At 44.3% G+C, this 72,089-nt stretch overlaps 1 protein-coding gene across 1 annotated transcript; it reads right to left on the bottom strand.

Annotated features, from left to right (window-relative positions):
• Positions 1-58,064: 58,064 nt before the first annotated feature.
• Positions 58,065-61,030, bottom strand: LOC135545885 (uncharacterized). The gene is made up of 3 exons (XM_064973883.1): positions 60,805-61,030; positions 59,090-59,453; positions 58,065-58,983 (listed from the first exon to the last, which is right to left on the bottom strand). Exons 2-3 carry the CDS (start codon positions 59,237-59,239, stop codon positions 58,216-58,218), a joined length of 918 nt encoding a protein of 305 aa, XP_064829955.1. The 5' UTR covers positions 59,240-59,453; positions 60,805-61,030; the 3' UTR covers positions 58,065-58,215.
• Positions 61,031-72,089: the final 11,059 nt, after the last annotated feature.

Genomic DNA, 72,089 nt, shown 5'->3' with positions numbered 1-72,089 from the left:
TGATGATCCTCATCAGATGACACTCATAGGACATCATGTTACTCAATACATGTATGTTTTGTTCGATAATGTGCATATTTATATCCAAAAATCTCAGTTTACATTGGCGCCTTCGTGCAATAATGTTTTGATTCCAAAACATCCGGTGATTTTGCAGATATACTCATAATAAACATTGATAAAAGATGCAACTGTTATTCACAGAATTAAAGATAGACTTCTCCTTAATGCAACCGCTGTGTAAGATTTAAAAAAAACGTTACAAAAAACGCATAATCTGAGAACGGCGCTCAGAACCCAAAACAGCCAGTGGAATATCCGCCATTTTGGAGTCAACAGAAGTTAGAAATAACATCATAAATATTCATTTACCTTTGATGATCTTCATCAGAAGGCACTCCCAGGAATCCCAGTTCGACAATAAATTACTGATTTGTTCCATAAAGTTCCATAAAATCCATCATTTTTGTCCAAATAGCCACTTGTTGTTAGTGTGTTCAGCCCACTAATTCATCTTCATGAGGCGCGAGCACTTCGTCCAGACAAAAACTCTGTCGGGAGCCCGCGTCACGAGCCTGAGACACTCTGCCAGACCACTGACTCAAACAGGTCTCATGAGCCCCTCCTTTATAGTAGAATCCTCATTCAAGTTTCTAAAGACGGTTGACATCTAGTGGAAGCCGTAGGAAGTGCAACTTTATCCATATCCCACTGTGTATTCGGTAGGCCAAGCTTTGAAAAACTACAAACCTCACATGTCCCACTTTCTGGTTGGATTTTTCTCAGGTTTTCGCCTGCCATATGAGTTCTGTTATACACAGACATCAATCAAACACTTTTAGAAACGTCAGAGTGTTTTCTATCCAATACTACTAATAATATGCATATATTAGCATCTGGGACAGAATAGGAGGCAGTTCACTCTGGGCACACTATTCATCCAAAAGTGAAAATGCTGCCCCCTATCCCAAAAAGGCTAAGCTTTATTTTGATGTATTACACTTGTGATTTTATGAAAGTTAAATAATTATAATTCTGTAGTCTGAATTTCGCGCTCTGCAATTTCACCGGGTGTTGGCCAGGTGGAACGCTACCATCCCACCTGCCCAACTGTATGGCACAGTTGTCAACATCCTGGTCCTCAAATGACACTGGTATACTTTCCTATTTATGGTATTTTTATTCCTCCTCCAGTTTTGATCTTTTATATTGGGCAGACGGACCAGTTCCCTTCCTCCTCCCGCTGCCACCTGCCTCCTCCATTTTGGGGTGTTGCTGTAATCAATTGGTTGTACTCTTGGATTGAGCAGACCTTCCCGTACAATTCTGATAACTCCATGAAGGACATAACTCTACCATTACAATTTAGAATATAATTTAAGAACAAAATACCCTTTTCAATCATATTTTCCATAAATACTGGTACTTTATCAACCAGCACATTTGAGTTCAGTCATAATATTTGTTCTATCTTTTCAGGGGGATGAAATTGAAATTGTAGCCAGCTCTGAAAGCGAATCTTTGAAAATAGTATCATTTTCAAATAATTGAAAATGAGACATGGCAATCTGCACAAAAGCAAATAGGCAATTTTTAAACAATGGATGAGCTTTTCTTAGTAATCTACTTGAGAACCATTTAGGGTTCAAATAAAACTTTTGAATAAGTGAAGCTTTTAGAGAGAGGTTTAGGGGGCCCAATAGGTCAGCCGGTCACGGACAGCAGACGGAACGTACAGACGCCCAGCGGGACACTGGAGAGGAGTTGGCTCTGCACGATGCACCCGCTCAATGTCCACGTCCAGCTCCCACACTACCGGCGCCACCAGGCAGGAAGCTGGGAGTATGGGGGTGGGATCCATGGGCCGCTCCTCTGTGTCATACAGTCGGGACAGTGCTTCTGCCTTCACGTTCTGGGAACCTGGTCAATAAGAAAGGGTGAAAACAAAACGTCCGAAAATCTTGGCCCACCTTGTCTGGCGAGGGTTCAGTCTCCTCGCTGCCCGGATGTACTCCAGATTGCGGTGGTCAGTCCAGATGAGAAAAGGGTGTTTAGCCCCCTCAAGCCAATGTCTCCACAAGGTAAACAGAGCCCTCAGGGGACCAAAAGCCCTGTCCGCCACTGCAAACGTACCGGTCCCCCCTTCAGCAGTGAGGTAATGGGAGCCGCTACCTCCGGTAGTAATGGGCAAACCCTAGAAACCACTGCACCTCCTTACGTGACAATTATGTACTGCTGAAATGCGGTCACTCTCCATCTCCACCCCTGAGGTGGAAATGCGGTACTCTAGGAAGGAGACGGACTGTTGGAAGAACAGGCATTTCTCAGCCTTGACGTACAGTTCATGCTCCAACAGTCCACCAAGCACCCTGCACACCAGGGACACATGCTCTGCGTGTGTAGCGGAGCATATCAGAATGTCATCAATATACACCACTACACCCTGCCCATGCAGGTCCCTGAAAATCTCGTCTACAAAGGCTTTGAAGACTGAAAGAGTATTAATCTACCCGTACGGCATGACGAGGTACTCATAATTCCCGGAGGTTGTACTGAACGCCGTCTTCCACTCGTCTCTCTCCCAGATACGAATCAGGTTGTAAGCACTCCTGAGATCTAGTTTGGTAAAGAAGCGCGTCCTGTGCATTGACTCAATCGCTGTGGCTATGACAAGTAGCGGGTAACTGTACCACACAGTGATCTGGTTTAGGCCTCTATAGTCAATACACGGGCGCAGACCTCCCTCCATCTTCATAAAAAGAAGGGATTCGGGATTCGGAGACATATGTTTCCATAGCCGCCGTCTCTGCCTGTGACAGAGGATACACGTGACTCCTGGGAAGTGCGGCGTCTACCAAGAGATTTATCGCACAATACCCCTGTCGATGGGGTGGTAATTGTGTCGGCTTCTTTTTTGGAAAAGGCGATAGCCAAATCGGTATAGTCGGTGGTAATGCGCACGGTGGAGACCTGGGTGAGAAGCAGGCACCATTCTGGGTGAGAGTGCCCTGCTTGCTACCTCGACCCCCAGAGGAACCAACCCGGCACCGACCGGCAGGGTGACCTCTGCGGCCACAGATGGTGCACGAGACGGAACCTCCTTCGGTCTCCCTGAGCGCAGCACCTCCCAGCTTCATGGGCATCGGAGCGATGGTGCTGGGGGATGGAACCGACAGATCCAGCTCTGGATGTCCGCAGGTAACCAGCTGGTCGAAGGTGAGGGTGGTGTCCCTGCAGGCCATTTCCTGACGGACGTCCTCGCGCAAACTACAGAGATAGTGGTCAATCAGGGCCCTGTTGTTCCATCCCGCGCTGGCGGCCAGGGTCCGAAAACCCATCGCGAACTTCTGGGCGCTCCTCGTCTCCTGCCTCAGATGGAAGAGACGTTCACCCGCCGCGCTACCCTCGTGCGGGAAGTCAAAGACTGCCCGGAAGTGGCGGGTGAAATCCTCGAAATGGTCCCGCGCCACATCTCCTTCTCCCCACACGGCGTTGGCCCACTCCAGGTCTTTCCCCGAGAGGCACGAGACTAGGGAGGACACCTTCTCCCGGCCCGAAGGAGCCGGGTGGACGGTTGCCAGGTAGAGGTCCTGCTGTAACAGGGATCCCTGGCAGCATGCAGCTGTCCCATCAAACTCCCGTGGAATGGTGAGACGAATCCCACTGGGACCAGGTGCAAGGGGAGCCAGTAGTAAAGATCCTGGTTGTGCTGGTGGAGGCGCTGGAGGAACTCCCTGTCTCTCCCAGCAGTCCATGGTTTGGCCGACGCTGTCCATGGCGGCGCAGAGATGGTGGAGCATCGCTGCATGATCCCGGACGTGCTCCTCGACCCCCACCTGCTCCTGCTGACACCATATTGTGGGTGTGAAATTCTGTCAAGGGGTGGGTGTAGCTGCTGCATGGAAGTCAGGCGCAGGAGAGCAGAGATGAGTGGACAAAGCACTTTACTCAGGCAATATTTAAAACAGGATGCAACCGTGTCACAAAACAAGTGCCCAAAAAACAAGTGAGGCAGTGAACAAGTGAGTACTGGATGCCACAAAGCATGGGTACGAAAACAAAACCCGGCGTGCACCAGCCGGAAGCGTACCAATCTGAAAAAAAAACTATTCTGGAGCCAAGCTTCCTGCAATCCAGGACCTATATAATAGGCTGTGTCAGAGGTAAGCCCATAAAATTGTCAGAGACTCCAGTCACCCAAGTCATAGACTGTGTCCTCTGCTACCGCATGGCAAGTGGTAACGGAGCTCCAAGTCTAGGACCAGAAGGCTCCTTAAAACAGCTTCTACTTCCAAGCCATAAGCTACTGAATAGTTCATCATTAATGGTCACCAGGTTACATTGACACCCCCGATCCGCCTCCATTTGTTTTGTACACTGCTGCTACTCGCTGTTTACTAACTATGCTTAGCCACTTCACCCCTACCTACATGTACAAATTACCTCTAATCTGTACCCCCGCACACTGACTCGGAACCGGTACCCCTTGTATATAGCCTCGTTATTGTTGTGTTATTGTGTTACTTTTTATATATTTTTTAACTTCAGTTTATTTGGTAAATATTTTCTTAACTCTTCTTGAACTGCACTGTTGGTTAAGGGCTTGTAAGTAAGCATTTCACGGTAAGCTCTAGACTTGTTGTATTCGGCGCATGTGACAAATACAGTTTGATTTGATTTGATCACACGTACAGCACACGGTTGACTCCGGCACACTGCTACTTCAGCTCACTCGTTCCTTGCTCTGTCCTATCCATAGAAACCAAAAAGCATGAGGACTGGTACTGTTCAACTCCTTAACACTATTAAATTAGTCAACTGCTTCACTGAACGCATGTCATAAACGAAAAACAATTAGAGATTAGAGTAACAGCGTTTTGCTGGTAGTTAGCTGTAGTTACTGTACATAACTGCTAATGGATATTCAAATGTATAGTTCCTGGCTGTTCCCCAGCTATCTGCACACCATAGGTGGGGAACAGCAGTCAGCTGCAGTGCAGCAGTTGTATAATGTTTGTAAAATGAATTTGCCCAGAGGTATAGGTTGATGTAGGCCATGCAATAGACCAGTGCCCTGTCCCAGTTTGTAGTTGTAAATCAAGCTCACACTACAGAAACCGGAGATGGGCCGTTCTGGCTCGGATACTTGCAGATTGATATTAAGTCAAATGATGTGGGTTGAATCACTTTCCAGGATAAATTGCATAGAGTCACAGACTGCCTCATTTTGTTGGACCAGTTAAATATTTGGGATTTCCTCTCCTGGTCTTCCCTTTCAGACTGGATTCAAATGAAAACAAAGGCACTGCAAAATTTTACCAGAGGGTCTTCATACTCTCTCTCTCTTTTCCATCTCTCTCTGTCTCCCTCGCTCTCTTCATGTCTGTCTGTCTGTCTGTCTGTCTGTCTGTCTGTCTGTCTGTCTGTCTGTCTGTCTGTCTGTCTGTCTCTCTCCACCATTTTCTACATACACATCTGGTTGTCAAAAGCTTTCAGACTTCCTGAACTACAAGTGCTCTTGGTACTCTATCTGTTTCTATTTGAATGCTCACTACATCTCAGCTTAAACACTACTTTATGGACATACAACCACAAGACAGCTCTGCTAAGCCCAACCAACCAGCTTGTCAAAAAACATTGACTAATATTAATACCATGCTGGTATGGTTAACAGCTAATTAGCTAAAACAAAAGTGAATCTAAAAATGTCAGGATACAATGTCTGGCGTGTTTTACCTGATGGAGTTTCAATTTTAACTCTCCAACGGTCTCTCTTGCATACAATAAATATTAATTTCAACATGAAAAAACTGTTTAATTACGTTAAGGTTCAATTAAATAATACTGTAACAGCTCATGTTCTCATTTCGAGTGACAAACAACGTGCTGCTCTTTTGGAGAGAGCTCGATCTGCTTTTAGCACGCCCTTGAGAATCACACGAAGCACTCCTCAATATGCATTTCATGTTATTATGGCAGGTTTACACGCTGACATTATTTTAAATGCTGTTTACTTACCAAGCAGCCTCCTGGGGGAGCCTCAGAGATAGCTAACATATCAACCACCTGGGGGAAACTCAGAGATAGCTAACATATCAACCCCCTGGGGGAGCCTCAGAGATAGCTAACATATCAACCCCCTGGGGGAGCCTCAGAGATAGCTAACATATCAACCCCCTGGGGGAGCCTCAGAGATAGCTAACATATCAACCCCCTGGGGGAGCCTCAGAGATAGCTAACATTTCAACTCCCTGGGGGAGCCTCAGAGATAGCTAACATATCAACTCCCTGGGGGAGCCTCAGAGATAGCTAACATATCAACCACCTGGGGGAGCCTCAGAGATAGCAAACATATCGACCACCTTGGCAAAACTCAAGGATAGCTGACATATCAACCCCCTGGGGGAGCCTCAGAGATAGCTAACATATCAAACCCCTGGAGGAAACTCAGAGATAGCTAACATATCAACCTCCTGGGGTAAGTCAGAGATAGCTAACATATCAACCCCCTGGGGGAGCCTCAGAGATAGCAAACATATCAACCCCCTGGGGGAGCCTCAGAGATAGCTAACATATCAACCCCCTGGGGGAGCCTCAGAGATAGCTAACATATCAACCCCCTGGGGGAGCCTCAGAGATAGCTAACATATCAACCCCCTGGGGGAGCCTCAGAGATAGCTAACATATCAACTCCCTGGGGGAGCCTCAGAGATAGCTAACATATCAAACCCCTGGAGGAAACTCAGAGATAGCTAACATATCAACCTCCTGGGGTAAGTCAGAGATAGCTAACATATCAACTCCCTGGGGGAAACTCAGAGATAGCTAACATATCAACTCCCTGGGGGAAACTCAGAGATAGCTGACATATCAACTCCCTGGGGGAAACTCAGAGATAGCTGACATATCAACTCCCTGGGGGAAACTCAGAGATAGCTGACATATCAACTCCCTGGGGAAACTCAGAGATAGCTGGCATATCAACCCCCTGGGCAAAACTCAGAGATAGCTAACATATCAACCTCCTGGGGTAAGTCAGAGATAGCTAACATATCAACCTCCTGGGGTAAGTCAGAGATAGCTAACATATCAACCACCTGGGCAAAACTCAAGGATAGCTAACATATCAACTCCCTGGTAGAAACTCAGATATAGCTAAAATATATCAACTCCCTGGGGGAAACTCAGAGATAGCTAACATATCAACTCCCTGGGGGAAACTCAGAGATAGCTAACATATCAACTCCCTGGTAAAAACTCAGAGATAGCTGACATATCAACTCCCTGGGGGAAACTCAGAGATAGCCGGGGCGGCAGTGGCCTAGTGGTTAGAGCGTTGGACTAGTAACCTAGTGGTTAGCCTAGTGGTTAGAGCGTTGGACTAGTAACCGGAAGGTTGCGAGTTCAAACCCCCGAGCTGACAAGGTACAAATCTGTCGTTCTGCCCCTGAACAGGCAGTTAAACCACTGTTCCCAGGCCGTCATTGAAAATAAGAATTTGTTCTTAACTGACTTGCCTGGTTAAATAAAGTGTCTTCCCAAAACAATGAGCCAGGGGTGATATATGCCAAAGTTGACATTTATTTCAGCAATGTTGCAGACTCATAGGTTTGCATTTATGACATGTAAAGAGCAATGCGCGCTACTGTGTAGATACATGGCCTCCAATCTAAAAATATAATTATTCCTTTTTTTGAAGAGCCTCTAATACATTACAACCCCTTAGCCTCTTTCCAATTCCAATTCATGCCTACAAGGACTTCAATGTGTTTGGACAGTGGCGGCACCCTACATCAATCCAGGTGCCATTGAACCAGTTCCAAGTTCCACAGCTGAGCGAGAGGGAGAAATCGACTCTGACCTCTTTTAACACTGAAGTCCAGAAAGCCTAGCTGCCAGTCAAACGATTTCAAGGTAAGAACATAACTCAGGTACTCAGGTCCTAGGGAAAGTAGAAATCCAATTTTTCCTCCGCCTCCTTCTCAGATCTTCCGTCAAGTCCTCCGAGATGAGTTATACGAGCTCGGCAAATCTGAACAGAACATTTTCATTTAGATTTTCTTACCTCCAGTCAGAAGAGGTAGCTCTGAGCTTTTAGTAATCTATGCAGAGCTATAACATGAATATTGATGGGGCATTTTTCAAACTGCTGTCAACTCTGGTGAACAAGGTTGATTCACGCCTAATAGAAATCAATGCATCCCCCGCTGCCTTTGAAAGTTTTAAACAGAAACAAAACACTTATTAATTAATCAGATATTTTCTTTGTGTTGGACCGCTGTTCATTTGAGTTTGTTAGTAAGGCTATCATCTTTATTCTACATGGTCTCTCGTTTCCCTCCTTTTATGCAAATTCTGAAAATGGTTAGTGGATTGATCAAAACATTGTTTTTACTCATTTGAAGTCGACTGACTGATTCCCCACAAGTTTACTAACAATATTAATTTACCTCATCTATTCTTGAGGGAGCCATTTTGTTGTTCTCCTAGTTTGCTGCTCTCTATCAAACCCGTTCCTAGACACAGACGACTGGGAAAATACAAATGTACCAAATACAAATATGCCCCTATAACCATTTGCTGTGATTGTTTTGCATAACTCTGCTTGGGAATGCTAATCAGAGGGAATGATTGTAGGGTTGAGGAAATTGTTGATTGAAGTGGTGACAAACTTGACCTAACCAAACATACACTTATAAGGCAATGACAATTTCACAGCATTAGACCACCTGAAGCTTTGATCTTACACGGATGTTGACTAGACTGGTGATTGGTGACCTTACAGTAAACTATAAGTGGGGTGTGTGGGACATCATTAAATATGACATGCAATGTCCCATGTATGCTATGCTAATGGCTAAGTAAACAGACAATGGTACAGCAGCACTAAGTTGACAGACTCCCTTATTCACCTCACTTTACAGCTACCTAGCTAGATAATATTCACCAGATATTCATTCCAGGTCTAAACATATGATCCGTGTTTGGTGGTGTTACCTGAAATATATTACAATTACTAATTGTATCTATTAAAGGCAAAGTGTTACATTACAGCAATGTAAAGTAACGCGTTAAATGACTCGTGAATTCTCCAAAACTCACTGTTTGACTGTTGGAGGGAGAGAGCTGCCACACACTACTGTCCTTCGCTAGCCTTTGACTGTTGGAGGGAGAGAGCTGCCACACACTACTGTCCTTCGCTAGCCTTTGACTGTTGGAGGGAGAGAGCTGCACACACTACTGTCCTTCGCTAGCATTTGACTGTTGGAGGGAGAGAGCTGCACACACTACTGTCCTTCGCTAGCCTTTGTCTGTTGGAGGGAGAGAGCTGCCACACACTACTGTCCTTCGCTAGCCTTTGACTGTTGGAGGGAGAGAGCTGCACACACTACTGTCCTTCGCTAGCCTTTGACTGTTGGAGGGAGAGAGCTGCCACACACTACTGTCCTTCGCTAGCCTTTGACTGTTGGAGGGAGAGAGCTGCTACACACTACTGTCCTTCGCTAGCCTTTGACTGTTGGAGGGAGAGAGCTGCCACACACTACTGTCCTTCGCTAGCCTTTGACTGTTGGAGGGAGAGAGCTGCCACACACTACTGTCCTTCGCTAGCCTTTGACTGTTGGAGGGAGAGAGCTGCCACACACTACTGTCCTTCGCTAGCCTTTGACTGTTGGAGGGAGAGCTGCTGCCACACACTACTGTCCTTCGCTAGCCTTTGACTGTTGGAGGGAGGGAGCTGCACACACTACTGTCCTTCGCTAGCCTTTGACTGTTGGAGGGAGAGAGCTGCACACACTACTGTCCTTCGCTAGCCTTTGACTGTTGGAGGGAGGGAGCTGCACACACTACTGTCCTTCGCTAGCCTTTGACTGTTGGAGGGAGAGAGCTGCACACACTACTGTCCTTCGCTAGCCTTTGACTGTTGGAGGGAGAGAGCTGCACACACTACTGTCATTCGCTAGCCTTTGACTGTTGGAGGGAGAGAGCTGCACACACTACTGTCCTTCGCTAGCCTTTGACTGTTGGAGGGAGAGAGCTGCAACACACTACTGTCCTTCGCTAGCCTTTGACTGTTGGAGGGAGAGAGCTGCACACACTACTGTCCTTCGCTAGCCTTTGACTGTTGGAGGGAGAGAGCTGCCACACACTACTGTCCTTCGCTAGCCTTTGACTGTTGGAGGGAGAGAGCTGCCACACACTACTGTCCTTCGCTAGCCTTTGACTGTTGGAGGGAGGGAGCTGCACACACTACTGTCCTTCGCTAGCCTTTGACTGTTGGAACGAGAGAGCTGCACACACTACTGTCCTTCGCTAGCCTTTGACTGTTGGAGGGAGGGAGCTGCACACACTACTGTCCTTCGCTAGCCTTTGACTGTTGGAGGGAGAGAGCTGCACACACTACTGTCCTTCCCTAGCCTTTGACTGTTGGAGGGAGAGAGCTGCCACACACTACTGTCCTTCGCTAGCCTTTGACTGTTGGAGGGAGAGAGCTGCACACACTACTGTCCTTCGCTAGCCTTTGACTGTTGGAGGGAGAGAGCTGCCACACACTACTGTCCTTCTCTAGCCTTTGACTGTTGGAGGGAGAGAGCTGCACACACTACTGTCCTTCGCTAGCCTTTGACTGTTGGAGGGAGAGAGCTGCCACACACTACTGTCCTTCGCTAGCCTTTGACTGTTGGAGGGAGAGAGCTGCACACACTACTGCCCTTTGCTAGCCTTTGACTGTTGGAGGGAGAGAGCTGCACACACTACTGTCCTTCGCTAGCCTTTGACTGTTGGAGGGAGAGAGCTGCCACACACTACTGTCCTTCGCTAGCCTTTGACTGTTGGAGGGAGAGAGCTGCCACACACTACTGTCCTTCGCTAGCCTTTGACTGTTGGAGGGAGAGAGCTGCCACACACTACTGTCCTTCGCTAGCCTTTGACTGTTGGAGGGAGAGAGCTGCACACACTACTGTCCTTCGCTAGCCTTTGACTGTTGGAGGGAGAGAGCTGCACACACTACTGTCCTTCGCTAGCCTTTGACTGTTGGAGGGAGAGAGCTGCCACACACTACTGTCCTTCGCTAGCCTTTGACTGTTGGAGGGAGAGAGCTGCCACACACTACTGTCCTTCGCTAGCCTTTGACTGTTGGAGGGAGAGAGCTGCCACACACTACTGTCCTTTGCTAGCCTTTGACTGTTGGAGGGAGAGAGCTGCACACACTACTGTCCTTCGCTAGCCTTTGACTGTTGGAGGGAGAGAGCTGCCACACACTACTGTCCTTCACTAGCCTTTGACTGTTGGAGGGAGAGAGCTGCACACACTACTGTCCTTCGCTAGCCTTTGACTGTTGGAGGGAGAGAGCTGCACACACTACTGTCCTTCGCTAGCCTTTGACTGTTGGAGGGAGAGAGCTGCCACACACTACTGTCCTTCGCTAGCCTTTGACTGTTGGAGGGAGAGAGCTGCCACACACTACTGTCCTTCGCTAGCCTTTGACTGTTGGAGGGAGAGAGCTGCCACACACTACTGTCCTTCGCTAGCCTTTGACTGTTGGAGGGAGAGAGCTGCACACACTACTGTCCTTCACTAGCCTTTGACTGTTGGAGGGAGAGAGCTGCACACACTACTGTCCTTCGCTAGCCTTTGACTGTTGGAGGGAGAGAGCTGCACACACTACTGTCCCTCGCTAGCCTACAAGTGCTCCGCCATCATATGGGCTGAAAATTAAGTTGGTTTTGAGCCGTCTTGTCTGAAAATGATTGGGGTCCGATTCGGATTAAGGATAAACATGCCTTTCCTACACAGTTGGTATTCAGACTTACCTTATCCAGACATGTAACGTGTTCTACAGGTATGGCTACCTTGCGGACACTGAATAGATTTAATCCAACAAATGAAAACTCTCCCACATGTTGGCCAACGGATTGTTTTTTGTGTAGTTTTCCTTCAATAAGGTTTTCAGTGTATTTATCCTAAGCCATCCCTTTAAATATTGTACACCCATTAGTTAGAACTTTCAAATGAAATCTAATTTTAATGGTCACATACACGCGTTTAACAGATGTTATTGGTCACATACACGTGTTTAACAGATGTTATTGGTCACATACACGTGTTTAACAGATGTTATTGGTCACATACACGTGTTTAACAGATGTTATTGGTCACATACATGTGTTTAACAGATGTTATTGGTCACATACACGTGTTTAATAGATGTTATTGGTCACATACACGCGTTTAACAGATGTTATTGGTCACATACACGTGTTTAACAGATGTTATTGCTCACATACACGTGTTTAACAGATGTTATTGGTCACATACACATATTTAACAGATGTTATTGGTCACATACACGTGTTTAACAGATGCTATTGGTCACATACACGTGTTTAACAGATGTTATTGGTCACATACACGTGTTTAACAGATGTTTTTGGTCACATACATGTGTTTAGTAGATGTTATTTGCCACATACAAGTGTTTAACAGATGTTATTGGTCACATACACATGTTTAGTAGATGTTATTGGTCACATACACGTGTTTAACAGATGTTATTGGTCACATACACGTGTTTAACAGATGTTATTGCTCACATACATGTGTTTAACAGATGTTATTGGTCACATACACGTGTTTAACAGATGTTATTGGTCACATACACGTGTTTAACAGATGTTATTGGTCACATACATGTGTTTAACAGATGTTATTGCTCACATACACGTGTTTAACAGAGGTTATTGGTCACATACACGTGTTTAACAGATGTTATTGGTCACATACACGTGTTTAACAGATGTTATTGGTCACATACACGTGTTTAACAGATGTTATTGGTCACATACACGTGTTTAACAGATGTTATTGGTCACATACACGTGTTTAACAGATGTTATTGGTCACATACACGTGTTTAACAGATGTTATTGGTCACATACACGTGTTTAACAGATGTTATTGGTCACATACACGTGTTTAACAGATGTTATTGGTCACATACACGTGTTTAACAGATGTTATTGGTCACATACACGTGTTTAACAGATGTTATTGGTCACATACACGTGTTTAACAGATGTTATTGGTCACATACACGTGTTTAACAGATGCTATTGGTCACATACACGTGTTTAACAGATGTTATTGGTCACATACACGTGTTTAACAGATGTTTTTGGTCACATACATGTGTTTAGTAGATGTTATTGGCCACATACACGTGTTTAACAGATGTTATTGGTCACATACACATGTTTAGTAGATGCTATTGGTCACATACACGTGTTTAACAGATGTTATTGGTCACATACACGTGTTTAACAGATGTTATTGCTCACATACATGTGTTTAACAGATGTTATTGGTCACATACACGTGTTTAACAGATGTTATTGGTCACATACACATGTTTAACAGATGTTATTGGTCACATACACGTGTTTAACAGATGTTATTGCTCACATACACGTGTTTAACAGATGTTATTGGTCACATACACGTGTTTAACAGATGTTATTGGTCACATACACGTGTTTAACAGATGTTATTGGCCACATACACGTGTTTAACAGATGTTATTGGTCACATACATGTGTTTAACAGATGTTATTGGTCAAATACACGTGTTTAACAGATGTTATTGGTCACATACACGTGTTTAACAGATGTTATTGGTCACATACACGTGTTTAACAGATGTTATTGGTCACATACACGTGTTTAACAGATGTTATTGGCCACATACACGTGTTTAAAAGATGTTATTGGTCACATACATGTGTTTAACAGATGTTATTGGTCAAATACACGTGTTTAACAGATGTTATTGGCCACATACACGTGTTTAACAGATGTTATTGGTCACATACACGTGTTTAACAGATGTTATTGGTCACATACACGTGTTTAACAGATGTTATTGGCCACATACACGTGTTTAACAGATGTTATTGGTCACATACACGTGTTTAACAGATGTTATTGGCCACATACACATGTTTAACAGATGTTATTGGTCAAATACACGTGTTTAACAGATGTTATTGGTCACATACACTTGTTTAACAGATGTTATTGGTCACATACACGTGTTTAGTAGATGTGATTGGTCACATACACGTGTTTAACAGATGTTATTGGTCACATACATGTGTTTAGTAGATGTTATTGGCCACATACACGTGTTTAACAGATGTTATTGGTCACATACACATGTTTAGTAGATGTTATTGGTCACATACACGTGTTTAACAGATGTTATTGGTCACATACACGTGTTTAACAGATGTTATTGGCCACATACACGTGTTTAACAGATGTTATTGGTCACATACATGTGTTTAACAGATGTTATTGGTCAAATACACGTGTTTAACAGATGTTATTGGCCACATACACGTGTTTAACAGATGTTATTGGTCACATACACGTGTTTAACAGATGTTATTGGTCACATACACGTGTTTAACAGATGTTATTGGCCACATACACGTGTTTAACAGATGTTATTGGTCACATACACGTGTTTAACAGATGTTATTGGCCACATACACATGTTTAACAGATGTTATTGGTCAAATACACGTGTTTAACAGATGTTATTGGTCACATACACTTGTTTAACAGATGTTATTGGTCACATACACGTGTTTAGTAGATGTGATTGGTCACATACACGTGTTTAACAGATGTTATTGGTCACATACATGTGTTTAGTAGATGTTATTGGCCACATACACGTGTTTAACAGATGTTATTGGTCACATACACATGTTTAGTAGATGTTATTGGTCACATACACGTGTTTAACAGATGTTATTGGTCACATACACGTGTTTAACAGATGTTATTGCTCACATACATGTGTTTAACAGATGTTATTGGTCACATACACGTGTTTAACAGATGTTATTGGTCACATACACGTGTTTAACAGATGTTATTGGTCACATACACGTGTTTAACAGATGTTATTGCTCACATACACGTGTTTAACAGATGTTATTGCTCACATACACGTGTTTAACAGATGTTATTGGTCACATACACGTGTTTAACAGATGTTATTGCTCACATACACGTGTTTAACAGATGTTATTGCTCACATACATGTGTTTAACAGATGTTATTGGTCACATACACGTGTTTAACAGATGTTATTGCTCACATACACGTGTTTAACAGATGTTATTGGTCACATACACGTGTTTAACAGATGTTATTGGTCACATACACGTGTTTAACAGATGTTATTAGTCACATACACGTGTTTAACAGATGTTATTGGTCACATACACGTGTTTAACAGATGTTATTGGTCACATACACGTGTTTAACAGATGTTATTAGTCACATACACGTGTTTAACAGATGTTATTGGTCACATACACGTGTTTAACAGATGTTATTGGCCACATACACGTGTTTAACAGATGTTATTGGCCACATACACATGTTTAACAGATGTTATTGGCCACATACACGTGTTTAACAGATGTTATTGGTCACATACACGTGTTTAACAGATGTTATTGGTCACATACACGTGTTTAACAGATGTTATTGGCCACATACACATGTTTAACAGATGTTATTGGCCACATACACGTGTTTAACAGATGTTATTGGTCACATACACGTGTTTAACAGATGTTATTGCGGGTGTAGCAAAATGCTTCTGTTTCTAGCTACAACAGTGCAGTGACATCTAACAAGTAATATTTAACAATACATTCAATCTAAAGTAGAATATATGGAAAGAACGGGTTCCGAATATCGATGAAAGTAAGCAATCTAAATAAATGGACATTTATCTCAGTTTCAGCACCGTTTGGGAGCCTCCAGGTTCAAACTGCTACGTGTGGTCTGAGTTCTGTAATGATTAAAATAGGCCACATGTCCTAAGTTACTGTACAATGTTAGCCTAATATGATCCAGTAATGTTATTGACCCTCAGGAACAACTACACTGTATGTGAGTATTATTGACGGTGGTTCCCGGAAGTTGCTAACATTTAACATGATACATATTCTATAGCACATAAATCAACTCGGTATGTTCGGCGCTACAGAAACCTATAGCTTGGGTCTCCAAATTTCATGTCCGCAAATTATGAGGAAATACAATCCGAATTCTGAATAAATAAAGTTGGCCAAAAGCTGCCTGGATATCTGAATCCAGTGACACCCAAACAACACATTTTTATTGTCCATCTTACAAAGAGAAGCAACAATAGCTGAAACCAGAAGGCTTCCTCCCACATTTTTCTCAATCAAAGAACAACCTTTCTAATCTCTCGCCCTTTTTCTTACTTTATCTCACAGCTGTCCTGTCGCAAACACCCACACTCACAAACATACGCATGTTCACACACGTACACACATATACACACATATGCACACACAAAAAAACACACACACACACACTCCTCCAGTGGGGTTTTGTGGAAAGCCTGGAGGGGGACTTGTGCCTAATCCCTCTCAGTGTGCAGGAAGCAGCAGCAGATATAATGTCTGTAGGAGGGACATATTTAGCTGCCTCTCTCTTTCCATGGGGCTGGCAGTGTAATCAACACCACCTTGCCTATTGTCAGATAAAGCAAATAGAGCTGCCAAAAGACATCTTGTTTTAGTGCAGACTCTGCATATGCATTCCAGCACGTAACATTATCTAATGGGACAATTCGACACAGCCATGCTTTCATATTTTCTGTCAACAGAAATAGTCCAAATGGCTTTGTTTGATGTTTCCAAGTCACTACTATTTCAAATCGTAAAACAATATTCACACTATACTGAGTGAAGACATTAAACCACAAACAAGCGTTTTATATACCACCTATACCACCACTTATTTTTTAATTTTTAATTTTTAATTTTACCTTTATTTTACTAGGCAAGTCAGTTAAGAAAAAAATCTTATTTTCAATGACGGCCTAGGAACAGTGGGTTAACTGCCTGTTCAGGGGCAGAACGAACATAGTTAATCATTAACATAGTTAATCATCATGAGTAGATCGACATTCAAGAGACTGGATGTGGAGAACGTGAGGTCAGCAGAGGGAGGAGGTTATCAAAGGGGAGAGCTAGGAGCACGCAGGCAGAAGGCTGTTGTCATCACATTGTCTCGCCATCCATACGGTCTGTGGCTTCGCAAGTACGACTCAGTCCAACAAAGTCAGAGTTCTGTACTAGCCACTGGACTAGAAGCTAGCTAACAACTCTTCAGTACTACCAAAATACAGCACCCACTTGGGTGATGCTACGGCAGTCACGAGGCGACAGAAGCAGAAGCAGCCTTATAGTCGAGTCCTCATAATTTGTCATCTCTGTACACCTCTGTATTTGGTCTACTCTCCATCCTCAACCTCCAGACAGTTGGCTTAATCTAATCCAAGCATTGCCTGCTAGCAAGCTAGCTAGCTAGTTAGCTAGCCAAAAACCAAGTTCAGTCTGGAAAACGTGCTGGATTCAAACTATTCAGTCTATAATAATAAGCTAAACCAATAGTTAATTAATAAAAACAATACGTTTGTAGAGAAAAATTATATAAAAAATTAATTAATACAAATATTTACAAAATGGACAGGAGTTCTCTGCCTAGGCGACCTCAAGGTGTTATGGCAAGCATGTGTTGGCAGCCAATGAGTTAAACAGCCCTACAGTGCAAGGACCATGGCCAATTCACAGTCACCATACGGCTGTAAGTGATGTTGGCCACAGTCTGTTGTAGAACCGGTGAACAAAATGAGCCATGAGTTGCTACCACAGGCTACAATAAACATGCTCTCAGTGTCTGTTTTCCAAAAAAACATTTTAAGACCAATCCAAAATGATGTGGTGGCAGGGTAGCCTAGTGGTTAGAGAGTTGGACTAGTAACCGATAGGCTGACAAGAGCTGACAAGGTACAAATCTGTCGTTCTGCCCCTGAACAGGCAGTTAACCCACTGTTCCTAGGCCGTCATTGAAAATAAGAATTTGTTCTCATTAACTTTTTATGGCTGCAGGGTCAGTATTGAGTAGCTTGGATGAAAAGGTGCCCATTGTAAACGGCCAGCTCCTCAGTCTCAGTTGCTAATATATGCATATTGGATAGGATAGGTATTGCTTTTCCCTCTCCTACTGTGAAAGACATTTGCGGTTGATATATTATCGATTCTATATTTTAAAAACAACCTGAGGATTGATGATAAAAAACGTTTGACATGTTTCTGTGGACATTATGGAAACTATTTGGAATTTTCGTCTGCGCTGTCGTGACCGCTCTTTCCTGTGGATTTCTGAACATAACGCGACAAACAAACAGAGGTATTTTGGATATAAAAATCATCTTTATGGAACAAACGGAACATTTGTTGCGTAACTGGGAGTCTCGTGAGTGAAAACATCCGAAGCTCATCAAAGGTAAACGATTAATTTGATTGCTTTTCTGATTTTGTTGACCAAGCTTCCTGATGCTAAGTGTACTTAATGTTTTGTTGTGCGATCGATAAACTTACACAAACGCTTGGATTGCTTTTGCTGAAAAGCATAATTTCAAAATCTGACACGATAGGTGGATTAACAAAAAGCTAAACTGTGTTTTCCTATATTGCACTTGTGATTTCATGAAAATAAATATTTGAAGTAATATTTATTTAATGTAGCGCTATGCTATTCAGCGGTTGTTGATGACACTTATCCCGATACCGGGATTGCAGCCATAACAAGTTTTAAGTAGGATTTAATTGTTCTGATGATGATTCCGACCAGAGGGCGAAATAGTAATGAAAAATGTCAAGACTAAAAGATAAGTTCAACATCTGAGTCAGGGAGCAGTAAATCACAGGCCAATGTTGGTTGCAATTAGCTGTGCGGGTGATTTTAGGGCATATTGGTGGTTTAACAAGAGATCAGCTGACGATAATCTGGTGGCATTTGATGGTTGTAATTGGCCCAGTGTGTCTTACTGATGTAATCAACTAATATACTATATGACTTGATGTTTTTTCAGTACGTAGAAGACAGGTCTGTTTTCAAAACAGCGTAACAAGCTCCCCCTAATAGTCTCTCTCAGAATTTTCCCTCAACTTCATCAGATGCAAGGTGTCTTGCCAATACTTCTCAATGTTGTCTCTGAAATACTTACACCTTGGGGATCATCTAAAAATAGTGCCTCTAATCAAATACAGCATGCATAAAAAGCTGCCGTTCCGTTCAGTGGAAATAAATGAAAAACCAAGGCTCACAATGTAATTTGTGAAAGGAAATGAGTAGAGCAATACAGACAGTGCAAAGCTGTCATCAAGGTAAAGGGTGGCAACTTTGAAGAATGTCAAATATAAAATATAATTTTCTGCATTGACTGACCTTCATGTCTTAGAGTATTGATGAACTGTCTTTTCTGTTAGATTATTTGAGCTGTTCTTTCCATAATATGGACTTGGTCTTTTACCAAATAGGGCTATCTTCTGTATACTACCACTACCTTGTCACAACACATTCCACAAATGAACTTTTAACAAGGCACACCTGTTAATTGAAATGCATTCCAGGTGACTACCTCGTGAAGCTGGTTGAGAGAATGCTAAGGACGCCAGGACAGCGGAGTCAATCACCACCTTCCGGAGACACCTGAAACCCCACCTCTTCAAGGAATACCTAGGATAGGATAAAGTAATCCTTCTCACCCCCCCCCCCATTAAATGATTTAGATGCACTATTGTAAAGTGGCTGTTCCACTGATGTCAGAAGGTGAATTCACCAATTTGTAAGTCGCTCTGGATAAGAGCGTCTGCTAAATGACTTAAATGTAATGTAAATGTGGAAAGCCATCATCAAGGCAAAGGGTGGCTACTTTGAAGAATCTCAAATATAAAACATATTTTGATTTGTTTAACATTTTTATGGTTACTACTAATGAGTAGGTGTGTCCAAACTTTTGACTGGTACTGTATGTTAATTGTAAAGTATTTTGTCTGTAATGCATTTTTCGTTATATGTCGGACCCCAGTAAGAATCGCTGTCGACAATAAATCAAAATCAAAATCCTGTTGCTGCTGGCCCAAATGACATCTGTAGTAGTGTAACACTTTAGGACTTTTGGTATACAGTATATTATGAAACATGTACATTGAATAAGAACACACATCGAGGAAAGTGTTACTTTTCTATTTTTTCTGGGCACAATTTCTTAATTGCTTTTTGGTGGATTATATTAAGAAAGTAAATGTGCGACCCCTTGCGTCATACAATAGCTATAAATGACTCCTTAGCATTTTGGCTCTACTTGACAGCATCACCACGTCTTTGCACTGTAGAAAAGGGGTTGGGAGGTCAGAGGAAATTTAAGGTAAAATGGTTGGACTAATGAGTCCATTAGTCCAGGTCTTGGAGAAACCTCTTTATGGAATTAGTTTGATGAATGTCTCCTAATGTCTGCCGTTATTAATTCCCTTATTCCCTTGGCCATGCAAATAGCTGGAGCTTCATAATTTGTGCCTGATAAAGAATCACGCAAGTGCAACAATGTATGCAGCCTGCCAAGCCTGGTTTGGCAAACTTCAAGGCCTGCCAAGCCTGGTCTGGCACACTTCAAGGCCTGCCAAGCCTGGTCTGGCACACTTCAAGGCCTGCCAAGCCTGGTCTGGCACACTTCAAGGCCTGCCAAGCCTGGTCTGGCAAACTTCAAGGCCTGCCAAGCCTGGTCTGGCAAACTTCAAGGCCTGCCAAGCCTGGTCTGGCACACTTCAAGGCCTGCCAAGCCTGGTCTGGCACACTTCAAGGCCTGCCAAGCCTGGTTTGGCACACTTCAAGGCCTGCCAAGCCTGGTCTGGCACACTTCAAGGCCTGCCAAGCCTGGTCTGGCACACTTAAAGGACTGCTAAGCCTGGTCTGGCACACTTCAAGGCCTGCCAAGCCTGGTCTGGCACACTTCAAGGCCTGCTAAGCCTGGTCTGGCACACTTCAAGGCCTGCCAAGCCTGGTCTGGCACACTTCAAGGCCTGCTAAGCCTGGTCTGGCACACTTCAAGGCCTGCCAAGCCTGGTCTGGCACACTTCAAGGCCTGCTAAGCCTGGTCTGGCACACTTCAAGGCCTGCCAAGCCTGGTCTGGCACACTTCAAGGCCTGCCAAGCCTGGTCTGGCACACTTCAAGGCCTGCCAAGCCTGGTCTGGCACACTTCAAGGCCTGCCAAGCCTGGTCTGGCACACTTCAAGGCCTGCCTAGCCTGGTCTGGCACACTTCAAGGCCTGCCAAGCCTGGTGTGGCACACTTCAAGGCCTGCCAAGCCTGGTCTGGCACACTTCAAGGCCTGCCAAGCCTGGTCTGGCAAACTTCAAGGCCTGCCAAGCCTGGTCTGGCAAACTTCAAGGCCTGCCAAGCCTGGTCTGGAAACTTCAAGGCCTGCTAAGCCTGGTCTGGCACACTTCAAGGCCTGCTAAGCCTGGTCTGGCACACTTCAAGGCCTGCCAAGCCTGTTCTGGCAAACTTAAAGGCCTGCCAAGCCTGGTCTGGCAAACTTCAAGGCCTGCCAAGCCTGGTCTGGCACACTTCAAGGCCTGCCAAGCCTGGTCTGGCAAACTTAAAGGCCTGCCAAGCAAGATCAGGCACACCGAAAGGCCTTCCATGCATAATTTCCCTCTCTTATCTGGGTTTTATTGAACGCCTTAACAGCAGTATCTTAATATGATTCCTAAATCTTAATATGATTCAAACAGTATCTTAATGTGATTCAAACAGTATCATAATATGATTCAAACAGTATCTTAATATGATTCCGAATATCTTAAAACGATTCAACGAATCAAAAAATTTGATTCATAATATTCATAATATCTTCACACAATTTATAATGTGTCAGATGCAATCAACTGTCTTGGTGAGAATTCTAACTATATCATGTAAGGACCTACAGTATATCATGTACCTACAGTATATCATGTACCTACAGTATATCATGTACCTACAGTATATCATGTAAGGACCTACAGTATATCATGTAAGGACCTACAGTATATCATGTAAGGACCTACAGTATATCATGTACATACAGTATATCATGTACCTACAATATATCATGTAAGGACCTACAGTAGTATATCATGTACCTACAGTATATCATGTACCTACAATATATCATGTACCTACAGTATATCATGTACTGTAAGGACCTACAGTATATCATGTAAGGACCTACAGTATATCATGTAAGGACCTACAGTATATCATGTACATACAGTATATCATGTACCTACAGTATATCATGTAAGGACCTACAGTATATCATGTAAGGACCTACAGTATATCATGTACCTACAGTATATCATGTACCTACAGTATATCATGTAAGGACCTACAGTATATCATGTAAGGACCTACAGTATATCATGTACCTACAGTATATCATGTAAGGACCCACAGTATATCATGAACCTACAGTATATCATGTAAGTACCTACAGTATATCATGTACCTACAGTATATCATGTACCTACAGTATATCATGTAAGGACCTACAGTATATCATGTAAGGACCCACAGTATATCATGTACCTACAGTATATCATGTACCTACAGTATATCATGTAAGGACCTACAGTATATCATGTAAGGACCTACAGTATATCATGTAAGGACCTACAGTATATCATGTAAGGACCTACAGTATATCATGTACCTACAGTATATCATGTACCTACAGTATATCATGTAAGGACATACAGTATATCATGTAAGGACCTACAGTACATTATGTACCTACAGTATATCATGTACCTACAGTATATCATGTACCTACATTATATCATGTAAGGACCTACAGTATATCATGCACCTACAGTATATCATGTACCTACAGTATATCATGTAAGGACCTACAGTATATCATGTAAGGACCTACAGTATATCATGTACCTACAGTATATCATGTAAGGACCTACAGTATATCATGTAAGGACCTACAGTATATCATGCACCTACAGTATATCATGTACCTACAGTATATCATGTAAGGACCTACAGTATATCATGTACCTACAGTATATAATGTACCTACAGTATATCATGTAAGGACCTACAGTATATCATGTACCTACAGTATATCATGTACCTACAGTATATCATGTAAGGACCTACAGTATATCATGTAAGGACCTACAGTAAAAAATCAAATCAATCAAATCAAATTTTATTTGTCACATACACATGGTTAGCAGATGTTAATGCGAGTGTAGCGAAATGCTTGTGCTTCTAGTTCCGACAATGCAGTAATAACCAACAAGTAATCTAACTAACAATTCCTAAACTACTGTCTTATACACAGTGTAAGGGGATAAAGAATATGTACATAAGGATATATGAATGAGTGATGGTACAGATCAGCATAGGCAAGATACAGTAGATGGTATTGAGTACAGTATATACATATGAGATGAGTATGTAAACAAAGTGGCATAGTTAAAATGGCTAGTGATACATGTATTACATAAGGATGCAGTCGATGATATAGAGTACAGTATATACGTATGCATATGAGATGATGTCAGAAGGTGAATTCACCAATTTGTAAGTCGCTCTGGATAAGAGCGTCTGCTAAATGACTTAAATGTAAATGTAATGTAGGGTAAGTAACATTATATAAGGTAGCATTGTTTAAAGTGGCTAGTGATATATTTACATCATTTCCCATCAATTCCCAATATTAAAGTGGCTGGAGTTGAGTCAGTGTCAGTGTGTTGGCAGCAGCCACTCAATGTTAGTGGTGGCTGTTTAACAGTCTGATGGCCTTGAGATAGAAGCTGTTTTTCAGTCTCTCGGTCCCAGCTTTGATGCAACTGTACTGAACTCGCCTTCTGGATGATAGCGGGGTGAACAGGCAGTGGCTCGGGTGGTTGATGTCCTTGATGATCTTTATGGCCTTCCTGTAACATCGGGTGATGTAGGTGTCCTGGAGGGCAGGTAGTTTGCCCCCGGTGATGCGTTGTGCAGACCTCACTACCCTCTGGAGAGCCTTACGGTTGAGGGCGGAGCAGTTGCCGTACCAGGCGGTGATACAGCCCGCCAGGATGCTCTCGATTGTGCATCTGTAGAAGTTTGTGAGTGCATTTGGTGATAAGCCGAATTTCTTCAGCCTCCTGAGGTTGAAGAGGCGCTGCTGCGCCTTCTTCACGATGCTGTCTGTGTGAGTGGACCAATTCAGTTTGTCTGTGATGTGTATGCCGAGGAACTTAAAACTTGCTACTCTCTCCACTACTGTTCCATTGATGTGGATAGGGGGGTGTTCCCTCTGCTGTTTCCTGAAGTCCACAATCATCTCCTTAGTTTTGTTGACGTTGAGTGTGAGGTTATTTTCCTGACACCACACTCCGAGGGCCCTCACCTCCTCCCTGTAGGCCGACTCGTTGTTGTTGGTAATCAAGCCTACCACTGTTGTGTCGTCCGCAAACTTATCATGTCACTTATCTTATCATATATCATGTACCTACAGTATATCACGTAAGGACCTACAGTATATCATGTACCAACAGTATATCATGTACCTACAGTATATCATGTACCTACAGTATATCACGTACCTACAGTATATCACGTACCTACAGTATGTCATGTACCTACAGTATATCATGTAACTACAGTATATCATGTAAGGACCTACAGTATATCATGTAAGGACCTACAGTATATCATGTAAGGACCCACAGTATATCATGTACCTACAGTATATCATGTACTTACAGTATATCATGTACCTACATTATATCATGTACTGTAAGGACCTACAGTATATCATGTAAGGACCTACAGTATATCATGTAAGGACCTACAGTATATCATGAACCTACAGTATATCATGTACCTACAGTATATCATGTAAGGACCTACAGTATATCATGTAAGGACCTACAGTATATCATGTAAGGACCTACAGTATATCATGTAAGGACCTACAGTATATCATGTAAGGACCTACAGTATATCATGTACCTACAGTATATCATGTAAGGACCTACAGTATATCATGAACCTACAGTATATCATGTACCTACAGTATATCATGTAAGGACCTACAGTATATCATGTACCTACAGTATATCATGTAAGGACCTACAGTATATCATGTAAGGACCTACAGTATATCATGTACCTACAGTATATCATGTAAGGACCTACAGTATATCATGTAAGGACCTACAGTATATCATGTACCTACAGTATATCATGTAAGGACCTACAGTATATCATGTAAGGACCTACAGTATATCATGTACCTACAGTATATCATGTAAGGACCTACAGTATATCATATAAGGAACTACAGTATATCATGCACCTACAGTATATCATGTAAGGACCTACAGTATATCATGTACCTACAGTATATAATGTACCTACAGTATATCATGTAAGGACCTACAGTATATCATGTACCTACAGTATATCATGTACCTAGAGTATATCATGTAAGGACCTACAGTATATCATGTACCTAAAATATATCATGTACCTACAGTATATCATGTACCTACAGTATATCATGTAAGGACCTACAGTATATCATGTACCTACAGTATATCATGTACCTATAGTATATCATGTAAGGACCTACAGTATATCATGTACCTACAGTATATCATGTACCTACAGTATATCATGTAAGGACCTACAGTATATCATGTACTTACAGTATATCATGTACCTACAGTATATCATGTACCTACAGTATATCATGTTCCTACAGTATATCATGAGGTGCAACGGCAATTGCCTGACCACGGAACATCATTTCCTGTTCATTTCCCGACGAATCTACATGTTGAAACTAACCTGATCCCAGATTTGTTTGTAATGACAATGAGCGACAAGGAGTAATCACAAACAGACCGTTACTCAGTCTTCATCAACACCCAGGCCCAGCAGGGGATCTACTGTGCATGGCCACCGTTCATCAACACCCAGGCCCAGCAGGGGATCTACTGTGCATGGCCACCGTTCATCAACACCCAGGCCCAGCAGGGGATCTACTGTGCATGGCCACCGTTCATCAACACCCAGGCCCAGCAGGGGATCTACTGTGCATGGCCACCGTTCATCAACACCCAGGCCCAGCAGGGGATCTACTGTGCATGGCCACCGTTCATCAACACCCAGGCCCAGCAGGGGATCTACTGTGCATGGCCACCATTCATCAACACCCAGGCCCAGCAGGGGATCTACAGTGCATGGCCACCGTTCATCAACACCCAGGCCCAGCAGGGGATCTACAGCGCATGGCCACCGTTCATCAACACCCAGGCCCAGCAGGGGATCTACAGTGCATGGCCACCATTCATCAACACCCAGGCCCAGCAGGGGATCTACTGTGCATGGCCACCGTTCATCAACACCCAGGCCCAGCAGGGGATCTACTGTGCATGACCACAGTTCATCAACACCCAGGCCCAGCAGGGGATCTACTGTGCATGGCCACCGTTCATCAACACCCAGGCCCAGCAGGGGATCTACTGTGCATGGCCACCGTTCATCAACACCCAGGCCCAGCAGGGGATCTACTGTGCATGGCCACCGTTCATCAACACCCAGGCCCAGCAGGGGATCTACTGTGCATGGCCACCGTTCATCAACACCCAGGCCCAGCAGGGGATCTACTGTGCATGGCCACCGTTCATCAACACCCAGGCCCAGCAGGGGATCTACTGTGCATGGCCACCGTTCATCAACACCCAGGCCCAGCAGGGGATCTACTGTGCATGGCCACCATTCATCAACACCCAGGCCCAGCAGGGGATCTACAGCGCATGGCCACCGTTCATCAACACCCAGGCCCAGCAGGGGATCTACAGCGCATGGCCACCGTTCATCAACACCCAGGCCCAGCAGGGGATCTACAGCGCATGGCCACCGTTCATCAACACCCAGGCCCAGCAGGGGATCTACAGTGCATGGCCACCGTTCATCAACACTCAGGCCCAGCAGGGGATCTACTGTGCATGGCCACCATTCATCAACACCCAGGCCCAGCAGGGGATCTACTGTGCATGGCCACCGTTCATCAACACCCAGGCCCAGCAGGGGATCTACTGTGCATGACCACCGTTCATCAACACCCAGGCCCAGCAGGAGATCTACAGTGCATGACCACCGTTCATCAACACCCAGGCCCAGCAGGGGATCTACTGTGCATGACCACCGTTCATCAACACCCAGGCCCAGCAGGGGATCTACAGTGCATGGCCACCGTTCATCAACACCCAGGCCCAGCAGGAGATCTACAGTGCATGACCACCGTTCATCAACACCCAGGCCCAGCAGGGGATCTACTGTGCATGACCACCGTTCATCAACACCCAGGCCCAGCAGGGGATCTACAGTGCATGGCCACTGTTCATCAACACCCAGGCCCAGCAGGGGATCTACTGTGCATGGCCACCGTTCATCAACACCCAGGCCCAGCAGGGGATCTACAGCGCATGGCCACCATTCGTGTTGGTCCATCTTGTCTTTTAGACATCACAATTATTTTCAAGAAGGTGACCAGACGTCCCTGTATTCCAGGGTCAGTACCTAGTTTTTTGGAAATGTTCCTGGTTAGCCAACAGACAGAAAAATAAGCAGCTCTGCGTTTAACTTCTTGAAACTCCCCATCCCGGATCCGGGATCGTGACTAAAGCCTCAGGCTCATTAGCATAACGCAACGTTAACGATTTCTGAAAATCGCAAATAAAATGAAAATAATGCGCCTACTCTCAAGCTTAGCCTTTTCTTAACAACACTGTCATCTCAGATTTTCAAAATATGCTTTTGAACCATAGCAATTCACTAATTTGTGTAAGAGTATGCTAAGCTAGCTTAGCATTTTGAGTAGCATTTAGCACGCAACATTTTCACAAAAACCAGATAACCAAATAAATAAAATCATTTACCTTTGAAGAGCTTCGGATGTTTTCAATGAGGAGACTCAGTTACATACCAAATGTGCAGTTTTTCCTGAAAGCATCTTTGTGTAGGAGAAATCGCTCCGTTTTGTACATCACATTTGGCTACCGAAACAAAACGAAAATTCAGTCACCTACAACGTCAAACTTTTTCCGAATTAACTCCTTAATATCGACCGAAACATGGCAAACGTTGTTTGGAATCAATCCTCAAGGTGTTTTTTCACATATCTCTTCATTGATATATCGTTCGTGGAAGCCTGCATTCTTCTCTGAATTCTGTGGAAAAATACTTGCAGCTGACTTTTGCGCACCAATTTCGGCGCAGGACACCGGGCGGACACCTGGTAAATGTGGTCTCTTATGGTCAATCTTCCAATGATATGCCTACAAATATGTCACAATGCTGCAGACACCTTGGGGAAACGACAGAAAGGGCTGACTCACTCCTCTCGCTTTCACAGCCATATAAGGAGACAATGGAAAACTGAGCCTCAAAAATCCTGCTCATTTCCTGGATGCCGTTTCATCTTGATTTTGCCTGTAGCTCACGTTCTAGGGCACGCACAGAAAATATCTTTGCAGTTCTGGAAACGTCAGAGTGTTTTCTTTCCAAAGCTACCAATTATATGCATAGTCGAGCATCTTTTTGTGACAAAATATTGCGCTTAAAACGGGCACGTCTTTTTATCCAAAAATGATATAGCGCCCCCAGAGTTTCAACAGGTTAAATCGTGGCTGATATGTGAATAATGGGAAGTACACATCCAGCTCCCCCCCACACACAAAGTTCCTAAAACAAATGAAGTGAATATAAATGTTTATGTCCAACGACTTAGCTACTAGCTAGCTACTAGGCTGCTCCTGTCAGCAGCAAAGTCACCATCAGACAACAATAATTGCTGTTTAACTGGAGGCAAATGTTTTATGTGTTGTCTGACTATGTTTCAGCTGATAAAGAGCTGCTCCGTACCCTGTCTGACTATGTTTCAGCTGCTCCCTACCCTGTCTGACTATGTTTCAGCTGCTCCCTACCCTGTCTGACTATGTTTCAGCTGCTCCGTACCCTGTCTGACTATGTTTCAGCTGATAAAGAGCTGCTCCCTACCCTGTCTGACTATGTTTCAGCTGCTCCCTACCCTGTCTGACTATGTTTCAGCTGCTCCGTACCCTGTCTGACTATGTTTCAGCTGCTCCCTACCCTGTCTGACTATGTTTCAGCTGCTCCGTACCCTGTCTGACTATGTTTCAGCTGCTCCCTACCCTGTCTGACTATGTTTCAGCTGCTCCCTACCCTGTCTGACTATGTTTCAGCTGCTCCCTACCCTGTCTGACTATGTTTCAGCTGCTCCCTACCCTGTCTGACTATGTTTCAGCTGCTCCGTACCCTGTCTGACTATGTTTCAGCTGCTCCCTACCCTGTCTGATTCGTAGTAATGTGGATGAGACAAACCTTCTTTGTTTTCATTGTGCCAGCTGTATTACTTTGTGGTAAACATCCAGCTGTCCCTTGCGTGTTAGGACATATCAGTAGGATAGTAATGGTCTCTCTCTCTCTCTCTCTCTCTCTCTCTCTCTCTCTCTCTCTCTCTCTCTCTCTCTCTCTCTCTCTCTCTCTCTCTCTCTCTCTCTCTCTCTCTCTCTCATATTATCCTGGCATCTATTGTTGCATGTCCCCAAATCTATGTGTTCATATGTGTGTGTGCAGTGATCCGAGACTAATTTAAAACTTCGTTCTACACTGTCCTAACAGACCTGTGCCAGGCACAAGTGTCAGCTCTTTAATTAAATGCTAAGGCAGATTACGTGACATTACCACGAGAAATCTTGCGCAGCGGAGGACGACGGTGAAAAACGCCGGTTGTCACTGCTAGGCCCCTATGGCCACGTTAATGGGACCCATATGAACGGGTAACTGCTTTGGCACCTCACCAGCTTAGATACGCGCGCACACACACACACACACACACACACACACACACACACACACACACACACACACACACACACACACACACACACACACACACACACACACACACACACACACACACACAGCAGTTCAGGGGGGGGAGGGTTCTAATAAGCTAACATACGGAATAGTTTTAAGATGGTCATACCAAGGATCATTTTGCCATTTGTTTATTTTAGGAACCCTTTAAGTATAAATATATTATTAATATTAATATATATATACATTTTTTCTTACCTTTATCTAACTAGGCAAGTGAGATAACACAATCATGAGGTAACCAAAGAAGTGAAACAAATATTTCAGATTCTTCAAAGTAGCCACCCTTTGCCTTGATGACAGCTTTGCACACTCTTGGCATTTTCTCAACCAGCTTCACCTGGAATGCTTTTCCAACAGTCTTGAAGGTGTTCCCACATATGCTGAGCATTAGTTGGCTGCTTTTCCTTCACTGTGGTCCAAATCATCCCAAACCATCTCAATTGGGTTGAGGCCGGTCATCTGATGCAGCACTCCATCACTCTCCTTCTAGGTCAAATAGCCCTTACACAGCCTGGGAGTGTGTTAAGTCATTGTCCTGTTGAAAGACAAATGGTAGTCCCACTAAGCGCAAAACAGATAGGATGGCGTATCACTGCAGATTGCTATGGTAGCCATGCTTTTTAATTGTGCCCTAAATTCTAAATAAATCACAGACACTGTCACCAGCAAAGCACTCCCACACAATCAAACATCTTCTCCATGCTTTGTGGTGGGAAATACACATGTGGAGATCACCCATTCACCTACTATATGTCTCACAGCCATACTGGTTGCAACCAAATATCTCAAATTTGGAATTATCAGACCAAATGACAGATTTCCACTGATCTAATGTCCATTGCACGTATTTCTTGGCCCAAGCAAGTCTCTTCTTATTATTGGTGTCCTTTAGTAGTGGTTTCTTTGCAGCAATTCGACCACGATGACCTGATTCACGCAGTCTCCTCTCAACATTTGATGTCTGTTACATGAACTCTGTGAAGCATTTATTTGGGCTGCAATTTCTGAGGTTGGTAACTCTAATGAACTTATCCTCGGCAACAGTGGGAACTCTGGGTCTTCCATTCCTGTGGTGGTCCTCATGAGAGCCAGTTTCGTCATAGTGCTTGATTGTTATCGCGACTGCACTTGAAGAAACTTTAAAAGTGCTTTAAATTTTCTGCAGTGACTGACATTCATGTCTTAAAGTAATGGACTGTCAGTAATCTTTGATTATTTGAGCTGTTCTTTCCATAATATGGACTTGGTCTTTTACCAAATAGGGCTATCGTCTGTATACTAACATTACCTTGTCACAACACAACTGATTGGCTCAAGTGCATTAAGAAGGATTGTAGTAATTCCACAAATGAACTTTTAACAAGGCACACCTGTTAATTGAAATGCATTCCAGGTGACTACCTCATGAAGCTGGTTGAGAGAATGCCAAGAGTGTGCAAAGCTGTCATCATGTCAAAGGGTGGCTACTATGAAGCATCTCAAATTTAAAATATATTTCTCTGTGCTGTCTGACTGACCTCTATGTAAAAGCTCTCTCTGTGCTGTGTCTGACTGACTGCCATGTAAAAGCTCTCTGTTGACTTTCGGCTTATTATTTGGTAGTGTAGCAGGCTCCTGTGAGGTGAGTGTCTAATGCCCTCTGCAGTGGGGGGACAGCGGTAGTGACAGTAATGTACATTAAATGGAGCAGAATGGTTGAAAGGTACTGGGCAGAGGCCTCGGGTGGTGTACCTTTACAGAGATCTCTTGACATGGCCACCCACCAACCTCCTCCACTCCACTACCACCCTCACTGGTTATTACCTATCCTTTTATATAAGTTACAAGAAGTTGGTTATGATTAGAGCAAGATATAAAGACTCACATACTGTCTCAATCAAAAGGCCACCATGACTTTCGGTGTGTAGAAGAAACTGTGTTTATTCAAGGTTTTCAATACATCTGTTTGTCAGTGCCTCTGTCACAGCACAAACAGATGGGATAAGTCTGCAAGAGGGTTGAAATACATAGTAAGGTGTTATCATAGAGACATTTGGATGAAAATCAATGGCACATCAGCAATGAGACCATCATGTACAGTACCAGTCAAAAGTTAGAACACCTACTCATTCAAGGGTTTTTTCTTTACATTGTAGAATAACATTGAATACATCAAAAATATTAACACATATGGAATCTTTATCACAGCTTTGCACACATTTGCAGTTTCTCAACCAGCTTCACCTGGAATGCTTTTCCAAACGTTTTGAAGGAATTCCCACATATGCTGAGCACTTCTTGGTTGCTTTTCCTTCACTCTGTGATCCAACTCATCCCAAACCATCTCAACTGGGTTGAGGTCAGGTGATTGTGGAGGTCAGGTCATCTGATGCAGCACTCCATCACTCTCCATATTGGTCAAATAGCCCTTACACAAATGGTATCAAGAATATGCATATCCTTGTTTCAGGGCCTGAGTTACAGGCAGTTAGATTTGGGTGTGTCATTTTAGGCGAAAATTGGGGGGGGAAAGGGGCGGATCCTTAAGAGGTTTTAATTAATGAATTAACAACACTCGAGAGACTGACAAGCAATGACTCGTTTCAGAGTGACACCTTGTTGCCATGACAACATATCTCAAGAGAGATCAAGTGGAATAATAATCAGTCTGTATTTTGCGTCAGCCAACATAGTTTAGCACAATTAGACTGACAAATAATTCATGTTAAATTGCGTACTTCTAAAAATGTAAAATGTTTTCTCGACCCTGTTATTTGTATTTACCAATCTGTAGGTGATGGTGAGAGATGCTGTGGCGTAACAACCCACGTGGGCAACACAATCTCATATTTAGGCGTTAAAGCTTAAATTTGGCAACATTGATGAGGGGAAATGAACAGATCTGATCAGTCAGACGCATGTACCCACACGCACCCACATGCACCCACATGCACCCACATGCACCCACACGCACCCACATGTACCCACACGCACCCACATGCACCCACATGCACCCACATGCACCCACACGCACCCACATGTACCCACACGCACCCACATGCACCCACACGCACCCACATGCACCCACGCGCACTCACATGCACCCACATGCACCCGCACGCACCCACCCGCACGCACCCACACGCACCCGCACGCACCCACACACACCCACACGCACCCGCATGCACCCGCACGCACCCACATGCGCACACACACACGCACCCACACGCACCCACCCACACCCACACGCACCCACACGCACCCACCCACACCCACACGCACCCGCATGCACCCGCACGCACCCACATGCGCACACACGCACCCACCCACAACCAGCCACACGCACCCACACATACCCACACGCACCCACACATACCCACACGCAGCCACACGCACCCGCATGCACCCATACGCACCCACACGCACCCATACACACCCACATGCACCCACACATACCCACACGCACCCACATGCACCCACACGCACCCACATGCACCCACACACACCCACATGCACCCACACACACCCACATGTACCCACACGCACCCACACGCACACTCTTCACTGGAGCCTGATGCATTCCCTAATGTGCGGAGTTACAAACATTTTGCGACCTTTGTGACATTGCCGATCTTGTAGAGGACATCCAATTCCTCATAACTCGATTGCAACGTACAGGCAAAATTAAACACGCTTCTGGTTACCACTGGATTTCTTATAACCTATGAATGGGAGATTACATGCACCTGTGGGCTAAACTAATCTTGATTGCCATGAAAAACCCACAAGTCGTTTTTACTGTGTCAAGAGATTATGATAGCAGACAGCTGGTCTAGATTCTCTACTCCCGCCACCAGATGAAATATCGATTTATCAGGAGCATCGGAAACCGTGAGGCTGATGAATGTACAAATATTTATTGGAGTATAAGAATATAGAAGTTGTAGGCCTATGTTTCCTTCAAACTTGGTTCCTTAAAAATGGTAAAACAATAGCCTATAATATATGCAATTGAAAATTACTTTATAGACTACATTGTCATTTGAGAAAAAAATATAGATTGTATAACTCAATCACGATTTACTTGATTGTCCAGGGATATTTTCCCTCAGATCTTGATAAGGAATGACCATATCAGACTATGTTATTTGAAAGACCATTGTATTTAAAGATGCAACATGCAGAAATCGCTCTGCCATTTCCTGGTTACTAATATTCTAATATTTTGTAGAAATGTTGTTTATGTCACAAAACAAGCTATTAGAGCATAGAGATTCATTATACCATCTAAATGGCTGTGAAATATATTTTCCTCCATAACCAACAATATTGTATTTTCAGCTGTTTAAAGCTAGTGCTAGTGTGCAAAACCGAAAGTAACAGACACAACAAAAAATAAACTTAGAAATGGGAAGCATAGAACATATCAGATCTAACGCTTCTTCGCCTTGCCATGATAGATAATTTCTATGTGATTTTGGTCGGGTTGCCCAAAAAAAGTTACTTATTGCACCTTTAATGAATTACATAAATTTGAGGCTACACCATCAACCTTAGATTTCAAATTATACAACGTGTCGGGTAAATTGCCATAGTAGATGTGTTGTGGTAAACAAAGTGTGTTTGCTGTGTTCTAGTGTACTATACAATATACAGTATGTCCTTTTGTTAACACTTTGCCCAGTTGTATTCAAGGTTAGAACTAACTTTCAACGGGTTCTGATGCTTCTAGCCTTGAGATGCATGTTTGATGACACTGTATCACTTTTTAGTGTGTATAGTATCGCTCACAAAGTATTGTCCAATGAATTCTGTAGTTCACTCCCTCTTCAAATCAGGGTTGATTGGGAAAAGCTGTTCAAAAGAGGACATTGTATTATAAAATCTTGGTATTCCCTGACGAAGGCCAAAGTTTTTAAAACATTGTTTCCATTGATCATGTAACGGATCCCTCCGGTACTGCTGCTCATGCTGTTCACCAGTTCCGGAGGTCGACGTCACCGGCCTTCGAGTCTGCACTGAACGGCGTCATTACGCACACCTGATTCCAATTCCTCACTGATTGTGTTTGTATAAATGTGCCCTTTGTTTCTCCATAGGGCTGTCAATTATTGTTCGTGTGAATACCTGTGTGTTGTTTCAGCCTGTGCTGCATGTTTTGTGTACTACGGGTTCTATGAGGTTTACCCTCACTCTTTTGGTTGGGAACATCCCAGTGTTTTGTGTACGTGTTTGTTTTGGGCGTATTAAAAACCCAGGTGATGTATTCCTGCGCTTGTCTCCAAATCCTTTACACCGGTGTGACAGAACATACCATACAAATAAAAGCATTTTAAATTAACTATATCAAGAGTGCCTTGATCCTCTTTTGTTTTTGAGGAAATATTTTTTATTTCAGTTGTACGGAATGATGATATAGTCGCCCTTTGTCTGCTCATCAAGTAGGACATAGTTGGTCTGATGACAATACCCAACCAGAGGGTAAAATGGTCTTGAAAAAGGATGGCTGCCAATCAAGACTGAAGGAGACCCTCGACATCTGTGTTAGGGAGCGTTAATCGCTGGCAAATGTTATTGAGATCAGCTGTGTGGGTGATTGGTGGTTTAATGGGAGATAATCTGGTGTCTTTTCATGGTTATTATTGGCCCAGTGTGTCTCACTGACGTATCAAAGTTTCCAAAGATGGTTCACTGGAAAACAGCAGCCAATGAGCATGTCTTTCTATTCCTGACTGACCAATAGACATACAATTCCTGTATGTACAGTATGACATGCAGTACCAGTCAAGTTTGGACTCACCTACTCATTCAAGGTTTTTTTTATTTTTTTTTACAATTTTCTACATTGTAGATTAATAATGAAGACATCAAACTATGAAATGACACAATCATGTAGTAACCAAAAAAGGTGTTTGAAGAATCTTAAATATATTTAGATTTAAAGTAGCCACCTGTTTCCTTGATAGCTTTGCACACTCTTGGCATTCTCTCAACCAGCTTCATGAGTTAGTCACCTGGAATGCATTTCAATTAACAGGTGTGCCTTGTTAATGGTTAATTTGTGTAATTTCTTTCCTTTTTAATGTGTAAGAGTCAATCCGTTGTGTTGTGACAAGGATAGAGTTGGTATACAGAAGCTAGACCTATTTGGTAAAAGACCAAGTCCATATTATGGAAAGAACAGCTCAATTAACTAAAAATAAATCACAGTCCATCGTTGCTTTAACATACAGTAAGGAGAATGAGCAAGGTTGTCATGTGGAATGACGCTCCTCTGCATAGTGCTACACATTAGTAACCTGATTCGTAATTCTGTACAAGACAAAATCGATGCAAGATTCAGATGCGTAAACATTTGGCGCTACTGTTCCTTTCTTTTTTCTTCTTACTTCAATATGATGCAACGCCAACGTGATGGAGCCAGTTTAATGGAATTACTAGCGTTCCAGGAAAAAAAAAGATGAATCGCTTGAGAATAGAGGGAAATTAGCTTCTTGACAACCTGAATTACACCTCTTCCATTAGTGGAGCAGTAATTGAACAATTTATTTTCACAGTAAGAGTCAGTCCTCTGCTTTGATATAAAAAATGGACGTAGCATGCATTTTAAGTTACTAATTACAGGGCTGTTTTAGAATGGACTGCAGTGACTTCTTTTCTGTACTAAAAACAAAAACAAGCCAATTATAATAGGATACACATGTCAAAGTTATTTTCTCATCACAACAAAATATGGAATTTGAAATTATAGTTTGGGGATTTATTTGCATTTCAAAATGCCACCTACAAAGCAGTGTATCTTTAGAATCAGAAATACACCCCTTCCACATAGTACCGTTGCCTAAGTATGAAAGATACTTTTGGTAACATAAAAGGGGATCTTCATGATGAACTTGTCTTTGGTTAAATCACTCAGTATTGACAAGGTTTTATATCAGTTTTTTGGTCACAAGATCTTACAAGATGTGTTCTCTGATTTAAGGAAAGGGGATCTATTGCAGGAGCAGATTTTGTATGTGTGTGTGTGTGTGTGTGTGTGTGTGTGTGTGTGTGTGTGTGTGTGTGTGTGTGTGTGTGTGTGTGTGTGTGTGTGTGTGTGTGTGTGTGTGTGTGTGTGTGTCTGTCTGTCTGTGTGTGTGTGTGTGTGTGTGTGTGTGTGTGTGTGTGTGTGTGTGTGTGTGTGTGTGTGTGTGTGTGTGTGTGTGTGTGTGTGTGTGTGTCTGTGTGTGTGTGTGTGTGTGTGTGTGTGTGTGTGTGTGTGTGTGTGTGTGTGTGTGTGTGTGTGTGTGTAAGCCTGTGTGCGCATGTGAGAGAACAGAGAGCGCGAGAGTCATTTAAATATTATTTCAGTCCTTCGCTAGAGGACTTCAAATTGATTTACTTGAATTGCCTTTCACAATGTCTCCAATTTCAACCCCATGCAAATATAAAATGAGAGCGTCATTGGACAAACAGGCACACTGTGCTGCATATTCATTGTGAAGTTTTAATAATGGGGACATTTACCAGGGGGAAACTAAACAGACCTTACACTTGTCAGCAATGCAATTGAAGTAAATCACCTTGACAACATCAACACATCTGAGCCCCATAAATACAGAGTCATTTTATTTCCTACCTGGAAATGAGCTCTGGCACTTGGTGCTGTCAGAGAGGACATCTCCTTGTCCCCACCTGCTGCATCTTTATATAGGAATCATTAAAAAAAATATGGATTCAGCAGCTTGCATTTTGGGAAAAGAAACAGTGTATTGATTTTAGATTTGGCAGGAGATCCTATGGGCACTTAGCCCTGCGTCTGCTTCCCTCACCATTTGCCTCTGAAAAGGGATTCACTTCAGTCCTCCTGCTGCACCGTGCGTTCGCTATGGGCTGGCTGGGGACGAGGTCATGCATCAGCACGACTCTGTCTCAGTAAATCAGACAGGATGAGACGAGGGGCCACTGCTGCCAGACTAAGGCCTTTAATTGAATATGTATAAGGACCCCACGTTTATTAATTCAATTCACCCACCGGCGTGGATACTGCGGTGGCGTGTGGATTTGCTGTGGCAGCAGAAGGTCAGGAGGGGTATGAAATGCTCCTGACCCTGTCTCTGATCTTCTCTATGAGTGAATTGGCTGGAGAAGATTTGATACTGCATTACTGGGTCATTGTGATGAAAATGGCCCGATATGTTAAGTAGAGATGATGAAGGGAAGAAATGTAGCGCAGAGAGACTACTATAAGCTTTTACCCTTTAACCTTTAACCTTTTTTAAGATATCACGCTCTGCTGTAGGCGGGGTAAGGTGAAGTTACTCCTAGACACTGATCTTGGGTCAGTTTTGTATTTCCCCCAGAAATGGTAAGGTTATGATTGGGGGAGGGGAAGCTGACCCCAGAGGAAACTTCACCCTGGCATACTGACGAGGCTTTGTCTGAGGGGTCCCTACTCATCTGTCTGTTAAATATAGCACGCTGAGGTGACTTACCTGACCAGAGTCAGAACAACAAACTAATCCAATGGCCTCCTGTACGGTGTCTGACACCGAGACAATTCCTGCGGAGATTGAGGTTGTCCCGATATGGACACCATACTCATGGAAAGCCCCTCCCCTTTACAATGCTAACACTGCAGATACATGTGGTGTACTAAGCAATGTCATTTCCTGGTTTCCCTCTCTGGATCTCACTTTACAGCTTAATCTGAAATGGAGGGACACTGGCGAAGACAAAAACAAGGTAATGGAAACCACCTGCATTGTCTCAGTGTTGACAATGATCTTGTTTTAGCCGACTGCAGCATTTCCTCTGGGTTCAACGCAGAAGAAGTGCACTGACAGAGTAATCAGAGTCAGAGAGCAGAAAAAGACTAAACGTTTATAGTCTGAAACTCTATTTGTTTTGTGAAACAAATGAAGTTCTTGACATGTTACGTTGGGGCACTTGTTTGAGATAATACATTCATTTTGGTGGGAAATTGAACCTGGGGCCTTTTGCTAGACAATAAAGCTCTGCGCCTCAAATGGCACCCTACTGCCTATCCACTTTAGACCTGGACCCATACAGCTCTGGTCAACCATAGTGCCCTGCATAGGGAACAGGGTGCTATTTGGGATGGTCTTAGGTCTGTTAGTATTCAAAGGACAACAAGAACAACACTGGAGAAAGAAGAGAGAGGACTGTGTTACGTTCCAGCAGGACTGAGTTACATTCCACCAGGACTGTGTTACACTCCATTAGAACTACGTTACATTAAACCCGGACTGCGATACATTCCGTCAGATCTAGGTTACATTCCACCAGGACTGTGTTACATTCCATCAGATCTAGGTTACATTCCACCAGATCTAGGATACATTCCACCAGGACTGTTACATTCCATCCAATCTAGGTTACATTCCATCAGAACTGTTACATTCCATCAGATCTGTTACATTCCACCAGATCTCGGTTACATTCCACCAGATCTAGGATACATTCCACCAGGACTGTTACATTCCACCTATCTAGGTTACATTCCATCAGAACTGTTACATTCCACCAGATCTCGGTTACATTCCACCAGATCTAGGATACATTCCACCAGGACTGTTACATTCCACCTATCTAGGTTACATTCCATCAGAACTGTTACATTCCACCAGATCTAGGTTACATTCCACCAGGACTGTAACGTTCCATCAGAAATGTTACATTCCATCAGAACAGTGACATTTAATCAGAACAGTGATACATTCCATCAAAACTGTAATACATTCCATCAGAACTGTGTAACATTCCATCAGAACTGTGTAACATTCCATCAGAACTGTGTAACATTCCATCAGAACTGTGTAACATTCCATCAGGACTGTGTAACATTCCATCAGGACCGTGTAACATTCCATCAGAACTGTGTAACATTCCATCAGGACTGTGTAACATTCCATCAGGACTGTGTAACATTCCATCAGGACCGTGTAACATTCCATCAGAACTGTAATACATTCCATCAGGACTGTGTAACATTCCATCAGGACTGTGTAACATTCCATCAGGACTGTGTAACATTCCATCAGGACCGTGTAACATTCCATCAGAACTGTGTAACATTCCATCAGGACTGTGTTAAATTCCAATGGAACTGTTAGATTACATCAGAACTGTGTTACGATCCATCAGGACTGTGTTACATTCCATCAAAACGGTCACATTAAATCAGGACTGTGGTACATTCCATCAGGACTGTGTTACATTTCATCAGGACTGTGTTCAATTCCAATGGAACTGTTAGATTACATCAGAACTGTGGTACATTCCATCAGGACTGTGGTACATTTCATCAGGACTGTGTTAAATTCCAATGGAACTGTTAGATTACATCAGAACTGTGTAACATTCCATCAGGACTCTGTTACATTCCATTAGAACTGCAACATTAATCAGAAATGTGTTACATTCAAAGACAACTGTGTTACATCTCATTAGACCAGTTTTACAATACATAAGGACTGTTACTTTTAAATCAGAACTGTGTTACTTTCCATCAGAACTGCTACATTAAATCAAAACTGTGTTACATTCCATCAGGACTGTGTTACATCCCATCAGAAATATTACATTAAATCAGGACTGTGTTACTTTCCATCAGGACTGTGTTACATTCTGTCAGAACTGTTACATTAAATCAGGTCTGTGTTACACTCCATCAGAACATATACATTATATCAGAACTGTGTTACATTCCATCATGATGGTGTTAAATCCCATCAGAAATGTTACATTAAATCAGAACAGTGTCACATTCCATCAGGACTGTTACATTAACCTTTCTGGGACCTGGGGCAGTATTGAGTAGTTTTAATGAATGAGGTGTGCAAAGTAAACTGCCTCTTACTCTGGCCCAGAATCTAGAATACGCATATATTTGGCAGATATGGATAGAACACTCCAAAGTTTCCAAATCTGTTAAAATAATGTCTGTGAGTATAACAGAACTGATATGGCAGGCAAAAACCTGAAGAAAGTCCATCCAGGAAGTGCCATTATTTTGAAATGGGTGTTTTTCCATTGAAAGCCTATCCACCATATAAAGGGATATGACCTCGATTGCATTCCCTGTGGCTTCCACTAGATGTGAACAGTCTTTAGTCATTGTTTCAGGCTTTTATTCTGAAAAATTAGGGAGAATGACCCCTTTGAATGAGTGGACAGTGGAAAGTCGCAGAGCTGTTTGGTGCGCACTACCTAGAGCACGCATTTCTTTGTTTTTCCTTTATATTGACAATGCTATTGTCCAGTTGAAACTGATTATTTAGACAAAAAACAACCTGAGGATTGATTATAAAAATCATTTGACATGTTCCTACGAACTTTACTGGTACTATTTGGATTTTTTGTCTGCCTGTTGTGACCGCCTTTGAGCCAATGGATTACTGAACAAAACGCACTAACAAAATGGACGTTTTTGGATATAAAGAGGGACTTTATCGAACAAAACAAACATTTATTGTGCAACATGGAGTCTTGTGAGTGCAACCATATGAAGATCATCGAAGGTAAGTGATTAATTTCGTTGCTATTTCTGACTTTTGTGACTCCTCTACTTGGCTGGAAAATGTTTGTTTTTGTGCGCTGGGCGCTGTTCTCAGATAATCGCATGGTTTGCTTTTGCTGTAAAGCCTTTCTGAAATCTGATACGTTGGCTGTATTAACAAGAAGTTCAACTTTATTTTTATGTATTACACTTGTGATTTTATGAAAGTTAAATATTTATAATACTCTAATTTGCATTTTGCGCTTTCCAAACTCACCGGATGTTGTCGAGGTGTCCCGCTAGTGGCGCGCCCTACCCAAACAGGTTAACTTCTTACAGTACTGGTAACTACCTTAACTTTGGGCTAGGGGGCAGTATTTTGACGTCCGGATGAAAAGCGTGCCCAAAGTAAACTGCCTGTTACTCAGGCCCAGAAGCTAGGATAGATTGCAGTTCCTAGGGCTTCCACTAGATTTCAATAGTCTTTAGAAATAGTTTCAGGCTCATTTTTGGAAAAAATTGGCTAGAATTTGTAGAATTTGTAGTTTTTTTGTAGAAGTGGCTCCAATTTTGGCTGTAGTGTTTTTATGCTCGTGGATGTGAGCGCGTTCTTTTTTGTTTATCTCCGGTAGAGACAATAACGATTCTCCATCTTAAATTTGATTGTTTATTTACGTATTATGGTACCAGAGGTTTGATTATAAACGTTGTTTGACTTCTTTGGAGAAGTTTATTGGTAACGTTGGGGATTAATTTTGTATGCATTTTGAAGGAGGGAAACTGGTGGATTATTGACTGAAGCGCGCCAGCTATACTGAGTTTTTGGGGATATAAAGGAGGAATTTATTAAACAAAAGGACCATTTGTGATGTGGCTGGGACCTTTTGGAGAGCTAACAGAAGAAGAACAAAGGAAAGGCATTTATTACATCGCTATTTCTGACTTTCGTGGCGCACCTGCCTGGTTGAAATATGTTTTTCATGCTTTTATGTGCGGGGCGCTGTCCTCAGATAATCGCATGGTGTGCTTTCGCCGTAAAGCCTTTTTGAAATCTGACACAACGGCTGGATTAACAAGAAGTTAAGCTTTATTTTTATGTATGACACTTTCATGAATGTTAAATATTTATGTTTCTGTAATTTGAATTTTGCGACTGCAATTTCACCGGATGTTGACGAGGTGGGTCGTTAGCGAAACGTCTGCGCCAGACAGGTTAAAACAGAACTGTGTTACATTCCATCAAAACTGTGTTATGTTCCATCAGAACTGTTACATTGAATAGAAACTGTGTTACATTCCATCAGGACTGTGTTACATCCCATCAGAAATTATTACATTAAATCAGAACTGTGAAAACAGTTATGCATTAGGGGGCGCTATTAAAAATGTTGGATGAAAAACGTTCCCGTTTTAAACAAGATATTTTGTCACGAAAGATGCTTGACTATGCATATAATTGACAGCTTTGGATAGAAAACACTCTGACGTTTCCAAAACTGCAAAGATATTGTCTGTGAGTGCAACAGAAATGATGTTACAGGCGAAACCCAGATAAAAATCCAACCAGGAAGTGCCGCATTTTTTGAAACCGCCTCATGCCAATGATTCCTTATATGGCTGTGAATGAGCTACGAATGAGCTTCCGTTTTCCACGTATTCCCCAAGGTGTCTACAGCATTGTGACGTCTTTTTAGGCAATTCCATTGAAGAATAGCCGTAAGGCTACATTGTGTCTCCCGCAGAAAATCTTGCGTAAAATACTGAGGTAGCCATTTTTCCAATCGCTTCTTATGAGAAACCAATTGCCTACGGATATATTATCGAATATATTTGTTAAAAACACCTTGAGGATGGATCCTAAACAACGTTTGCTGTGTTTCTGTCGATATTATGGAGCAAATTTTGAAAAAAGTTTGGCGTTATAGTTGTAGCATTTTCCGGTCGATTTCTCAGCCAAGCATGATGAAGAAACGGGAGCTATTTCGCCTACAAAAATAATATTTTTGGAAAAAAGGAACATTTGCTATCTAACTGGGAGTCTCCTGAGTGAAAGCATCTGAAGTTCTTCAAAGGTAAATGATTTAATTTGGTTGCTTTTCTTATTTTCGTGAAAATGTTGCCTGCTGCCAGCAGAGCCTAGCATAGCATTATGCCATGATAAACTTACACAAATGCTTGTCTAGCGTTGGCTGTAATGCATATTTTGAAAATCTGAGACGACAGTGTTGTTAACAAAAGGCTAAGCTTGTGTTTGAATATATTTATTTAATTTCATTTGAGATTTTCATGAATAGGAAAAGTTTCTAGGGGTATTTATGTCCGCTGCGTTATGCTAATTCGTTTTGAGGCTATGATTACGGGATTACTCGTCGCAAGAGGTTAAATTTGATCAGAACTGTTACATTAAATCAGGACTGTGTTACATTCCATCAGAATGTAACACAGAAGGTCACAGAGTCACTGTTGAATCCCCTGTCACACAACAAGTCTGTCTGTTTGCTGACTTGATTGGCTGACCTCAGGCCTGTGTAAGCTGGAACAGCAGTCAATAGCAAGCAAACCACAGTAACCGATGCATCACACCCCTCTTTATTGGGGGGGACCAGACGACGTTCAGATGACATACTCTATATTTTGTCTCTTCTCTTGGCATCAACTATTCATTCAGGGTTTAATCTGTTCCACAACCTTCACATGCTAATCTGTCCGAATGTACCATGAGGCTCCAGGGTGAAGTTTCCCCTAGCTACAGATCTGTGATCAACTTCCCCTCCCCCAATTCTAACCCTAGCCATTAGTTGAGGAAATGCAAAACTGACCCAAGATCAGCTTCTAGGGGCAACTTTACCCTACACCGTAACATTAGAGGGGAACTCCTTCAATCCATCTGAAATTCTACAAGCATTTGGACAATTTGGAGATGCAATGGTGTACCATCCTTTACCAGCCATTATTTCTCATTGAATCATGCTGTTTTCAAATGGGAAATGGTTCAGTGGCAGTTTCCAGTGACATTCAGCTGTGAGGACAGTAGCTGTCAGGACAGTAACTGTGAGAGTTATTTGGTCAGTGGGAGATCGTGACTGTACCATACCCAGGGGTCCTTCCCACTGATTCCTGAGAACCAGATAACAAAGAACTTCCTGGAATCTCAAGTGTCCCTAACCTTTCCAACCTGCCAACCTGAAAATGTAGGCATACTAAATAGCTAACTGGGATACGAAAACTTCTGAATGAACCAGATTGTATAAGAAACAGATTTTGGGACTTAAAATCAAAAGCTTTTACAACTTTTCGAGCTATTATTTCACATCTCCATCTGCACCAGTTTACACAGCTGATAAACATTGAGAGAAATTAAAGTTTCTCAGACGAATGGATAGAGAGAGAACGAGGACGAGAGGGGAAGGGGTGTGGTGAGAACAGTATGGTGATTTGAGCATTTACATTTAGATGGATGTGCCATTTTGGATATGAGGAAACACTTTTTGAAAGAATCTCTTTGCAAAGTCATCAAAAATAGAAAAAAAAGCTCTTAAATATGTACGGATAAATGAAAGGTTTGAAGGAAGCATGAAGTTTGAAGGACATCACAACAGTGTGAACCTTGAACTTAAAAATGCTAGCCCATCTCATTTACTGACATTAATGCAAAATTTGACGATTTCTTCAGTCTTATGTTGAGGCTCTGTGATTTGGTTGGACTATCGGGGTACATTGGTTGTCCCCATAGGAGAACCCTTTTTGATTGCAGGTAGAACCCTTTTTGGTTCTGGGTACTGCAGAACCCTTTTGGGTTACATGTAGAACTCTCTAATGGAAAGGGCTCTTGCAGCTCCAACCTGAACACTTTCTTTCTCCGATCAGCACTTTGAAAGAGACACCAGACTATTAGAAACTGTATTGATAGACTGATCAATATACTGCATCCTCCATCACCATGGAGACAATCTCAGTCAAGTTAAAAAGTGTAATGCAGTAAGGTTGGTTATAACTGCAGTTTTTAGGACACACTACTGTGTTTTTTGAGTGGTTCTGGTTTACAAAGGAGTTTCAATCAGACAGTCTAATCTTTTACTAATAGTTGACTGAAAGATTTTACAATTTTTTATTATCTCAGGAGGTTGACATCCCTGTCTTGTTTCAAGGTGCTAGTATTATTAGTTACCTCTGCCTTTGTAAACCATGTTTCTATATTCTGTATTCCACATTTCAATAAAACACTAAAGCAATAGCTTTGATGTGTCGAGACAATCTACATATTGTTTTATCTTTTTTTTTTTAATTTTGCCAATGAATTATTACTATTATTATTCATGTATCAATACAAAATCTTTCTAATGCTGTGTAAAAAACTTTTTCTTTCATTCTTTTTGCAGGACTTGGACCCATGCCAGAAGCTCAGAGCGGGATTTAGAGGGAAAGAGAGAGATGTATGCATCAAATGATAACAATCTCCTTACAGCAAAAGGCCTTTTTTGTCACTGTTAATCCCAGGCGGTGTGCGAGGCACCACCGAGCGCTTTGCATACTGATGATCCCATCATATTCTACTTTATCAGTTCTTGCGGGAGGGCTCGGTCTGGGAGGCGGCTGTGCTGCTATTAGGAATGTGCCTCTGAAACACCTGGTGCTGCCTACCACGATAACTTCAGACGACTCCTTTGTCAACATTAAGGCAAGTGGATCCTGAGATTACGAGAGCAAGCGACGATCGAGGAGGAAAAGAGAAAACGATAAGGCCCCTCTTTTACTCTTTCTGGTCTTCCCTGTCACTTTTTTATCAGGCGTTGAAGAAAAACGCTAACTTGCTCTCCGAAAAATGAAGTTCTACTGCTTACATATACATTATTTTAGTCGAGGGTGATCCATGTATTACAAATCCTCTGTAAATTGCTTCGAGAGCCATTCATCTTTTCTGTTCTTCCTGAGGCCTTAATGTACACTTTAGATGAAGTTGTATTGATGGTGGGTATTTAAAAAAGAAGTTACCCAACTTCAATGATAGATAGGACTTTTTGTGTCCCCATTCAGACAAGCTCATGATGAATGGGAGGGTCATTGATTCTGGCATTGGAAACATGTCGGCAGGTTTCATACATCGTCTCCATGGGCAGCAGCAGCTTACATGTGGTCAACCCTCATTATTGTTGAGTCACATTTTAGCAACTTCGACAACAAAGTGACAATGTGTTGGTGATTGTAATCTGTGGGCTCATAGTAGGACTCTAGAAACAAATCTATGTAGGATATTTAGGTTATGTATTGTATTATAGTTGTCAATTACAATTGAAATAATGCTCTTTTAAATCCAATGGTGCCTTTTGGTTTTAAACTGTCAGAAGTGGCCTAAAGGCCCTGGGTTCCGTGGCAGGGATAAGGTGTCCATATTAGGACAGCCTCCTAGGGTATGAGTGGGCCAAAACCACTTGCTGTGATTCAAACCAAACAGGATTACTTAGGTAATCCAGGTAATGGGTCGCATTATCCAGATTTCTGACATGCTGGATATGCTCTTTAGGCTTTACAAAAGAAAAGGAGAGAGAGAGAGAGAGAGGGGAAGAGAGAGAGAGGGGGAGAGAGAGAGAGAGGGAGAGAGAGAGGAGAGTTATATATCCCCTGAGCGCTAGTAGCCTTTCAGCGTCAGCCTGCTTATTTGATTTTTATGTTATTTAACATTACCCCTTCCAATTTAGTCAAGTAAAAAATGAATTTCTCAGCATATGAAGGTTCACAGTAGCCTACTAAGATGACCCGGTGAGTGCCACTGACCTGTGACGAAGCAGAGAGCCGGTGCAGCCCACTTAACCATTGATTTTTCCAAACATTTTTATGGCCATCACCATTCCATGGGTCATAACTCCATGAGAGGGTGACAGGAAGTGACACTACGACAGTGATAAAGCAGGTCAAATGTTAAATGCCTAAAAAAGGGGCACATTTATTTCAAAATGGATATCCGTCTATTCAATTCATGAATAGAACCCACAGTAGAGTTTAAAACTTCTTCAATCATTGTGTGGATGTCATTTACCGAATAAATTGTATTAGTGACTTGTATTAGTTTTGTTGTGTTCATCGGTATGTCCCACAGTATTTGGGAGATGTTCTGTTCTGTCTACACTGATACAGTAAAGCAGGGATCATCAAATGTACAGTCTGATATTTTATTATGTTGATGGACGGAGGGCCGTAACCAGGCCTGGAATTTGGTGATTTTAAAGGCAAGGCCATCTGGCCTACACAAGTTACCCCATCTGCAGGGGCACCAAGGCCATCTGGCCTACACAAGTTACCCAATCTGCAGGGGCACCAAGGCCATTTGGCCTACACAAGTTACCCAATCTGCAGGGGCACCAAGGCCATTTGGCCTACACAAGTTACCCAATCTGCAGGGGCACCAAGGCCATTTGGCCTACACAAGTTACCCAATCTGCAGGGGCACCAAAGCCATTTCGCATAAACAAGTTACCCAATCTGCAGGGGCACCAAGGCTATTTGGCCTACACAAGTTACCCAATCTGCAGGGGAACCAAGGCCATCTGGCCTACACAAGTTACCCAATCTGCAGGGGAACCAAGGCCATCTTCTGGAGAACCAATGCCATCTGCTGGGGCACCAATGCCATCTGCTGGGTCACCAAGGCCATCTGCTGGGTCACCAAGGCCATCTGCTGGGGCACCAAGGCCATCTGCTGGTGCACCAATGCCATCTGCTGGTGATGCCATCTGCTGGGGCACCAAGACCATTAACCAAAATAGCCAAAATAGTCAATTAAATATTGATTAGAAACCCAAAAAACACGACATATTCTGTTGGGATCCATCATCCATCGCAGTCTTATTTCTTTCTTGCACAGAAGGAAAAGCTAGCTGGCCGGCAGTCCCAAATGGACGTCGCTATTGAATGTTTTCATTTCTGCAGGAGCTTTGTTTATTTAGTTTAATTCCGGGACAATGTGAAGCACCCAGACTTTCAATGGAGCAACTGATTGCTTGCAGACAACTACAGGGTCGAAGTGGCTACTCTTAGCAAACAAGTAGTGAACCTACACAAGCTACAAGGGATTCCACACTTGCCTACTTTTTCTTTTTCTTCCACCCCAGTAGCCGGACGCTGCTCCGGTCTGGTGGAAGTTTCGTCGCCGTGTCGGGTGGCTTTCGATTCGAGATCAGATCCAAAGGTACCTGCCCCTTCATCCTCTGTCTACTTCTCCGGTGGCTTCTACCTTTGTGTTCAGATCCTCAGAGCTCCCACTCTCATCAGACCGTGAGGCTGCCTGAGACTCCGGCCCATTCCTCATCCACGATGGATACTACAGCTGGCTCAGGTCCATAGAGCTATATTCCGATCTATATTCCGAACCACATTCCTGTAAAGCTTAGACAGCATCTCATGTTAAATACTGTTGAAGTAATATGGCTACAGGTTCATCTGTCTCACCTAAAGCCCATTCTTGTGGGAAGCTGCTATAGACCACCAAGTGCTAACATACTGTTGAAGTAATATTCCTCCAGGGTAGCCTAGTGGTTAGAGTGTTGGACTAGTAACCGGAAGGTTTCAAGTTCAAACCCCTGAGCTGACAAGGTACAAATCTGTCGTTCTGCCCCTGAACAGGCAGTTAACCCACTGTTCCCAGGCTGTCATTGAAAATAAGAATTGACTGACTTGCCTTGTTAAATAAAGGCAAAATAAATTTAAAAAACAGGTTAATCTGCCTCATCTAAAGCCCATTCTTGTGGAAAGCTGCTATAGACCGCTAACAGTCAGTATCTGGATAATATGTGTGAAATGCTTGATAATGTATGTGATGTCAACAGAGAGGTTTAATTCCAGGGTAATTTCAATATTGACTTCCTTTCATCAAGCTGCACACTCAAGAAAAAAATTAAACCTGTAACCAGTGCAACCTGATTCAGGTTATTGGTCAACCTTCCAGGATAGTAACAAACAGCACAGGAATGAAATCATCATTATGTATTGATCACATCTTTACTAATGCTGCAGAAATGTGCTTTAAAGCAGGATCCAAATCCATAGGATGTAGTGATCACAATATAGTATCCATATCTATGAAAACCAAAGTTCCAAAGGCTGGGCCTAATATAGTGGATAAGAGGTCATGCAATACGTTTTGTAATGATTCCAATGTTGAAGAATTAAATAATATTTGCTGGTCTGTGGTGTGTAATGAGGAGCAACCAGACGCTGCACTTGACACATTTCTGAAATTGCTTTTTCCAGTTACTAATAAGCATGTACTCGTTAAGAAAATGACTGTAACAACATTTAAATCCACTTGGATTGATGAAGAATTGAAAAATGATATGGTTGAGAGGGATGAGGCAAAAGGTATGGCAAATAAGTCTGGCAGCCCAACTGATTGGTAAACATACTGAAAATTGGGAAATCCTGCCAGTAAATAAAAGAAGAAGAAACTGTACTATGAAACAAATAAAATAAATTATATAAAGAATGATACAAAATGCTTTGTAGCACCTTCAATGAAACTTTGGGGGGAAAGGCTAACTCAGCTCCATTATTCATTGAATCAGCTCATTCATCACAAAACAGACTGAAATTACCAACTCATTTAATGACTTTTTCATTGGCAAGATTTGCAAACTTAGGCATGACATGCCACCAAACAAACATTGAAACCACACATCCAAGTATATCTAAAAAAAATGATAAAAGACAAGCATTGCACTTTTGAATTCCGTGAAGTGAGTGTGGAAGAGGTGAATTTTTACGTTGTTGTCTATCAACAATGACAAGGCACTGACAACAGACTTTCAGAACACTTATTTGGAAGGACGTTCAACAAGCACAGCACTTACACAAGTGATTGATGACTGGCTAAGAGAAATTTACAATAAAAAGATTGTGTGGGTGTGACGACGACACAACAGTGCTAGGTCTGATCACCGACAAAGATGATCCAGCCTATAGGGAGGATATCAGAGAACTGGCAGTGTAGTGCCTGGACAACCACCTCCCCCTCAACGTGGACTACAGGAAAAGGCAGGCCGAACAGGCCCCCATTATTAAAACCTGTTACGGCTAGGGGTTCCGCTAGCGGAACGACTCGACAAATTCTGGTGAAATTGCAGAGCGTCAAATTCAAAACAAATTATTAAAAATATTTTACTTTCATACAATCACAAGTGCAATACACCAAATGAAAGCTTAACTTCTTGTTAATCCAGCCACCATGTCAGATTTTTAAAAGGCTTAACGACGAAAGGGATTATCTGAGGACAGCATCCCATCAAACAAACACATGACAATCATATTTCAACCCGCCAGGCGCGACACAAAACTCAGAAATAACGATATAATTCATGCCTTACCTTTGAAGATCCTCTTCTGTTGGCACTCCAAAATGTCCCCTAAACATCCCAAATGGTCCTTTTGTTCGATAACTTCCGTCGTTATTTCTCCAAAATGTAATTTCTTTTGGTGCGTTTGATTCAGAAAAACACCGGTTCCAACTAGCCCAACATGACTACAGATTATCTAATAAATTACCTGTAAACTTTGTCCAAACATTTCAAACAACTTTCCTAATGCAACTTTAAGTCTTTTATAACGTAAATAATTGATCAAATTTAAGATGGGATAAACTGTGTTCAATAGCGGATAAAATGAAAGTGGAGTGATGTCCAGGTCACGCGCCCCAAACAAAACAGTCCACTTGGCTATTCACCCAGAAAGGAAAGGACTACTTCTTAATTTCTCAATTTCTAAAGACTGTTGACATCTAGTGGAAGCTATAGGAACTGCAACCAGATGCCTCAGAAATCTAGATTCACATAGAAAATCAATTGAAAACACAGTGACCTAAAAAAAAAACCTCATGGATGGTTTGTCCTCAGGGTTTCGCCTGACAAATAAGTTATGTTATAGTCACAGACATAATTTTAACAGTTGTAGAAACTTTAGAGTTTTCTATCCAGATCTTTATTATAATTATATGCATATCCTAGCTTCTGGGCCTGAGTAGCAGGCAGTTTACTTTGGGCATGCTTTTCATCCGGACGTAAAAATACCGCCCCCTAGCACGAAGAGGGTTTTAACATCAACAGGGCTGTAGCAGAGTGGATCAAGAGTTTCAAGTTCCATGTCCACATCACCAACGATCTATCATGGTCCAAACACACCAAGACAGAGGGCACAACAAAACCGTTTCCCTTTCAGAGACTGAAAATATTTGGCATTGGTCCCCAGATTCTCAAAAAGTTCTACAGCTGCACCATTGAGAGCACCCTGACCGGTTGCATCACTGCCTGGTAAAGCAACTGCTCGGCATCTGACTGTAAGACGCTACAGAGGGTAATGCATACAGCCCAGTACATCACTGGGGCCAAGCTTCCTGCAATCCAGGACCTGTATAATAGGAGGTGTCAGAGGAAGGCCCATAAAATTCTCAGAGATTCCAGTCACCCAAGTCATAGACTGTTTTCTCTGGTACCGCATGGCAAACGGTACCGGAGGGCCAAGTCTAGGACCAGAAGGCTCCTGAACAGCTTTTCCCCCAAGCCGTAAGACTGCTGAACAATTAATCAAAAGGCCCCCGTAGATCCCCCCCCCTATTTGTTTTGTACACTGCTGTTACTCACTGTTTATTATCTATGCATAGTAACTTCACCCCTACCTACATTTACAAATGACCTCTAACATGTACCCCCACACACGGACTCAGTACTGCTACCTCCTGTATATAGCCTCATTATTGTTCTGTTATTGTGTTACTTTTTATAAAAAAATGTACTTTAGTTTATTAAGTAAATATTTTCTTAAATCTTCTTGAACTGCACTGTTGGTTAAGGGCTTGGTAAGTAAGCATTTCACGGTAAGGTCTACACTTGTTGTATTTGGCGCATGTGGCAAGTAAAGTTTGATTTGATTTGCTTTGCTGGAAAAACGCATGTTTTGTGGCATTACAACCCCTGCTATACTGTCTAACAGAACACAGAGGGTGTTTTTTAATGGAAGCCTCTCCGGCATAAACTAGGTAGAATCAGGAATTCCGCAGGGCAGCTGTCTAGGCCTCTTACTTGTTTCAATCTTTACTAACAACATGCCACTGGCTTTGAGTAAAGCCAGTGTGGCTATGTACGCAGATGACTCAACACTGTACACATCAGCTACCACAGCATCTGAAATGACTGCAACACATAACAAAGAGCTGTTAGTTTCAGAATGGGTGGCAATGAATAAGGTAGCACTAAATATTTCTAAAACTGAAAGCATTGTATTTAACCCTAAACCTCAACTAAATCTTGTAATGAATAATGTGGAAATTGAACAAGTTGATGTGACTTGGAGTAACCCTGGATTGTAAACTGTCATGGTCAAAACATGTTGATACAACAGTAGCTAAGATGGGGAAAAGCCTGTCCATAATAAAGCGCTGCACTACCTTCTTAACAACACTATCAACCAGGCAGGTTCTACAGGTCCTAGTTTTGAGTTAACTGGACTACAGTTCAGTTGTGTGGCCAGGGGCCATAAAGAGCGACTAAGAAATATGACAATTCAAATCAAATCAAATTTTATTTTTTATATAGCCCTTCGTACATCAGCTGATATCTCAAAGTGCTGTACAGAAAACCAGCCTAAAACCCCAATCAGCAAGCAATGCAGGTGTAGAAGCACGGTGGCTAGGAAAAACTCCCTAGAAAGGCCAAAACCTAGGAAGAAACCTAGAGAGGAACCAGGCTATGTGGGGTAGCCAGTCGTCTTCTGGCTGTGCCGGGTGGAGATTATAACAGAACATGGTCAAGATGTTCAAATGTTCATAAATGACCAGCATGGTCAAATAATAATAAGGCAGAACAGTTTAAACTGGAGCAGCAGCACGGCCAGGTGGACTGGGGACAGCAAGGAGTCATCATGTCAGGTAGTCCTGAGGCATTGTCCTAGGGCTCAGGTCCTCCGAGAGAGAGAAAGAAAGAGAGAAAGAGAGAATTAGAGAGAGCACACTTAAATTCACACAGGACACCGAATAGGACAGAAGTAATCCAGATATAAAAAACTGACCCTAGCCCCCCGACACACAAACTACTGCAGCATAAATACTGGAGGCTGAGACTTCATCACCACTTGTTTTTGTAAGAAGTGTTGCCAGGCTGAATGTACCAAGTTGTCTGTTTAAACTTCTACCACACAGCTCGGACACCCATGCGTACCCCACAAGACATGCCACCAGAGGTTCCTACAAGATCCCCAAGTCCAGTACATACTATGGGAGGCGCACAGTACTACATAGGCTAAGTATCAAACTACATTTCGATGGGGCGGCAGGTAGCCTAGTGGTTAGAGTGTTGGACTGCAAAATCAAATCCCCGAGCTGACACGGTAAATATCAGTTAACCCACAGTTCCTAGGACGTCATTCAAAATAAGAGTTTGCTCTTAACTGACTTGCCTAGTTAAATAAAGGTAAAATAAAATAAAAAAATAAGAGCCATGACTACATGGAACTCTATTCCACATCAGGAAACTGATGCAAGTTTAAAATACACCTTATGGAACAGCGGGTCTGTGAACAGGCACACGCAAAGGCACAGACACACAAGTACGAGCACACACATTCTACACACACGTACATTGTTGCATACATTTGTATACAGTCACATGTGTCTCTCTGTTATGTATGGGAATACTTGGGAATAGATTTCCAAAAATAAAATCACTTAGAGCTGATTTCCGAGTGTTTTACAGTCATTCATGTACCCCCCCCCAAATTTTTTTTTTTGTAATGAACAAAAATTAGAAACGTATCAACAAACAAATTCATAAAGTTTTCAGACACCTTGACATTACATTACATTACATTTAAGTCATTTAGCAGACGCTCTTATCCAGAGCGACTTACAAATTGGTGAATTCACCTTCTGACATCCAGTGGAACAGCCACTTTACAATAGTGCATCTAAATCATTTAAGGGGGGGGGTGAGAAGGATTACTTTATCCTATCCTAGGTATTCCTTGAAGAGGTGGGGTTTCAGGTGTCTCCGGAAGGTGGTGATTGACCCCGCTGTCCTGGCATCGTGAGGGAGTTTGTTCCACCATTGGGGGGCCAGAGCAGCGAACAGTTTTGACGGGGCTGAGCGGGAACTGTACATTGTTTCCTCATCAATCTACACAAAATACCCCATAATGAAAAGGAAAAACTAATTTTTGGACATTTTAGCAAATGTATTACAAATAAAAACAGAAGTACCATATTTTACTGTGTAGTGCATAATACGTAAGTATTCAGACCCTTTGCTATGAGACTCGAAATTGAGCCCAGGTGGATCCTGTTTCCATTGATCATCCTTGAGATGTTTCTACAACTTGATTGGAGTCCAACTGTGGTAAACTCAGTTGATTGGACATGATAAGGAAAGGCCTTGAGATGTTTGTACAACTTGAAACAAAGAGCTGCAAAATCTGGACCCCTACAAATCAGCCAGGCTAGACAATCTGGACCCTCTCTTTCTAAAATTATCTGCCAAAATTGATGCAACCCCTATTACTAGCATATTCAACCTCTCTTTCGTATTGTCTGAGATCCCCAATGATTGGTAAGCTGCAGTGGTCATCCCCCCTCTTCAAAGGGCGAGACACTCTAGACCTAAACTGCTACAGACCTATATCTATCCATCCATGCCTTTCTAAGGTCTTCGAAAGCCAAGTTAACAAACAGATCATGACCATTTCGAATCCCACTGTACCTTCTCCGCTATGCAATCTGGTTTCAGAGCTGGTCATGGGTGCACATCAGCCACTCTCAAGGTCATAAACGATATCTTAACCGCCATCGATAAGAATCATTACTGTGCAGCCGTGTTCATTGATCTGGCCAAGGCTTTCAACTCTGTCAATCACCACATTCTTATCGGCAGACTCAAACAGCCTTGCTTTCTCAAATGACTGTCTCGCCTGGTTCACCAACTACTTCTCAGACAGAGTTCAGTGTGTCAAAACAAAGGACCTGTTGTCTGGATCTCTGGCAGTCTTCATGGGGGTGCCACAGGGTTCAATTCTCGGGCCGACTCTCTTCTCTGTATACATCAAAGATGTCTCTCTTGCTGCTGGTGATTCTCTGATCCACCTCTATGCAGACGACACCATTCTGTATACATCTGGCCCTTCTTTGGACGCTGTGTTATCTAACCTCCAGACGAGCTTCAATGCCATACAAATCTCCTTCCGTGGCCTCCAACTGCTCTTAAATGCAAGTAAAACTAAATGCATGCTCTTCAACCGATCGCTGCCCACACCTGCCCGCTCGTCCAGCATCACTACTCGGGACGGTTCTGACTTAGAATATGTGGACAACTACAAATACCTAGGTGTCTGGATAGACTGTAAACTCTCCTTCCATACTCACATTAAGCATCTCCAATCAAAAATTAAATCTAGAATCGGCTTCCTATTTTGCAACAAAGCATCCTTCACTCATGCTGCCAAACATGACTTCGTAAAACTGACTATCCTACCAAACCTTTGAGTTTGGCGATGTCTTTTACAAAATAGCCTCCAACACTCTACTCAGCAAATTGGATGTAGTCTATCACAGTGCCATCTGTTTTGTCACCAAAGCCCCATATACTACCCACCACTGCGACCTGTACGCTCTCGTTGGCTGGCCATCGCTTCATACTCGTCACCAAACCCACTGTCTCCAGGTCATCTACAGGTCTCTGCTAGGTAAAGCCCCGCCTTATCTCAGCACACTGGTCACCATAGGCGCACCCACCTGTAGCATGCGCTCCAGCAGGTATATTTCACTGGTCACACCCAAAGCCAAATCCTCCTTCGTCCACCTCTCCTTACAGTTCTCTGCTACCAAATGACTGGAACGTACTGGAAAAATCAATGAAGCTGGAGACTCATATCTCCCTCACTAACTTTAAGCACCAGCTGTCAGAGCAGCTCGTCAATGCACCTGTACATACCCCATCTGTAAATAGTCCATCCAACTACCTCATCCCCATAATGTTATTTATTTATTTTGCTCCTGTGCACCCCAGTATCTCTATTTGCACATTCATCTTCTGCACATCTATCACTCCAGTGTTTAATTGCTCAATTGTAATTATTTCACCACTATGGCCTATTTATTGCTTTACCTCATTTGAACACACTGCACATAGTCTTTTTCTATTGTATTATTGACTGTATGTTTGTTTATTCCATGTGTAACTGTGCTGTTGTCTGTGTCACACTGCTTTGCTTTATCTTGGCCAGGTCGCAGTTGTAAATGAGAACTTGTTCTCAACTTGCTTACCTGGTTAAATAATGGTGAAATAAAAAGAAGTAGTGAAAACATTCAATTGATTGTAAATGAAGGAAATGTCCTTAGAGCTCTGAGACAGGCTTGTGCCGAGGCACAGATTTGGGGAGGGGTACCAAAACATGTCTACAGCGTTGAAGGTCCCCAAGAACACATTGGCCTCCATCATTCTTAAATGGAAGAAGTTTGGAGCCACCAAGACTGTTCCTAGAGCTGGCTGCTCGGCCAAACTGAGCAATCGGGGAAAAAGGGCCTTGGTCAGGGAGGTGACCAAGAACCCGATTGTCACTCTGAAAGAGCTCCAGAGTTTCTATGTGGAGATGGGAGAACCTTCCAGATGGACAACCATCTCTGCAGCACTCCAGCAATCAGGCTTTTATGGTAGAGTGGCCAGACAGAAGCCACTCTTCAGTAAAAGGGACATGATAGCCCCCTTGGTGTTTTCCAAAAAGCACCTAAGGACTCTCAGTTAATGAGAAACAAGATTCTCTGGTCTGATGAAACCAAGATTGAACTCTTTGGCCTGAATGCAAAGAGTCACGTCTGGAGGAAACCTGGCACCAGCCCTGAAGCATGGTGGTGGCAACATCATGTTGTGGGGATGTTTTTCATCAGCAGGGATTGGGAAACTAGTCAGGATCAAGGGAAAGAAGAACAGAGCAAAGTTCAGAGGGATTATTGATGAAAACCTGCTCCAGAGAGCTGAAGACCTCAGACTGGGGCGAAGGTCCACCTTCCAACAGGACAATGAACCGAAGCACACATCCCAAGAATATTCCAAGAGTGGCTTCGGGACAAGTCTCTGAATGTCCTTGCGGACTAGAACCCGATGGAGCATCTCTGAAGACACCTGAAAATAGCTGTGCAGCTATGCTCCCAATCCATCCTGACAGAGCTTGAGAGGATCTAAATTGGATGAAGTCCCCAAATACAGGTGTGCCAAGCTTGTAGCGTCATACCCAAGAAGACTCAAGGTTGTAATCACCGCCAAAGGTGCTACAGCAAAGTACTGAGTAAAGGGTCTGAACTTATGTAAATGTGAGATTTCAGGTTTTTATTCTTAGTACATTTCCAAAAAATTCTAAAAACGTGATTTTGATTCATCATTATGGGGTATTGTGATGTCATTATGGGTTATTGTGAAGTCATTATGGGATATTGTGATGTCATTATGGGTTATTGTGAAGTCATTATGGGGTATTGTGTGTAGATTGATGAGGGGAAAAAACTATGTAATCCAATTTAGAAGAAGGCTGTAATGTAACAAAATGTTGAAAAAGTCAATGGGTCTGAATATTTTCAGAATTCACTGTATATACAGTACCAGAAAAGGTTGGACACACGTACTCATGTATGTTTTTTATTTATTTATTGTTACTATTTTCTACATTGCAGAATATTATTGAAGACATCACAACTATAAAATAACACATGGAATCATGTAGTAACCATAAAATTGAAAGAAGTGTTAAACAAATCAAAACATATTTTTTATTTGAGATTCTTCAATGTAGCTGCCCCTTTTACGGTGACATTGTTTTGGTTGGCCAGCTGGAATCCGATCCATTGTCCTGAGTGGTGGGCAAAACACAGGATCCGCTTCGGGAGTTGACGTTGACCAGAAGCCGGCTGGGATCGGATCCATTGTCCTGGGTGGTGGGCAAAACACAGGATCCGCTTCGGGAGTTGACGTTGACCAGAAGCCAGCTGGGATCGGATCCATTGTCCTGGGTGGTGGGCAAAACACAGGATCCGCTTCGGGAGTTGACGTTGACCAGAAGCCGGCTGGGATCGGATCCATTGTCCTGGGTGGTGGGCAAAACACAGGATCCGCTTCGGGAGTTGACGTTGACCAGAAGCCAGCTGGGATCGGATCCATTGTCCTGGGTGGTGGGCAAAACACAGGATCCGCTTCGGGAGTTGACGTTGACCAGAAGCCAGCTGGGATCGGATCCATTGTCCTGGGTGGTGGGCAAAACACAGGATCCGCTTCGGGAGTTGACGTTGACCAGAAGCCGGCTGGGATCGGATCCATTGTCCTGGGTGGTGGGCAAAACACAGGATCCACTTCGGGAGTTGACATTGACCAGAAGCCGGCTGGGATCGGATCCATTGTCCTGGGTGGTGGGCAAAACACAGGATCCGCTTCGGGAGTTGACATTGACCAGAAGCCGGCTGGGATCGGATCCATTGTCCTGGGTGGTGGTCAAAACACAGGATCCGCTTCGGGACAGTCGTATTCCTGGTCGTAATGATGGTGAGTTGCTCTTATAACCAGTAGTGCCTCCCGACTGTATGTAATAAAACCTAAGATTACCTGGGGTACCAATGTAAGAAATAACAGATAAAAAAAACTAAATACTGCATAGTTTCCTAGGAACGCGAAGCGAGGCTGACATCTCTGTCGGCGCCGGAAGTCCAGGTGGTATGTATGCAGAGTCTGTGAAGATTGTGAAGAAATACCATCTGCATGGGCTCACGGCAACGGGGTTGCCAGGGGGTTTGGGACCAGGTTCTTTTCTGAGAGGATGTTGGCCCTCCCTGCATAAGCCTCCCATAGAGAAGTGTCTTGCTGATATAAAGTGGAGGATTATTCACAGGTTTACTGGTAGAGATACGTGTCTCATCTTGATCCAACAGGTACCGCTGAGTAAACCTGTTGAGGCAGATAACAACTCCAATGTGGAAGACCAGGAAACATGAGATGCAGGGGGCAGGGGGTACGGACCCCAGAGCTGTACTGCTTGGGCTGGTGAGGGCTCTGCAGACACAGGAGCATGTACAGTACCAGTCAAACGTTTGGACACACCTACATTGAAGAATAATAGTGAATACATCAAAACTATGAAATAACACATATGGAATCATGTAGTAATGACAATCAGATTAAATTAACAACATTTTTCAGAGAGAGAGAGAGAGAACCGGAACACAGCAGGACGGTTAATGGGATCAAACGGATTCTGTCAGTCCGTGGTGAGTAATCGCAGTCCTGTCAGTCCGTGGTGAGTCATCGCAGTCCTGTCAGTCCGTGGTGAGTCATCTCAGTCCTGTCAGTCCGTGGTGAGTCATCGCAGTCCTGTCAGTCCGTGGTGAGTCATCGCAGTCCTGTCAGTCCGTGGTGAGTCATCTCAGTCCTGTCAGTCCGTGGTGAGTCATCTCAGTCCTGTCAGTCCGTGGTGAGTCATCTCAGTCCTGTCAGTCCGTGGTGAGTCATCGCAGTCCTGTCAGTCCGTGGTGAGTCATCGCAGTCCTGTCAGTCCGTGGTGAGTCATCGCAGTCCTGTCAGTCCGTGGTGAGTCATCTCAGTCCTGTCAGTCCGTGGTGAGTCATCGCAGTCCTGTCAGTCCGTGGTGAGTCATCGCAGTCCTGTCAGTCCGTGGTGAGTCATCTCAGTCCTGTCAGTCCGTGGTGAGTCATCGCAGTCCTGTCAGTCCGTGGTGAGTCATCGCAGTCCTGTCAGTCCGTGGTGAGTCATCGCAGTCCTGTCAGTCCGTGGTGAGTCATCTCAGTCCTGTCAGTCCGTGGTGAGTCATCGCAGTCCTGTCAGTCCGTGGTGAGTCATCGCAGTCCTGTCAGTCCGTGGTGAGTCATCTCAGTCCTGTCAGTCCGTGGTGAGTCATCGCAGTCCTGTCAGTCCGTGGTGAGTCATCGCAGTCCTGTCAGTCCGTGGTGAGTCATCGCAGTCCTGTCAGTCTGTGGTGAGTCATCGCAGTCCTGTCAGTCCGTGGTGAGTCATCGCAGTCCTGTCAGTCTGTGGTGAGTCATCTCAGTCCTGTCAGTCCGTGGTGAGTCATCGCAGTCCTGTCAGTCCGTGGTGAGTCATCTCAGTCCTGTCAGTCTGTGGTGAGTCATCTCAGTCCTGTCAGTCCGTGGTGAGTCATCGCAGTCCTGATGTCAACATTTTTCAGTGAGAGAGAGAACTTGTCAATCGGTCCAATTCGACCGGAACACAACAGAAGGGTTAAATTCTTGTTAATCTAACTGCACTGTCCAATGTACAGTAGCTATTACAGTGAAAAAAATGCATGCCATTGTACATAACAACAAAACTCTTAACATATGGCAACTGGTTTGATACGTTCACCGCTGAAGGTAAATAATGTACTTACATTCAGTAATCTTTATATGATTTGTCATCCTGAGGGTCCCAGAGATAGAATGTAGCATGGCTTTTCCATTTTTATATTCAAATATAGGAACTGGGTTAAACAGTTTGAACCCCTGCTGTCTCTTTGCTCAGAAAACTTTGGGGACCAAATAAAACCACCTGCGGGCCAAATTCGGCCCTCGGGCCCCCAGTTGGGGAACCCTGCAGAAAAGGATTCTGCAGCTCTCAGCCACAGCTCTCCCTTGTACTCAACTTCCTCTTATACAGACCCCTCTCTCCATGCCTCCTCTCTCTCTCTCCTCTCGCTCAATCCCAATGACGATGTGACAGCATGGGCCCTAATTGGCACCTCCTTGTCTCTCTCTCCTCCCCTCTGCTCGGCGCTCTTTTCCGGACAAACAGTCATTCTTATTTAATAAACCTGCCCTGTTCTGCCTTTGATCTGGCACACCTGAATAAGTTAAGCCTGTTTGCTTAGCCTGTACTAGATGGAAAATGCAACTGGAGATATTTGTAAAAATTTCATGTGTTTTTTTCTAAGTGGGAGTCAAACACAGCATCTCTCATTAAAGGGATACTTCGGGATTTTGGCAACAATGCCCTTTATCTACTTCCCCAGAGTCACATGAACTAATGGATACCATTGTTATGTATCTGGATACGGTTTGAAGGAAGTTGCTAAATAGCGTCAGCACAATTACTAACTAGCCTTAGCACAATGACTGGAAGTCTATGGTAACTGCTAGCAAGCTAGTAGATATCATAGACTTCCAGTCATTGCGCTAAGACAAGTTCCTTCATACTGGAGGCAGATGCATACATTTAAATATAGTATCCACAAGTTCATTTTACTCTGGGGAAGTAGATTAAAACATCCCTTTAGTCCCATTGGACCGGGAAGTCTGCTAGTTTAGGGAATGACAGGAAATTGGGCAACTAACATGGTTAGCCAAGCAAGGCAGGTGAAGTTACTTCCTGAAAGACATGGTAGACATGCCATTGGTAGGTTGGACAAGCAATCAAAAATTGTGATAATAACTCGTGGGACTTATGTTTCTCAATGACCCAAAGACGCTTTACTGTTGTAAAAACTAAACAAAAAACAACAGAGATCATAACAAGACAAGACCAGACGAACAGCAGGAAGAAACAAAAATATGAAACAAATATAAGGTGTAAAGTCTTAAATGATAGGGAATGGCTTAAATAGGGGGGGAAGGGGCTTAATCGAAGGAAAATAGTGTAATGTGTATGTGTTTGAGTGAGCGAGGAGGTGTGTTTGTGTGTGTGCATGAGTGTGTGTGAGAGAGAGCGAGCGAGCGAGCGAGCAAAATAGAGAGCAAATAGAGGGTGTGTGTGGGGGGGGGGGCTTAGGGGTATACCATGGTGAAGAGGTGGGGCTTTAGGAGGGACTGAAATATGGTGATGGACTCAGTCACGGATGGCCGGAGGGAGGCGATTTCAGAGCCTTGGGGCAACCCTGTAGAAGGCCTCGGTCACCGAAGCTCTGGAGCTTGGAATGTGAACAGGAAGGCAGCCTTCTGTGGTGGAACGGAAAGAGTGTGTGGGTTTGTTAGGGAAGAAGAAGGTCGTAGAAGTAAAGTGGGTGGCAAGGTGGTAAAGGGTTTTGTACGTCAGAAGGAAGATCTTGTAGTTAATACGTTGGGACACAGGGAGCCTGTGGAGTTCATAGAGGACAGGGGACAGATGAACAATGGCTTCAGATTTGTGAACCATTTGGAGCTTTTGGAGGGAGATTGCATTGATACTGGAGAGTAGCGAGTTGCAGTACTCGAGACTGGAGGTGATGATTGCGTGAATGGGGGGTTTCAACGGCAGGATGGGAGAGAGAGGGTCTGCTCAACATAAAAAAATATATTATTAAACATCTCAATCCTACTAATTATTTATATTTCATACAAAAATGCACAAAAAATGACAAGGAAAATAACTTCATCGCAGACAAATGAACTATATTCTGTAATGGGATGGAAATTATACAATCTACTGTAACTTGAAGGAGGGATCCATGATACAGTACTTGAGGGAGATGTGGAATCAAGTACTATATTATGAGTGATGTCTGATGAAATTCTGTTGCTGTTTGCCATGCTCCTTCATCAAGGGAAAAGCTTGTCTTGAAGGGTACTCAACCCTTCCTATTGATTCTGTGTGGCTCAACCCATTTGTACGCATCACACTCCAAGCTGAGGCAGCCGTAGGACCCCTGTCCACGTCTTGTGTTCTGCCTGTCTGGACAAGACTGTGACGTTCCTCTCAGCATTCTCAGCTTGCTCTGCCTGGCCAGTCCAAGCAACTCCAAGGGGAGACACTCGCTCTCTCCCTTTACCGCTCTCTACTTCCACGCTAATCACACACTAGACAGTTCCACGGGCTCCAACTCTACTTCAAAGCCAACCCATTTCCAGGAGTCTGACGGGCTTGTCAGCGGCGCGGCGAAGGCAGGCGAGAGGAGGAGAGCGAGCGGTGGCCGTGTGGGTGGCAGGCATGCAGATAAAACACATCTGCACACAGAGGTGTGTGTCAGCGCTTTACCATCGGGGAAAAACGGTATACCAGTTTCTATACTTTATGAATGTTTCTATACTTTATGAATGTTTCTATACTTTATGAATGTTTCTATACTTTATGAATGTTTCTACACTTTATGAATTTTTCGTTATGAGAAGGAAAACTTTGCCCTTTTTTTCTACCCCTTCTTCTTCCCCTCTTCAAATCTCCCCTCCAGTGAGAGTGCCGATGTCCTCATGTTCACTGCGTGAATTAAGTTGCATTCCAAGCGCCATTGTTAGGATAATGGGAAAAAGTTATCTTCAAAGCGTCGGTGGGAGAGCCGGCGGGGCCTGAGAGGAGCTGCCACTACCAGGCCTAATCCGTGAAATTACACCTGCCACTGTCACTGTGCTGTATTAGCACCCGACCGCAGCAGCCTTGTAAAACTATTCAAATTAACAAAAGTTTCAGATAGGGACTTAATTAACACCCTGGCCTCTCCCCTGGCACATCACACACACAGGTACTCTTTCATGTTTGTAAGAAGTGGAGAAAGAAACATGAGCTAAATTGGTTTTGGATGAAAAATTGCCAGGAGGGTATAGTGGGTTTTTACAACACCTACTCAGAGCCTTGGCAAGATGAAATGGACTAGGAGCTAAATGTTTGGTGGAACTTGGCTCTATCGCTCACTTGTGTACGTACCCCTGTCCTTCTGTCTCACTGATGTTTCACCTTTGTTTTGTGAGTTGAACAGAAATGTTGGACCAGTGTCAAACACAGCAGTAAGAGAAGCAATGACTCTATCGTGAGTTTCCGAGCTACACTCTACCATGGAACAAAAATCCTATTTTAACATGCCGTTGTTTTCAAAGTTGAACAGATTCTCCACTCTTGTATATGTGGTGGTGAATGATTACAGCGTTAATGTCTTCTAAATCATGAGCAGGAGGATTAAACTCTAAAATGAGCCCTTTCTGTCAGATTGACACGTGTGCGCGCGCACACACACACACACACACACACTGGGCCATTCCAATTATCACTCTGGTGGCAGAACATGTTCCTTGGCGGTACTAGTGAAATGATGGTGTTCGGTGATTGCTGTGGCATCCACACGTCTCATTAACTTTGACAGGAGAGACAATGTAGGAGCATTTCTACCCTTCATCAGTGAACTCTGGTTGCATATCAACCCACCTGCTGTCCCTACTGTGGTCGTAACAATGTTCAGTTATTAGGTGCCCATATTGTGCCTGAGTAACTCAATGATGCCTGAGTGACTGAGACTGAGGGAAGTGAGATTATTTTGTTTTGTGTGTCGGGACCCACGGTCCATATTGACCGCGTTTTGGGTCCAGATCCCGACCGAAGTCCACTTGTTGAGGATGGCTGTGATAGACTTGGATCAGGTTGGGAATGATGGAAATCCACTTCATCTCTCAAAGCAAGAAGCAAGGTGACTGGACCCGTTAGTCTCTGCTCTCTCTCCCTCTCTAAGCTACCCGTCGACTCAGTCACTGGAGGTGTTTGGACCCGTTAGTCTCTGCTCTCTCTCTCTCTCTAAGCTACCCGTCGACTCAGTCACTGGAGGTGTTTGGACCCGTTAGTCTCTGCTCTCTCTCCCTCTCTCTAAGCTACCCGTCGACTCAGTCACTGGAGGTGTTTGGACCCATTAGTCTCTGCTCTCTCTCTCTCTCTGAGCTACCCGTCGACTCAGTCACTGGAGGTGACTGGACCCGTTAGTCTCTGCTCTCTCTCCCTCTCTGAGCTACCCGTCGACTCAGTCACTGGAGGTGACTGGACCCGTTAGTCTCTGCTCTCTCTCCCTCTCTGAGCTACCCGTCGACTCAGTCACTGGAGGTGACTGGACCCGTTAGTCTCTGCTCTCTCTCTCTCTCTAAGCTACCCGTCGACTCAGTCACTGGAGGTGTTTGGACCGTTAGTCTCTGCTCTCTCTCCCTCTCTAAGCTACCCGTCGACTCAGTCACTGGAGGTGTTTGGACCCGTTAGTCTCTGCTCTCTCTCTCTCTGAGCTACCCGTCGACTCAGTCACTGGAGGTGACTGGACCCGTTAGTCTCTGCTCTCTCTCCCTCTCTAAGCTACCCGTCGACTCAGTCACTGGAGGTGTTTGGACCCGTTAGTCTCTGCTCTCTCTCTCTCTAAGCTACCCGTCGACTCAGTCACTGGAGGTGTTTGGACCTGTTAGTCTCTGCTCTCTCCCTCTCTAAGCTACCTGTCGACTCAGTCACTGGAGGTGTTTGGACCCGTTAGTCTCTGCTCTCTCCCTCTCTAAGCTACCCGTCGACTCAGTCACTGGAGGTGTTTGGACCCTTTAGTCTCTGCTCTCTCCCTCTCTAAGCTACCCGTCGACTCAGTCACTGGAGGTGTTTGGACCCGTTAGTCTCTGCTCTCTCCCTCTCTAAGCTACCCGTCGACTCAGTCACTGGAGGTGTTTGGACCCTTTAGTCTCTGCTCTCTCCTCTCTAAGCTACCCGTCGACTCAGTCACTGGAGGTGTTTGGACCTGTTAGTCTCTGCTCTCTCTCTCTCTAAGCTACCAGTCGACTCAGTCACTGGATGTGTTTGGACCCTTTAGTCTCTGCTCTCTCCCTCTCTAAGCTACCCGTCGACTCAGTCACTGGAGGTGTTTGGACCTGTTAGTCTCTGCTCTCTCTCTCTCTAAGCTACCCGTCGACTCAGTCACTGGAGGTGTTTGGACCCTTTAGTCTCTGCTCTCTCTCTCTCTAAGCTACCCGTCGACTCAGTCACTGGAGGGGTTTGGACCCGTTAGTCTCTGCTCTCTCTCTCTCTCTCTGAGCTACCCGTCGACTCAGTCACTGGAGGTGTTTGGACCCGTTAGTCTCTGCTCTCTCCCTCTCTAAGCTACCCGTCGACTCAGTCACTGGAGGTGTTTGGACCCATTAGTCTCTGCTCTCTCTCTCTCTCTAAGCTACCCGTCGACTCAGTCACTGGAGGTGTTTGGACCCATTAGTCTCTGCTCTCTCTCTCTCTCTGAGCTACCCGTCGACTCAGTCACTGGAGGTGACTGGACCCGTTAGTCTCTGCTCTCTCTCCCTCTCTGAGCTACCCGTCGACTCAGTCACTGGAGGTGACTGGACCCGTTAGTCTCTGCTCTCTCTCCCTCTCTGAGCTACCCGTCGACTCAGTCACTGGAGGTGACTGGACCCGTTAGTCTCTGCTCTCTCTCTCTCTCTAAGCTACCCGTCGACTCAGTCACTGGAGGTGTTTGGACCGTTAGTCTCTGCTCTCTCTCCCTCTCTAAGCTACCCGTCGACTCAGTCACTGGAGGTGTTTGGACCCGTTAGTCTCTGCACTCTCTCTCTCTCTGAGCTACCCGTCGACTCAGTCACTGGAGGTGACTGGACCCGTTAGTCTCTGCTCTCTCTCCCTCTCTAAGCTACCCGTCGACTCAGTCACTGGAGGTGTTTGGACCCGTTAGTCTCTGCTCTCTCTCTCTCTAAGCTACCCGTCAACTCAGTCACTGGAGGTGTTTGGACCTGTTAGTCTCTGCTCTCTCCCTCTCTAAGCTACCTGTCGACTCAGTCACTGGAGGTGTTTGGACCCGTTAGTCTCTGCTCTCTCCCTCTCTAAGCTACCCGTCGACTCAGTCACTGGAGGTGTTTGGACCCTTTAGTCTCTGCTCTCTCCCTCTCTAAGCTACCCGTCGACTCAGTCACTGGAGGTGTTTGGACCCGTTAGTCTCTGCTCTCTCCCTCTCTAAGCTACCCGTCGACTCAGTCACTGGAGGTGTTTGGACCCTTTAGTCTCTGCTCTCTCCCTCTCTAAGCTACCCGTCGACTCAGTCACTGGAGGTGTTTGGACCTGTTAGTCTCTGCTCTCTCTCTCTAAGCTACCAGTCGACTCAGTCACTGGATGTGTTTGGACCCTTTAGTCTCTGCTCTCTCCCTCTCTAAGCTACCCGTCGACTCAGTCACTGGAGGTGTTTGGACCTGTTAGTCTCTGCTCTCTCTCTCTCTAAGCTACCCGTCGACTCAGTCACTGGAGGGGTTTGGACCCGTTAGTCTCTGCTCTCTCTCTCTCTCTCTCTGAGCTACCCGTCGACTCAGTCACTGGAGGTGTTTGGACCCGTTAGTCTCTGCTCTCTCCCTCTCTAAGCTACCCGTCGACTCAGTCACTGGAGGTGTTTGGACCCGTTAGTCTCTGCTCTCTCCCTCTCTAAGCTACCCGTCGACTCAGTCACTGGAGGTGTTTGGACCCGTTAGTCTCTGCTCTCTCTCCCTCTCTAAGCTACCCGTCGACTCAGTCACTGGAGGTGTTTGGACCCGTTAGTCTCTGCTCTCTCTCCCTCGCTAAGCTACCCGTCGACTCAGTCACTGGAGGTGTTTGGACCTGTTAGTCTCTGCTCTCTCTCTCTCTAAGCTACCCGTCGACTCAGTCACTGGAGGTGTTTGGACCCTTTAGTCTCTGCTCTCTCTCTCTCTAAGCTACCCGTCGACTCAGTCACTGGAGGGGTTTGGACCCGTTAGTCTCTGCTCTCTCTCTCTCTCTCTGAGCTACCCGTCGACTCAGTCACTGGAGGTGTTTGGACCCGTTAGTCTCTGCTCTCTCCCTCTCTAAGCTACCCGTCGACTCAGTCACTGGAGGTGTTTGGACCCATTAGTCTCTGCTCTCTCTCTCTCTCTAAGCTACCCGTCGACTCAGTCACTGGAGGTGTTTGGACCCATTAGTCTCTGCTCTCTCTCTCTCTGAGCTACCCGTCGACTCAGTCACTGGAGGTGACTGGACCCGTTAGTCTCTGCTCTCTCTCCCTCTCTGAGCTACCCGTCGACTCAGTCACTGGAGGTGACTGGACCCGTTAGTCTCTGCTCTCTCTCCTCTCTGAGCTACCCGTCGACTCAGTCACTGGAGGTGACTGGACCCGTTAGTCTCTGCTCTCTCTCTCTCTAAGCTACCCGTCGACTCAGTCACTGGAGGTGTTTGGACCGTTAGTCTCTGCTCTCTCTCCCTCTCTAAGCTACCCGTCGACTCAGTCACTGGAGGTGTTTGGACCCGTTAGTCTCTGCACTCTCTCTCTCTCTGAGCTACCCGTCGACTCAGTCACTGGAGGTGACTGGACCCGTTAGTCTCTGCTCTCTCTCCCTCTCTAAGCTACCCGTCGACTCAGTCACTGGAGGTGTTTGGACCCGTTAGTCTCTGCTCTCTCTCTCTCTAAGCTACCCGTCAACTCAGTCACTGGAGGTGTTTGGACCTGTTAGTCTCTGCTCTCTCCCTCTCTAAGCTACCTGTCGACTCAGTCACTGGAGGTGTTTGGACCCGTTAGTCTCTGCTCTCTCCCTCTCTAAGCTACCCGTCGACTCAGTCACTGGAGGTGTTTGGACCCTTTAGTCTCTGCTCTCTCCCTCTCTAAGCTACCCGTCGACTCAGTCACTGGAGGTGTTTGGACCCGTTAGTCTCTGCTCTCTCCTCTCTAAGCTACCCGTCGACTCAGTCACTGGAGGTGTTTGGACCCTTTAGTCTCTGCTCTCTCCCTCTCTAAGCTACCCGTCGACTCAGTCACTGGAGGTGTTTGGACCTGTTAGTCTCTGCTCTCTCTCTCTCTAAGCTACCAGTCGACTCAGTCACTGGATGTGTTTGGACCCTTTAGTCTCTGCTCTCTCCCTCTCTAAGCTACCCGTCGACTCAGTCACTGGAGGTGTTTGGACCTGTTAGTCTCTGCTCTCTCTCTCTCTAAGCTACCCGTCGACTCAGTCACTGGAGGGGTTTGGACCCGTTAGTCTCTGCTCTCTCTCTCTCTCTCTGAGCTACCCGTCGACTCAGTCACTGGAGGTGTTTGGACCCGTTAGTCTCTGCTCTCTCCCTCTCTAAGCTACCCGTCGACTCAGTCACTGGAGGTGTTTGGACCCGTTAGTCTCTGCTCTCTCCCTCTCTAAGCTACCCGTCGACTCAGTCACTGGAGGTGACTGGACCCGTTAGTCTCTGCTCTCTCTCCCTCTCTGAGCTACCCGTCGACTCAGTCACTGGAGGTGACTGGACCCGTTAGTCTCTGCTCTCTCTCCCTCTCTGAGCTACCCGTCGACTCAGTCACTGGAGGTGACTGGACCCGTTAGTCTCTGCTCTCTCTCTCTCTAAGCTACCCGTCGACTCAGTCACTGGAGGTGTTTGGACCGTTAGTCTCTGCTCTCTCTCCCTCTCTAAGCTACCCGTCGACTCAGTCACTGGAGGTGTTTGGACCCGTTAGTCTCTGCACTCTCTCTCTCTCTGAGCTACCCGTCGACTCAGTCACTGGAGGTGACTGGACCCGTTAGTCTCTGCTCTCTCTCCCTCTCTAAGCTACCCGTCGACTCAGTCACTGGAGGTGTTTGGACCCTTTAGTCTCTGCTCTCTCTCTCTCTCTAAGCTACCCGTCAACTCAGTCACTGGAGGTGTTTGGACCTGTTAGTCTCTGCTCTCTCCCTCTCTAAGCTACCTGTCGACTCAGTCACTGGAGGTGTTTGGACCCGTTAGTCTCTGCTCTCTCCCTCTCTAAGCTACCCGTCGACTCAGTCACTGGAGGTGTTTGGACCCTTTAGTCTCTGCTCTCTCCCTCTCTAAGCTACCCGTCGACTCAGTCACTGGAGGTGTTTGGACCCGTTAGTCTCTGCTCTCTCCCTCTCTAAGCTACCCGTCGACTCAGTCACTGGAGGTGTTTGGACCCTTTAGTCTCTGCTCTCTCCCTCTCTAAGCTACCCGTCGACTCAGTCACTGGAGGTGTTTGGACCTGTTAGTCTCTGCTCTCTCTCTCTCTAAGCTACCAGTCGACTCAGTCACTGGATGTGTTTGGACCCTTTAGTCTCTGCTCTCTCCCTCTCTAAGCTACCCGTCGACTCAGTCACTGGAGGTGTTTGGACCTGTTAGTCTCTGCTCTCTCTCTCTCTAAGCTACCCGTCGACTCAGTCACTGGAGGTGTTTGGACCCGTTAGTCTCTGCTCTCTCCCTCTCTAAGCTACCCGTCGACTCAGTCACTGGAGGTGTTTGGACCCGTTAGTCTCTGCTCTCTCCCTCTCTAAGCTACCCGTCGACTCAGTCACTGGAGGTGTTTGGACCCGTTAGTCTCTGCTCTCTCTCCCTCTCTAAGCTACCCGTCGACTCAGTCACTGGAGGTGTTTGGACCCGTTAGTCTCTGCTCTCTCTCCCTCGCTTACCCGTCGACTCAGTCACTGGAGGTGTTTGGACCCGTTAGTCTCTGAAGCTACCCGTCGACTCAGTCACTGGAGGTGTTTGGACCCGTTAGTCTCTGCTCTCTCCCTCTCTAAGCTACCCGTCGTCTCAGTCACTGGAGGTGTTTGGACCCGTTAGTCTCTGCTCTCTCTCCCTCTCTAAGCTACCCGTCGACTCAGTCACTGGAGGTGTTTGGACCCGTTAGTCTCTGCTCTCTCTCCTCTCTAAGCTACCCGTCGACTCTCTCCCTCTCTAAGCTACCCGTCGACTCAGTCACTGGAGGTGTTTGGACCCGTTAGTCTCTGCTCTCTCTCCCTCTCTAAGCTACCCGTCGACTCAGTCACTGGAGGTGTTTGGACCCGTTAGTCTCTGCTCTCTCTCCCTCGCTAAGCTACCCGTCGACTCAGTCACTGGAGGTGTTTGGACCCGTTAGTCTCTGCTCTCTCTCCCTCTCTAAGCTACCCGTCGACTCAGTCACTGGAGGTGTTTGGACCCGTTAGTCTCTGCTCTCTCCCTCTCTAAGCTACCCGTCGACTCAGTCACTGGAGGTGTTTGGACCCGTTAGTCTCTGCTCTCTCTCCCTCTCTAAGCTACCCGTCGACTCAGTCACTGGAGGTGTTTGGACCCGTTAGTCTCTGCTCTCTCCCTCTCTGAGCTACCCGTCGACACAGTCACTGGAGGTGTTTGGACCCGTTAGTCTCTGCTCTCTCTCCCTCTCTAAGCTACCCGTCTACTCATTCACTGGAGGTGTTTGGACCCGTTAGTCTCTGCTCTCTCCCTCTCTAACCTATCCGTCGACTCAGTCATTGGAGGTGTTTGGACCTCCACCAAACTCTCCCCATTAATTATGTATCTCTGCCAGAGCAAAGGCCTGTATAATCTGCTTCATCTGGTGACAGTAAGTGACAACCTTCAGGACTAAATGGTGATATAGCTGATGCCGGTGCCTTTGATACACGGCTTCCTCTCGACTGTCACTGGGGAGATCAAAAGGACCCTGATGTATCCTCTACAAATTCAAAGCGCTTGGTGGACTCATCAGGTAAATAAAATATGAATGTATTAATGAGGCAGTTGAAACATTTCACATGTTCAAACACGATGTGCCCACCACCCAAGTGATGAAAGAGAAGGTGTGGGTTGCTAGACTTCCCTGCCTTTCCAGATAGAACTCACTGGAAATTCCCCTCCCCTCTGCAAGGGTTTGGAAAAATCTATTTTTAAACAGAAACTTTTGTAAAAAAAAAATAGTTTTTAGTTGTGACCTGGATTATCCTCATAGGGGGCACCATCCATCTAGGATACTCCCTTACACACTGCATAAAATGGCTTGTTTGCTAACAACCCCCTATCAACTTGTCTATTGTTCTCATTGAACATGGGAAAATATAGTCAAGCAATTCACATTTGCATTGCGATTTAAATAACATATTTTTTTGTTGACTTAATATAATACAAATTATATCTGGTTCAGTCAAATATGGATAGAGATTGTTCTTAGTATATGGCTCCAGTGTTTTATGTTAGGTCATCATCATCTGATGAATTTTAGTCACAATCTTTTGTTTTGGGTTAAGAGTGTAGTGTGCA

The sequence above is a fragment of the Oncorhynchus masou genome, chromosome 1 (assembly GCF_036934945.1).
Source record: "Oncorhynchus masou masou isolate Uvic2021 chromosome 1, UVic_Omas_1.1, whole genome shotgun sequence".
Lineage (NCBI taxonomy): Eukaryota > Metazoa > Chordata > Actinopteri > Salmoniformes > Salmonidae > Oncorhynchus > Oncorhynchus masou.
Note: the sequence above shows the minus strand (reverse complement) of the source record. Positions and strands in the feature narration are given on the sequence as shown.

What these genes read in the sequence shown, in the direction of transcription:
- LOC135545885 (XM_064973883.1), bottom strand. Translation starts at nt 59,239, where the DNA reads ATGCAGGGAGGGCCAACATCCTCTCAGAAAAGAACCTGGTCCCAAACC. An exon ending in CTTCCGGCGCCGACAGAGAT is followed by an intron (nt 58,984 to 59,089) that starts GTCAGCCTCGCT and finishes TATTACATACAG; the next exon opens with TCGGGAGGCACTACTGGTTA.